Raw genomic sequence first — 53,232 nt, 5'->3', positions numbered from 1 at the left:
GTTTTTTAACCATTTACTTTTTGTTTAACTTTTTAGTTTTCTGTGACCAATTTTGAGGAACTTCCTTCTGACCTATTGAAAAAACAACAGGGTATATGGACCATAAAGAAGTTATTTATAGTGTCCTTCAGCCGTTAACATATATTTGTAACAAATCATTTCAAACTGGAATTTTTCCAGATAAAATGAAAATTGCCAAAGTGATCCCACTATATAAAACTGGTGATAAACAGATTGTGTCAAATCATAGACCGGTATCTTTACTGCCTCAATTTTCGAAGATTCTTGAAAAACTATTTGCAAACAAACTAGATTCTTTTATTGGTAAATATGATTTATTCGTTCAACATCTCTAGCTGTGATGGAATTTATTTAAAATATTGCAATGGATGTGGATGAAAAACAGTTTGGAATAGGTGTGGTCATTGATTTACGTAAAGCCTTTGATACGATAGAACATTCTTTACTTTTACAGAAGTGCGAAAGGCTCCAATATGAGAGTATTAACCCTTTAAAGCCGGTCAGAGCGTGCACACTCCATTTTGCGTAACTATTTTTAAATCCTGGTAGCACTACAACCACGTAACTAGCGCAATATTTTTTTTTGCATATGAAACCAAAGGAGTTGTACTTACATCTTATGCCATCAGCTTGTCCTCGGTCAGTTTCCTTCCACATACAGCTTTGCAAAATGTTATGGTTCAAAAATATTGGAGATGGACACCAGAGGAAAAACCCACAATAACAACACTGGTCCGGTCGGGTTGAGTCAAACGATGATTTAATGATCACACACGTGGGAGATGGACACTGTATGCAGACAGTCTCAGATCTCATCTCCCACGTGTGTGATCATTAAATCATCGTTTGACTCAACCCGACCGGACCAGTGTTGTTATTGTGGGTTTTTCCTCTGGTGTCCATCTCCAATATTTTTGAACCATAATATTTTGGGGGCTCGTCCGGGATCCCGACAACTCTGCCAGTGACTGACCCAGCTTTGACAAAGCTGGGCAAGCAGACTTTGAAACACAACTATGTGGTGTCATTGCAAGCGCCAGTAAATCTTATGGGCAGGGACCTGCTCGTGAAGTTGGGCGCCACAATCACATGTTCAGCAGATGGATTATCTGTGACTCTGCCAGGGGGCCAGCATTTTCCGTGCCTGGGAACAAGTTCAAAAACTTCAATTTATGCTTAATGCAAAGCTGGTTATATACTTCTAATGAACTAATAATGGCATATTAAAATATTAAATGATAATGAGAAAAACATCCCCTCCTTATTCTACAATTCCCTCTGTTGACCTCTGGAGAATCCAGAGGTCACAAACAGTTGTGTCCCTCCTTGGCCTACACATTCAGTTCCACATGCATCATTGGCATCATGGACATTGGAGTAATGACTCCAGGGTCCACTGCCCTCACTGTATCCTCACAGGCACAAGTTATGCGATAGGTTTTACAATTTGGAGCATAAGATAAGTTAGGAATTTGGGTTCTTTGCCACCCTGTGTCATCCAGTGCTCGCCTGACCATTGGACCTAGATCACCTGCACCATGACCTTGGTGGACCGCCAATGTAATGTGAGGGGTTGAATTTTCTTCCACATTGTACCAAGGCAGTTGTTCATCAGTTAATTTCTGCTTTCTTTCCAGTGACTCCAAACAAGAATGTAGATAGGATTAATTATGTTCATTACAATGTACTGAGGCTCTCTAACCTGACCAGAGATGGCATGGAGGGGTTAGCGGAGCAGGTGGGTCCGACCTCGTTAATGGGAGTGCAGAATAGAATGGCCCTTGACATGTTGTTAGCGGAAAAGGGGGGCGTGTGTGCTATGTTTGCCGACCAGTGTTGCACCTTTATTCCAAACAATACTGCTCCAGATGGGTCGGTAACTCAATATCTGCTTCAAGACTGTGAAAGAGCAAAAGTCAATATCTACTGGGGGAGACTAGTGAAAGAGGAAAATACCGTATGGCACATGATTTGAGAGCCATTAATGAAATATTGCTCTCTACTACTGCACCGGTACCAAATCCGTACACAGCTTTATCAGCTATCACATGTGACCAAAAGTGGTTCACGTGCATAGACCTGGCAAATGCATTCTTTTGTCTTCCTCTGCATGAGTCACTCAGAGACATTTTTTCATTCACATACAGAGGCCAACAACTCAGATACACACGTTTGCCACAAGGCTTTGCACTTTCTCCAGGCATTTTCAATCAGGTGCTTAAAGAAGCCCTGTCGTCATGTAATTTGCCTAATGATTGTACATTAATACAATATGTTGATGATCTTCTCATTGCAGCCCCGTCAGCAGCGGATTGTACAGCGGCATCGTTCGTTGTGTTGAATAGGTTGGCGGAATGTGGCTTTAAAGTAAGTAAAGACAAGCTGCAGTTAGTTCGCCCTGAAGTGACCTTTTTGGGCCGGGTAATCGCACACAAATCAGTGGGTTTGATGAACACACACAGAGACCAAATTTTGACACACCCAAAACCGCGAACTGTGAGAGAAATGCTTTCTTTTCTTGGTTTAACAGGTTACAGCAGGCAGTTCATTCCGGATTATGCAGGCAAAACTGCCCCTTTAAGGGGCCTAATGAAGCAAGTTGGTGTTCGAAACTTTAAGGCTGAGTTGCCTTGGACGCCTGAAGCTGAAGCCGCATTTATTAGGGTAAAACAGGATTTGTCAAGGGCCTCAGATTTAGCCACACCCAATTATGATGAGCCATTCTATTTGGATGTTTCTGAAACAAACTCAATTGTAAATGGAGTGTTGTTTCAGAAAAGGGGGGGGGGGGGGGGTAGAGAAGTGCTCATGTATGTTAGTGTAAAACTACATCCAACAGAAGCAAAGCATCCTACATGCACACAACATGCAGCAGGGGTCGCTAGAATTATCCAAAAAACAGCACATGTAGTGAGAGAACACCCACTAAAAATACTCACTACATGTGCTGTTTTTTGGATGATTCTAGCAATGTGTATGGAATGATCATGGTTACATCTGCAATGAAAAATCATGTTATTATTCTGGTACCTGTAAGAAAAGATCAAACTAAAGTTATCACCATCACTGTAATGCAAAGAATAATGTAAGATCAAAAACTTCAATTTATGCTTAATGCAAAGCTGGTTATATACTTCTAATGAACTAATAATGGCATATTAAAATATTAAATGATAATGAGAAAAACATCCCCTCCTTATTCTACAATTCCCTCTGTTGTGTCAGTTGTGTCCCTCCTTGGCCTACACATTCAGTTCCACATGCATCATTGGCATCATGGACATTGGAGTAATGACTCCAGGGTCCACTGCCCTCACAGACATACTTTCGAACATTCTTCTGGCACAAGGGATGAGACAACAACAAATAACCATAATACCCACCACAACAGACAAAGAAAACATGACCGAAGCGATGACCCCCTTCCACCGTCCGAACACTGAGGTCAGCCAGCCTTCTAACGGATTACCAACACCGGAGTGATCATGCATAGTTTCAGAAAGGCTCTTTAGGCCCTCTAGAGCCTTGGTTACCGACCCATCTGGAGCAGTATTGTTTGGAATAAAGGTGCAACACTGGTCGGCAAACATAGCACACACGCCCCCCTTTTCCGCTAACAACATGTCAAGGGCCATTCTATTCTGCACTCCCATTAACGAGGTCGGACCCACCTGCTCCGCTAACCCCTCCATGCCATCTCTGGTCAGGTTAGAGAGCCTCAGTACATTGTAATGAACATAATTAATCCTATCTACATTCTTGTTTGGAGTCACTGGAAAGAAAGCAGAAATTATTGGAATATTTTCAAACCCGGCTGCTATTTGGTCAACAAGTTTAAATTCATTTGGAACCCCCCTGGGCACTCCAATGGAGTCGATCCAGGTGGGGGAATTCATTCTAGGGTCATAAACATTTGTGTCTTGTATTCCTCTCTTCCTCAAAATGTGTCTTTTGCGCCTGGCTGCCAAAGTGCGCGTATTGTGTGAGGGAATTGATTTTACCTTATTTCCGATTAGCATAAGTGGCGCTCCTAGTCTCACCATCGCGCACGTCCCCACGCTCCCAAGAGGAACACGTACCAGTAGAGTCCTGTGCCCGCAATAGTAATACAGCCTGCTCCTAGCCCAAGTCCCAATTAGGGTGGCTGCATCACTCACATTGTTGGTGGTCCTCCCAATCTGGGTGACCGAACACCAACTGGGGTCAATTTCCCCCAACCGATATTTAACTTTATCTGTGGTAAACTTAAAGCACGTATAATTATCTTTCCGGGGCATAAACGGCCCTACTTGCGTGAGCTTGCCAATAGGGGGAAATAGACTGGACAACACAGTGCAGTTCCCCGTATTCACAGCTCCTCTAGTTATTTGCAACATACAATTATAGCCCCACTGATCCTCTGGATGCAGAGGTGCAGGCTCTATAAATAAACGCGGCCTTGCCGAAGCGCAGGCTACACAATTAGCCACTTTTTGTTCTCTAGCATTTTGGGCTATCCAGTCCAGCCAGATGTTACTGTCACTGAACCCGGTAGCGTGTTCAATCAAATCCTGAGGTTTCAGGGTGGTGTAGTCCACCGACACTACTCGCCTCTCCCTTGGTTCGTGCTCCTCTGGTGTAGCTTCCGACGACCCGCTCCCCTCCTGCCCTGTAAAAGATGCAACAGAGCTGGTGGGGCTGGCAAACACACGAGTTGTCATGTCTTCTCTACCTGACGGTACGCGATTAGTTTTTTCTAGGAAATTAACCTTAATTAACCCTTTTGGATCAACCCCCGCTATTTCCACCCCCAAAATTAAATACATAGATTGTTTACGATGCCAATTCCCCAATGATAAAGTTAACGCGTTTCCAGAGGGGCTAAAATCCCTCTGTAGTTTAAGCCCGTTTTCTGATCCTGATTCTAACGGTTCCCAATTTTGCCCAGTGTAACCCCTTACCTGGTCCCAATTACGGCACCAGCTGTCATAAGGACGATTTCCCCTCTCGCAGTGCGTACTCACTGAATAATCCCAACAGACCCACACATTGTATCCCCTCCAAGCACTGCCGACGTCCCTGCAATTAACAACATCACACAGATCAAACGTAAAGGAAGTTGTGGAGCCAATAACATAATCTAATTCTAAACCACCATATGTGCTGAGACACTCATCCTTTTTACCAGAGACCTCGCGCTTCACTCTTGCCCGCAACCTTAAATCACTATGGACCACGCGTGATGTACTTGGTGTATCAAACAACGCCGGACTGGCATGGCCTCCGTGCTCAGACTGGTTTCCCGGGTCGGTCTGCAACAAACAAATCAAAAAACAAATAGCCATGATTAGCAACATAGTTAACATCAAACTCATAATAATTTTGAACATTGTGATGGCTTTTGAAACTCTTCTTTCATCACCAGTGTCTAATTGTTGTGATGGCATGGTGGTATGTGAATGTTATGGTGTAGTAAAAAGTTCAAAGCCCTTTATCAGAGCCTCTCTCTTGTTTTAGGTGTTCAGTGTGGTACCGCTCCTTTTCGTTGGCGCGGCGATCTCCTCCTTGGCTGCTCTTCTTTCTTCGACCTTCCGGGTAGACCACCGGTCGGTCCGTTGCACAGGTGTGAGGGATTATTCTGCCGCTCAATTTCACCTGCGTCGGGTTGAGATTGATCCTTCCCCACCAAGCCCTCGTGCGCAGCCGCGCACTGCGTCCAGTGATACCAGGTGTCGCCTTTCCCCTTCAGTTGGACCGCTGTCGCCGTCCGAGCCGATACCTCATATGGACCAGTCCAGCGGGGCTCCTTCCACTTTCGTTTGATGACTCTCAGCCACACTGTTTTCGCGTCCGGGACCTCTCCTTCGCCTGTGGGCCCTTTACAAGCCGCCTGTTTCGTGAAACTGGACACTAGCGCCTTTAGCTCGTTCCAGTAGTCTGCGTGGGACCGGTTCCCCTTTTTGTCCCGTTCAACCGAGCCCACCGTCCAAGGTGCCGGAAACTGTCTCCCGGTTTGCAGCTCGTATGGTGTAAAACCTGTGGATTGATTAACAGAACATCTTATGGTCATCAACGCAACCGGCAGGGCTGCGACCCAATTTAGCCCTGTTTGCGCGCAGATTTTTGCCAATTTGTTTTTCAAATTTAGGTTCATTCTTTCTACTTTCCCCTGAGACTGAGGATGATAGACCGTTCCAAATTTATGCTGGACGCCCAACATTTTTTCTACTTTTTCCAAATCTTGATTTTTAAAATGGGTTCCATTATCTGATCTAATTCTTTTCGGGAACCCATGACGGGGAATGTAATGATTGATTAAACACTTAATGACAGTCTTAGCATCCTCCTTTTTTGTAGCCCAGGCCTCTGGCCAGCCGGTCAAAGCGTCAACACACACTAACAAATATCTTACACCGCCCGGCCCGGAATCAATCATATCAGTGAAATCAACAACAATCTCCTCTCCCGGCCTCTCAGGGGGCCGAAACTTACCCACTTCCGGTTTTACTGCTGGCTTAGGATTGTGTGCCCCACAGATTAAGCACATCCTGGCCTTCTCCCTTATTATTCCTCGCAGCTCAGGATGCCACCAATGACACAAATTTCTTTCCATCTGGGCTCTCCCCACGTGGGCAAGTCCGTGGGCTTCATCCACCTTCTGTTCTGCCATTTTGGCTGTCAGCACGGGGCGCCCGTCTGGTCCCCTCCACAAATGTCCATCCTGCCAGGCTCCTTTGTTTTTCCACACCCCCTTTTCCTCTGGGGATGCCTCCTCCTGGGCCCGTTTAACTTCCTCAATCAAGTCAACAGATCTCTCCTCTTCTGGGGTTACCTGTATCATTTGTTTCTGTCCTTTGTAGCCTGCGGCCTCCTTTGCGGCTTCGTCTGCTCTCTGGTTTCCTTTTTCCACCATGCTGGTTCCTTGGGAGTGAGCTTTGCATTTTATAATGCTCACCTCCTCTGGGTCAGCCAAGGCCTTTTCCAGTTCCTCCATTTCATGTTTGTGGGAAATAGGTGCATTGGTTGCTGTTCTGAATCCTGCTCTTTTCCACTGAGGCAGCTCCACATGCGCTGCTCCAAACGCATATGCCGAATCGGTGTAGATGTTCACTCTCCTGTTCTTGGCTAGTCTCAAAGCTCGAGCTAAGGCTATCACTTCAGCTCTCTGGGCCGACTGCTTTCCCTCAATCCTTCCTGACTCTCTGACCTGATAATCTCCTTCTACTCTGCAGACCACCGCATACCCTGCTTTCAGTCCTCCTTCGTCTCGGTGGCAACATCCATCGGTGAACCAGTCCTCAGCTCCCGGTATGGGTTCGGCCTTCAGGTCCTCTCTAATCTTTTCCTCAATCTGTGCTCTTTTGGCGCAGTCATGTGGTTCCCCTACACCCATTAAATCTGCCATGTTAATTCCTTCATGTGTGAATGTCAAATTTGGGGCCTCTAAGACTTTGCTCAGTCTCTGTTGTGCCCGTGGTGACATACAAAATGCTTGTGAATTCACGTATGCCACTATGCTATGTGTAGTGAGTATTTTTAGTGGGTGTTCTCTCACTACATGTGCTGTTTTTTGGATAATTCTAGCGACCCCTGCTGCATGTTGTGTGCATGTAGGATGCTTTGCTTCTGTTGGATGTAGTTTTACACTAACATACATGAGCACTTCTCTACCCCCCCCCCCCCCCCCCTTTTCTGAAACAACACTCCATTTACAATTGAGTTTGTTTCAGAAACATCCAAATAGAATGGCTCATCATAATTGGGTGTGGCTAAATCTGAGGCCCTTGACAAATCCTGTTTTACCCTAATAAATGCGGCTTCAGCTTCAGGCGTCCAAGGCAACTCAGCCTTAAAGTTTCGAACACCAACTTGCTTCATTAGGCCCCTTAAAGGGGCAGTTTTGCCTGCATAATCCGGAATGAACTGCCTGCTGTAACCTGTTAAACCAAGAAAAGAAAGCATTTCTCTCACAGTTCGCGGTGTTGGGTGTGTCAAAATTTGGTCTCTGTGTGTGTTCATCAAACCCACTGATTTGTGTGCGATTACCCGGCCCAAAAAGGTCACTTCAGGGCGAACTAACTGCAGCTTGTCTTTACTTACTTTAAAGCCACATTCCGCCAACCTATTCAACACAACGAACGATGCCGCTGTACAATCCGCTGCTGACGGGGCTGCAATGAGAAGATCATCAACATATTGTATTAATGTACAATCATTAGGCAAATTACATGACGACAGGGCTTCTTTAAGCACCTGATTGAAAATGCCTGGAGAAAGTGCAAAGCCTTGTGGCAAACGTGTGTATCTGAGTTGTTGGCCTCTGTATGTGAATGAAAAAATGTCTCTGAGTGACTCATGCAGAGGAAGACAAAAGAATGCATTTGCCAGGTCTATGCACGTGAACCACTTTTGGTCACATGTGATAGCTGATAAAGCTGTGTACGGATTTGGTACCGGTGCAGTAGTAGAGAGCAATATTTCATTAATGGCTCTCAAATCATGTGCCATACGGTATTTTCCTGTTCCATGTTTCTCCACTGGTAGAATTGGTGTGTTCCACAGTGAGTGAGAGGGCTCTAACATCCCGGCCCTTAACAGGCCTTCTATTGTTTCTGTAATTCCTGCCTCTGCTTCAGGTTTGTGTTTATACTGTGGTCTATTGATTGGTGTGTGTGACTTGAGCTGGAACAAGACAGGAGGACACTTAGCTAGGCCAACATCCGTGGGCCCTTTTGACCATAGACTGTCAGGCAGATTCGACAGTCCAGCAACTGCGTGAGGATGATCTACACACTCCTCACCATGTGTTTTTGAAATTTCTTTATGTTCCAAGATCACTGTATCCTCACAGGCACAAGTTATGCGATAGGTTTTACAATTTGGAGCATAAGATAAGTTAGGAATTTGGGTTCTTTGCCACCCTGTGTCGTCCAGTGCTCGCCTGACCATTGGACCTAGATCACCTGCACCATGACCTTGGTGGACCGCCAATGTAATGTGAGGGGTTGAATTTTCTTCCACATTGTACCAAGGCAGTTGTTCATCAGTTAATTTCACAGCCGCGGCTACACCTTCTGGTCCAATGTCCGATGTCATGTGTTTGCACATTCCACGTCTGACCCTCAAGATCAGATCGAAATAATTCACGATAGGTGTCGTCATTCTCTTTATCATAAAACAGGGTAACGTGGTAAGGGTCGCGCGGAGGGGAGTAAACTGCCAAGCTCATTATCCAGGGTCTCCACAGCTGAAATTGCCTCAGAACAACTGCCTTGGTACAATGTGGTCCATGATTATAATGAGCTTGGGAGAAAATTCACTTATATGGGACACTGATCCTGAAGCCTAAAAGGATTGCAGCGAGTCAATCCAGTCCAAAGAAGGAAAAACAAACAAGGAGCTGTTTCCTTTAAAATGATGACGTCATCTTGCTGGTGATGGAGCCTCGAATAGGTTGCGCGTGAGACTCCATTATCAGCAATATCTGGTATGAATGTGTGTGAATGTATGCATGTGACTGGACTGTGACGGACTGACGACTAAAAGTTTTAACTGACTTGGTACTGAGACAAAAACGGTGCCGACTTTAGGATTATTAAATGTCCACAGACAATTCACCCAGCCTGTAAAAGAAGGGTGGATGTTTTGTTTTGCTTTGTTTTGTCTGCAAGAACAGAAGAATGACAGAGACTAAAGAGCTGTAGCTTCACAGCAGTGTGAACTGCAGACTGAACCCTTTGGTTGCTAATTTTGAGCTACTGATGTTTGCATTAAGGAAATTGTGTTTTAGTAGCTGTGTTTTAATTAAGGTATCACATTATATTGTTGGGAATATTAAATGCTAAAGTGAAGAAAAGGTTTGATCCCACTCATGACTGAGCATGTTATTATTAACCATAGTGGGTCAATGTAGAGAGTGAATTAATTTTAGAGAAATAAAGAAAAAACAAACAAAAAACCCTCCACCGAGGTCTATGAATAAGAGGGGAATGATAGACAGCCACACTCAAAATGGAGATATGTAATGATAAACACTGGTCCCCGTCTTTTGGGCGCTTTCTTGAAGTAGTCAACATTTTAAAAGTAAGATAAAATAACAGGGGCATGTGCTGAGGGGTGGTGCTGCACAAGAACAAGAGTAAAATAAAGAAAATATTGTTTTTAGTTTTGAGAAGTGCAAATTAAAATGTACCATTACACTCAGAGGATCAATATGAAGCTTGATATTTGTTAATTTTGAATGAAGTACATGATTGGTGACTGTTCTGTCCTGAGCTTTTGTTTTTACAGCACCCGCTTGATCACACCAACAGTTTCTCGCCACCGAAGAGGGGTACTTGCAAAAAAAAAATAAAGAACGGGGAGGAATATCATCAAAACTGGAAAAAGGTAATCCCCAAAGGGGGTGATAGCGCCATAACTTTCACATCAAAAATTTCAGTGTGGTACCGCTCCTTTTCGTTGGCGCGGCGATCTCCTCCTTGGCTGCTCTTCTTTCTTCGACCTTCCGGGTAGACCACCGGTCGGTCCGTTGCACAGGTGTGAGGGATTATTCTGCCGCTCAATTTCACCTGCGTCGGGTTGAGATTGATCCTTCCCCACCAAGCCCAAAAATTCTTCAAACATTTAGACACAAAGTGGAGGTTTAGATAAATATAATGTCGTAAACCACATAAGCATGAAGTATTTGATTCAATAAGATGGTGAAAAAACAAGCAGCAAAAGGTTGATCATGTTGATTATGTTTTTTCAAGGGTGCAGAGGAGATTATTATTATTAAAGACAACAAATGAAATAACGAAAAGTAGAAGTGGAAAGAATTTGCGTTAACGGTAATAAAATCAAAACAAAAAGGAATACTAACTAAAACTGTACTGAATGTTCACAAAACTAACTAAAATTAACTGGATTTATAGCAAAATGTGTTTGGTTGCATTGATGTGTGCGTGCCCTGCTGTAGTGAAATTAAGGTAGTACGTTAGTCGAGTCGTCTGTGTTGCTGCTCCGTCCACGCGCAGAATCAGGTCAGGAAAAGTCGGGAGACAGCGCCAGAATAGAATTGAGGATGATTTTAATATGACTGTTTTGTAGACATAACAAGAGTCTTGTAGTGGAGAGGGACGTAATGTCCTCCTGAGACCCAGAGAATAAGAAAAAACAGGGAGAAAATATTTTCGTTTTTTCTTTTTTCTTTTTTTCTTTTTTCTTTTAAATGAATCAAGTGTTATTAAAATAACAATCTCATAAGATGAAGATCAGGGACCAACCCAGAAGTCACTGACACTTCACTAGCTGTAAACTATTGGTTTAGGAATAAGTGTAAAGAGAAAATTTGTAACTAATAAACAGAAGGTCCTTTTTCAAGTTTTTTTTTTCAATGCAAAACTATTGAAAGAAAACAATGAAACTATATTTAAATAGCATTATGATCGACAATGAGATTGTCCATTCACTGAGCACTTCGCTGTGTGCGTCAGCTTACAAACCACGTCATTCATTTGAACGTCCAATCATCTGTCTGCGTTGCTCCTCTTTGCGGCAGCACGGTTCTACTTCCCCCATGAGTTGAGTTGGCCCGGTCGGTCTCTCTGATCGTGACGTGTGTTACCTCAAATTGTATAGGTTACTAAATATGGAGTTATACGGTTTTGTTGCAGATAACATGCAGTGATACGAGGGAGAGAAATTAGCGCGCAAATCGAGTCGTGTCGGTGTTTCGGAAGAAGTAATAATGCCTCGCGCGGCTGGCAGAAGAGATGGTGGGGCTAGCAGAAATGTGATGTGTGTCTTGTTTCCGCTCACCGCCGTGTTTTTGTTTTTGTCGGTCGGTGTTACTGCTATTCAAGAGGAGCAAAAAGCTGTCCCGGAACAGCCCCCACAAGAGGTGAAAGGTTTTGCTTCATTGTCACTAATTAAGTGTTTTATCGTCATGTATAGGAAGCGGTCTTTGACGCGCTTCTTCCTCGCGCCCCGGGCTAGCCGAGCTCGTGCTAACTGATACGTCTTGCAGAGTTCCGGGTGTAACGTTAGCAGAAGTGGACAAAGTTACACTTGAATTTTTTAATCGTGAAGAAATTGCTTTAAAGTTAAGGTGACAGTCATTTGGGTGTCACGACGAGAAGGTCGTCATGTCCCCGCCAGTTTTGTTTACCTATTTAAACATTGTGGCCGAAGTGTTACAGCCAACAAGGGCAAACTTGAATACCTCATACTGATTTTTATTACAAACTGTGTGTAACTCAGCTGACAGTCACTGTGTGCATTTCCTTTGCAGAAAGTCTCCAGTCCCCAGCCACCGGGCCCAGTGGTTTCTGAAGATGTCTCCACTAAAGGGAACCTGGGCTTCATTCATGCCTTTGCTGCCTCTTTATCTGTCATCATTGTCTCTGAGTTGGGAGACAAGACCTTTTTCATCGCTGCTATCATGGCCATGCGCTACAACCGCCTCACCGTGCTGGCCGGGGCTATGCTGGCCTTAGGATTCATGACTTGTCTTTCTGGTTTGTAAAACTTTGGATTTGGCCTTGACTGTTTTTTTTTTTTGTTTGTTTGTTTTGTTTTGTTTTTTTGGCATTACCCTTCGATCAGATCCTGAGAAATAACAAATACGTGTTGTTGTTGTTGTTTTTTCTTTCCCACATCATAGTACTGTTTGGCTATGCCACTACCATCATCCCAAGAATCTACACATACTATGTATCCACTGCTCTGTTTGCCATCTTCGGTATTCGCATGCTTAGAGAGGGGCTAAAAATGAGTCCAGATGAAGGTCAGGAGGAGCTGGAGGAGGTGCAGGCAGAGATCAAGAAGAAGGACGAAGAGGCAAGTTAACTTGATTATAAACTATCTAGAAAAACAACATTTTTTAATGTCCAGTAGTACAACTCCAGTCCACATACATAATTTACATATTCAGTAATAGAAACGCCTCCTGAGTGGGTCCAGTTACTAACTGCTGACACCATTTTGCTTAGTAATTAGCGATTCGCAAATGGCTCATATTACTTAATCACCCAGAAGACCTAGTTACATTTTGCTGCTGCTGATGTGAGTTTTTGTTGTGTGGAAATTCTGATCTTATCATCAGGCTATATGAGCACATGGACACTTTAAAGTTGCCTGAGGCTGTCTTATTGAATGGCACCATTATGAGCTGTAATCGAAGTGCTGTACTGTAGACTAAATAAAAAAAAAAATTAAAAAAACAGATGGCTGATTGAACCTCTTAGCAATAGTGACAGTTTGTCATACAAAGTCAAGCTTAATTATATTCCCGTGCAGATCTGCATTCTAAGGTGTACTTGTAGAGGACATAAATCTACATCCTCTTGATCAAAACAAATCCGTTATAAGGAATATAGTTGGACCATCCACAGAGGACCTCATGACAAAATTTTGATCAAAGTATAGCACCCTTGTAAGTGAACCCTGCCTCTTGCAGGTACTGAGCCGTGAAAGTACTCTATTGGGTTGTCTTTCAAACCTCATGCCTTGTTGTCTGTGCAGCTCCAGCGGACTAAGCTCGCTAATGGGACTGCAGATGTGGAGGCTGGAACAGGGACTGCTGTTCCTCAGGGAAAGTGGCACAGCTTCATCTCACCCATCTTCATCCAATCCCTCACTCTCACTTTCCTCGCAGAGTGGGGGGACCGATCGCAGCTAACTACAATTATTCTAGCTGCCCGGGAGGTTTGTGACTTTCACTGTTAGACAGCTGCTGTTTAATGCTTTGTAATATATTTTACAATAAATAGAGGCCATACATTTTCACTTTGATTGGCTGTTTGTTTCTTTTAGTTGCTGCTGTATTAATACACTGGTAATATTTAAGAAAAGAGTAAAAAAATAAATAAAAATATGGTATATAAACTGTTTTTGTTTTTTATTCTTAGGATCCATTTGGAGTCGCAGTGGGCGGCACCATTGGACACTGTCTGTGCACAGGTCTGGCTGTGATAGGAGGGAGAATGATTGCCCAGAAGATATCAGTTAGAACAGGTAAGATGGCCTAAATTGTGTAATAAAATAAAATAAAAAATTATTTATTTATTTATTTTTTTTAATTAAAAAAAAAAAAAAAAGACGGGTAGGAGAAGTGGGTTCCTATTCTCCTGGGAGAATTCCTCTGGAGGCAGCTCTGTTTACACACAATAATTATCAAAATATTTGTAGACAATCCTGTTAAGGTTTGATGGATTAGGTGGATCAGATTTAAAAACAAACAGAGAGAGAAAACAGCGATCTACTGTTAAACTAATTGTCATTTTGCCCAAAAATGGTACACACACAATTTACAGCCCACGTTTTACAATGATTGAAATGCATTTTTATTTTTAAAAAATCAAGTAGGTATTTGTAGAGTGCAGTCTAAAAATAAAAAGTAAAGTAAAAACTTTCAAAGTAGAGCTGTAATGACTCATTGAATAATTCAAATAACCAGACGATTTAAAGAAAATCTTCGACACAAATTTTCTCCTTTGTTTAACACACGGCTGTGTGGCGCTCAGTCATCTCCATGTAAACATGAGCGTTTCACCACTAACACTTTCATTAGAAACGTATCTAGGAGCAGGCATGTGAATAAAATATGTCAGTATTAGGCCCATGTTTTTCAACAAGAGTATAATAACACAACAGCAGCAGTGATGATGATGATGTTTAACATGGAGTCTGTCTACACGCACGGTGAAGAGCAAAGAGGGGGAGTCGTTACTGAGATGGTGACCTCAGTTAGAGTGAAAGAAAACGTTTTTCTAGTGTCCAAAACAGCAGCGCTGTTCTTGTGGTCACCATTAAAACCTTTACTGGGAAAAAGCTAATGGGAGTCTTCATCAAACCATCCAATCAATGAACTCCAAGCTTTTGTTTTATACAGTGAAAATCTATAGTAAAGCTACAGAAGTTGCATTAAAATATCCAAATGAGCTGTTAACTTGGCCTGATACCATGTTTAAAATTAGGCAGCCGGCTGAAGCCTGACGAAAACCGTCCCATTTTGTATCATAATGATTCCTGAAACAAGCAGGAGGGAGTCTAAAGGAGGGCATGGGGTGTTTAGACAATATTTCAAGGCTTTCACAAATTTGTCTTTCAGATTTAAAGTGAAATTAAATATGAATACACATGTTAATATTTTAAAATATATATATATATATATATATAAAGTTTGCTGACCTGTGGCTGTTAAGTCAGACACTGACTTATTATTAACATGTCATTATTAACATCTGCACCATCATAACATCTTGTTTTCAGCAGCACGAAAATTTTTCATAATAGCATAGGACAAACTTCAGCCAACGCATGGTCCTTTAAAGGCTTACAGATACAACCCCATTCATTCACTAACACACTCAAACATGCAGACACACAGATGCAGACAAACACATACACATGAAACCTACCTCATCCAGAAGATAAAATATTACTAATTAAAGGGTTTAGGTGTTTTTTGACAGATGCCGTTATATAAAATGGAAACCCACGAGCAGTATATTTTGAAAGAACTGTTGCGGGGGGGTTTCCCCCTCTTTTGAATATTTATTATTGCTCATTAATAAGTTCTTATCTGATTGCTCAGTTAATCGATGGACTAATCAATAGAATACTTAATTACTAAATGAATCCTTATTTGCAGACCTATTTCAAAGTCACTTTTAGTTTGGATTCTGCACCATTGACACTCCTATTTCTAAGACTTCAGTCTGCTGCCTCCACCTAATATGATTCATTTAAAATTTTCTTGACATGGTCTGTGACGATATTGGACCATTTGCCCTCCCCTAACTTCCCTCGCAGGAATGCTGAGACTCCTGGGAGTCCTTCCTAGTGATGCAATGCTGTAATCATTTGGTTTTACCATCATGAAAATTACTGGTAAATTCACATTTGCTACAAAAACCTCAAGATGACCCATGATGGGGCTTCACAGAAAGATTCAGTAGTTTGTTCATATAGCTATATCAGATTTAAAAGATCAAAAAAATAAAGAAACCAGTTTAGCGTCAAATAAATCTGCCTTGTTTAAACTGAAAATCTTTGCTTAACTGACATTTGTTTTCTTGTTTTGTTTCTGTAGTTACAATCATTGGAGGAATTGTTTTTCTGGCATTTGCCTTGTCTGCCCTGTTCATCACACCAGAAACTGGACCTTAAATTGGAGAAAAGACTTTCAGGTTCACTCTGTAAATACTCGTAACATTTGATCAAGTTGCTGTAGATGCATTTTAGTTTCGACCCTCTTAGTCTAAAGGACTCAACAAAGAGTTGGAGTCCTGTCTTCCTTTCCTTGAACGTCTCTGTTCCTTTGTGATCTGTGAATCAGTTGGATTTCTCAGAGGTTAATTAACAACCTGTAGGTGGCATCCAAACCTCATGGGAAATGTGTTTGTTGACTGCTTACAAGGTGTGTTTCATCTTCATCTCGTCTAGTGAAGGAAAGACTGAATCACAGAGGCCTGATTAACAGGTGCGAGCTTAGAAAGGAGGGAGGACTTTGTCACACTCTTTAAAACTTGTATTCTTTTCACACGGTGTGTGAGAGAAAACTAGATTGTTGCAGATTGCTGCCCTATAACGTTCTACAGGTGGCTCAGAAACTGAAGCCAACTTTCCTCATAGTAATATCTCAGCAAAGGAACTTAGTCCATTTAAAAAATCTTTTCCGTTTTTAATGTCTATTTTAAATGTTAAGAATGAGCCCCTTTGCTGTCAGGTGACTTTTGGCAGAATATGAGCTGCCAGTTTCCTCCCAAGTACAGCAGTTGAGGCTGGTGTTACTGTTGTTTCCACTATCTGTTATTAGCTTCTTCGTTTTTTTTAAACGCACACCTTACAGAGGTGCATGTGACAGTGCATTCAGATTCTCTGTCAGATTGGACCAGTGTGCAAATGGCACAGCTAACATCACACTATCCAGATAGCTCCCCTGTGGTTACCACACAGATTAATTCCAACGGTGTGAGCATGTCTCGAGTACTATTTACTGCTGCTACATGTCAGATGTGGGACAGCTGTAGAGCATATCCCCGTCTGGTGTTCTGCGGATTGTCACAGAGCTTGTTTACTTCAGAGGGAAAAACACCAAAACCAGAACCAGCTGCACATTTATAGCAACAGTTTCTGTGATCTGACTTACACTAAGATTTTTTTTTTTTTTTCTTTTGTAAATACAAGATTTTTTTTTCCCTCTAGTTTCACATAAGAGCAGTCCTTTACAGAGACCTGAACCACTAGAATACCTCTACTTACCTGTATTTGAATGTCAGCATCCTGGGTTTATCTACAGTTCACGTGAACCTCTTCAGAAATGATAATCGTATTTACTCATAATGGTATCAGACGGTAACGGTGAACAAGGCGTGGGATTAGGTTGAAGAAAGGGCCAGGAGTCACCCTGACAGGTTCAGTCTTCCTCTGCGATTAAAGCCATTTCCAGCATGAACCTCAGTTACTGAGACAGATTGTAAAGAGGACTACATCAGGTACAAAAATTATTTATCCTACACAAGACTTGCAGTAGAAGCCACTTCTCTTAGGTGTGTTGGATCTGCGGTGACAGCTCGACCTAACTTAATTTAGACCTAAATTTCACCCTTCATTTTTAAATGGTACGTATTTATTTAGCTTCCTTTTCTTTTTCCTTTCTAGGCATATGTATTGACAAAGGGTGGATGATATTACTGTACAAGCAATGGAAATATTTTTTTAAGTGAATAGGCTAAAGCTGTGTTGTCAATATTTGACAGGCTGTGAACTACTTCTGTTTGTAATACAGGTTCTTTGAAATGCCTATAAGTCTTTAAAAAAAAAAAAAAAAAGATCATTAAAAGTTTCATGTGTTGTCTGATTTCTAAACTAACATTTAGTGCCGTGTTTGAGTTGAGTGGTGAGGAGGAATACAGAGTCAATTATAGGAACAGCACCAAAGATGATTCACACAGATTTATTTTTGAATCCAAGGGGAGCAAAAGATCGACATATTTGCCTCATAAGGGTTATGTTGAGGTCCATGAATAATTTGGCTCAAGAAATTAATGCAAGTCACCTTAAAGGATACCCATTATACTTTTCATCATATTACTGTCATCTATTTACTGATACAGTGACTAAAGCTCATTTTAGAGTATTTTTTCCACTTTGCTCTGTATATGGAAGTTTATTTCAGACACTGCATGGGTGGAAAAATGACATCCATAAGTCAAACTTTGGGGTTTGGTTTTGTTGATTCATTTAATATGCCATCAACCTGGCAGGGACTACAGATGAAAATTAATCCATCTGGCTATTTACAAGATTAATTTTAGTGCTCATGTTAATTAATATGCATTGTCCCTTTGAAATAAACATACATATACCAACTTAATGATTTATGGATGGCAAAAAAAAAATTTTTTTTTCAGTGGTTGAAACAAGTTTTCATGCCTTTATGTCGTCAGTGAGAATAAGTATTAATTATTCTTAACACGTCACATCTCACGCTGTTCAAACTTTGTTTGCTAAGGGCAGCAAATCAGAAAAGCAGAGGGATGAGCGCTACAATGAGTGGTTTCAGACAGTGGATGTACTGAGGGGTTGCACCAACATCCAGTATGAAATGTAAACGGATTATTTTGAACTTTGAGTCATGCAAAGCTACGGTAATGTTGTTAAAGAATTTACCAAAAAACAATGAAGCTGGAAATCAGCACAATAGGTCATCTTTAAGTGTCTTTATAACACTGGAGTGCAATAAAATGCTAATGTGTACAATTTCTAAATGTTGGATATAATCAGTAATTAAAGTTGAGCTGAGGTGTTTAACCTAATAACAAACAGCAGGTGTCAGTAGTGGATGCTTAGTGCAACATTTCCCAGTTGTGCTTCATAGAAGAACAAACTGGAAGCCTTAGCATTCACTACAAACTCTTAAAGCTTTTTAGAAAGAAAACTGGAATAGGTTCTATTATGTGGTTATAAAGTTGTAATAGATGCATTTATTGATGATTAAGAGATTAACTGCTCTGAATTGAGTTGATTGTTTTAGAGTTAGATATTAGTTTTGCCAATTTGTAACTCAAATATTCTGCTTGAAGTAAACAATCCATGCATATGTATTTTTCAGCTTCACATAACGATTAAATATATTAATTCATATCTGCACGTGATCAGACTTGCCTATAATGTAGTGAGAGAGGTTAATTAACAACTCAAAAAGACATGACTTAAAACTCTTTACAAAGGGTGTATTTTTTATCTCAAATGTAACCAAAGATTTCAATTCATACTCAGATGTGTTACCAAAGTTAAATCAGAAGTTGGATCTTCTGGTCAAACCTGAACTACTGACGTCATTACAGGAGTTCAAAAGTCCTGCTCCCGTCATCAATCAGGGTGTGACCACATTGTGTGGGATGTAGTCATGAAAGATTTAATGTTGTTTTTTGCTATTGAGCGCTTTGCAGCAGTTAATTACTTGAGCCAAACCACCAAAAAAAAGCCACAAAAATATGAACTGAAAGCAGAGAGAGAGAGAGAGAACACCGAGTTTCATCAGAACTACACAACACTGAACATAATTCACTGTGTTCTTTGATTTAGGGTTTGTGTCCTGAGGTTTCCCTGGACAACATTTCCCCCACTTGTTTTTGAGACTTGCCAGTGACCCACAGATAACTTTAAAAGCCCAAGTTGCCCTTATACATATATATATATAAATTGGTCATTGTGGGTTGTTTTTTTGTTTTTTTTTTAAAAATCACTATTGCTTAATTGGCAGGGAAAGACTCAGTATAAACACTGAATAAAGACTGAAAAGAAATATACATAAAAGTATGTGTATATATATATATATATATATATATATATATATGGATATATATATACACACACTTTTAATTTGATTCCAAGTGTTAACCAGCACTTTCTGGGGTCTTTGTGTCTATGTCACAGTTAGTTTAAATCCTTCAAATGTTTATCAAACCTCTATTATTGTCTTTTTTGCACATTAAAAGTTAGATTATTTGATTTCTCATATATATATATATATATATATATATATATATATATATATATATATATATATATATATATATATATATATATATATATATATATATATATGTGTGTTCCATAAAGTTTATACCACACATAGAAAAATAATTAAGTTCTCTTATTTACTGTATTTCCTATCTTACAATGTGCAAAGCCTCCCACAGGCATACGCCTCCTCATGAAAAATGAAGTCCCCACGTTAATGACACTGAATACATTCTTGTAGGCATGTGCTGCTTGCATGCAGCACAGGACGAGGTCCACTCTACAGAAATTCGTAACAGGAGATAGCGGTTGTCTTACTCAAACACTGATCTGTTGTAGTATGATCACTGATTTTAAAGGAGGAGGGAGAGAAATGCCATGTGGAAAATTAGGACTACGAGGTCCAATTATAATCCAATTTATGCAGCACAGAATCATCACAGTGGAGCAAGCAGGTATTGGAGATTCAATGAAAATGTAATTTGTGGGTTTTAAAAACAAGGAGGCAGTTTATACAAGCGCTTTTTGCTTTGTTTTTTTCTTTTGCACTGACAGGGGGCTGGTGAGATAGCAAGCGAGAATGTCTAATAGTTTAATGTCCCGGATTTGGATTTTATTATTTATTTAGAGTTGTCCTGAAGAAAGAGATTGAATAATTAACTCAGAATGGTTCTGTCATCATTTGTGGGATCTGGGATCATAAAGGTGCATTCTGTACGTTCGCTTTCACTCTTTTCTGTACTTGACAGTAATTTAGGGAACTTACTAAATCAGATACAGATAAATCTTGTAAAATTATTGTTCCGTTATCATTTTAAGTTTAAAAAAAAAAGGTGATTTGTGAGATAAGGAAGATACTTTGAAGCATTGTTTCTCCAAGTCAAGACAAATATACAAATCTATATTCTTCATCTGGTCCCATCTGCAGTATGAAGGTTAATGAAAATGGTAGTTACATGTGGCCAATGATAAATGATAAGTCACAGAAATAATTCAAAGAAAAAAGGCCAAATGTATTTGAAGTTTTGAATAATGAACTTTCAGACATTAACAGCCTAGTTAGACTGAAGAATCATAAGTGCCCAGAGGTATTATCGTGGTAGAAACTGTAGCTGTTGATGTGACAGTTGATTTTCCTCCCAGCCTAATCCAACCTGAGCAGCATCAACCTTTAAGAAAAGCTGCTGCTTGTGCCAAATCATGATAGGCTCCTCTATCCTCGAGCAATAAACAGTAAATAAGAGTAGAGGCGCTTTCTATTGACACTCGATGCTTGCTTGGGTTTTCTATGCTGTACTGCACAAACTGGGAACAGTGGAATAAAATGTTCACTTTTCAGTGCTTTGAAGCACTCTGTACAACTGACTCCGTCTTCTGAAAATGGCTGGATTCAAGGTGGCCTAGAACAAAACTGACTTTCTAAATAAACGTATGCTATCGGGTAGGGTTTCCCCTTTGTGAACACTACACTCTAATACTGGGAAGATGATATAAGAGTGCACGGTTTTACAAGATATCTTGTGGCCATGTGTTGAGCTCAGCCCATCATTTCACACAGATGAAGAGGAGGTTGGACTGTCAGCTTCATACCATCTGGCAGTGCATTAGATCAGATGGTGAGGAGGCTGCAAAGCAAGCCTACTAAGCCAGAACATGTAGGGCTGAGTCTGCTGGGGATCCTGGTGATGGTCTCCGTCTACAGTAACACTGATCCCCTCAATGCCATCTTTAGCTCAGTGATACAAATTATGGTGAGTGTACTAAAAGTCTGGCTTACCCCAACTTTCCATTGTGACTGTAGAACTCCAAGGTTCTTTTTAGCTTTTGTCAAATATTTAATGGGTAATTAAAACATCTTCCCGGTACTGCTGGATTTGGCCTAATATTATATAAGTGTGTCCTGAAAAATCTCCTTTTTTTTTTTTAAACTTAAGGCAGCTTTAATCAGTGTTATTACAATGACAGTTGCTCACATGACTGCTTATATTTAAGTGCTTGCAGTTCTGAACCTAAAGAGTATTACTGGCTTTGCATTGTCCTCACTCTGAATGTTTTACGATCCATAACTGCAGTTTAGAAAAATAAATATTACCTGCAAAGCATCAATCAGCAGACGATGTTAGCATCCAGCTGCTGAATACCATCAAGTGTTAAGGAGCTGAAAAGCAACGGTTTGGTGGTACCAGTGCATGATGTAGAGCTGGGTTCACATGTTTTTCCACCGTTTTACAAAAGAAAAAAGAAAAAAAAAGGCCCCCTTAAATTGGGACCCAAAGTGACATAAGTGTCTACACCAAGACACTGTCAGATACAGCCTCAATTTTCCTCCCACAGAAACAACACCTACTTCTACTGGGAACACTTCATGATATTAGATTCTCTGCCAAAATGTGTGCTGGTTCTCAAAAGGCACAATGGTAGAACTGGCTCAGCACCTCATCTGCGGAAGAGAGGTTGCAAATGAAATCCCAAATGTAACTCATACGTTTGTTTTCTAAATGTAAAAAGCCATAATATATCCATGTCACTGCCATCAAGGGGCCAAATAACGTTACTGCAGTTCTCACAAGACAATCTCAGACCACTCAGCACAGCTACAAAAAGCAGAGCAACTGGCTTCTCCCGATAATCCACAGAGCTCAGAGAAGGGTATAATGGAATAGGATGGGATCTTTGTATCGGGTTGACAGGATGACTGGTGTCTCCCAGAAAGTCCTAGAGAGAGTGGATGCTTTTTGTTCTGCGTGCCCAGCTAAAACAGTTAGATGCCTTAAAACTAGATCATGTCTCTTACTAAAGTATTTAATGGGTTAGTATTTTATATTTACATACATCTAAAAGTATAAATGTTTACAGGTGAAATAAAGCATCCTTGGGTGCCAACACAGGCGATATGGATGGCTGTGAAATGGAGGGATCTCAAGTTCTAAAAATTAAGAAATGATGATATGAAGGATAATGTTAGCAGATCTTACTGTTGCATATGTTTAGCTTAATGTTGCCTCCATTCTATTCACAAATCTCACACATTGATTTCAAGTCTTAAGTGCTTGAGCACATCTTTAAAAAAACTAAAGTATTTTTCTATCATTCTGTCGATAATTTTGTGAAGTTGTGTGAAAATAGGGGTCAAGGATTAAACAAACTGTGACACAACAAACAGCATCGGCACTGTCTGATGCAGACACACAAACAAACATCCCCTAGGAGAAAGGAAGTCTGTGAAAATATCAGCCACTAAGCATTTTCAGGTCTTTTTTTCTGAGTATTAGAAAAAAAGCATATTCAAAGCTGCAAATAACAGACTATGCATTTCATTTCATGCATCATATAAAATATTAGTTATTCTTCAGTATATTTACAGTATATATTACACATGATATTCTGTACAGTCAAAGTTCAATCTACACCACATTCTTAAAAATATTTTCTGACCCATAATTAGTTTTACAAGAAAAACATACAAAACAAACAATTGGTTGTTTTGTAGGACGTCCTCGAAGTGAAGCTCTCCACCGCACTGACGGGAGAACTGTGAAATAATCCTGTGAGGGTGACTAGAGCACACATGCGCGCCTGCACACACACACACACCCAAACACAGACACACACGACACAAGGGGAGGCGTAAGGGGGAGTCTTTTGCAGGCCTTGTATGGCCCTGTTTTCTTGGAGGGAAGGCTTCATTCCACAGCCAAACCTGCTGCCACAGCAAGCCCCATCCCGGGTTCTCTGGTGTACTCTGGGCTCAGGAGTGAAGTGCAAACAGCACAAGATTCGCGTGAGAGAAGCAGAGCAACAGAGTGTCCACTTCTCATCCTCTGAGGTTTCAGTGGTGCACTTTCAGCAGAACTGCACTTTACACTCCCATCAACCACACCGGAGTTTGGTTAACTGCACTTCTGATAGGCTTGGGCTAGTTACTGCGGCTGTGTCGCTGAGCGGTCAGACAAACTATCTGCTCTGTGAGGAGCCAGCTGCTGTTGCTGCTTTTGTTGTAACTGCTTCTGCTGTGTTTGATGCTGTTGCTGCTGCTGTTGGGCTGCTGCAGTGAAGGTACCCTGCTGCTGCAAAGGGAACGCTGCCTGCAGGATCAGCTGGGTGGACTGGTTTCCATGAAGGAGTCGAGGAGCCTTAAGTGAAAAAGTTACATTAGCTTAGTCGGCACAGCCTAACGAGCCAAGATGTAACTTAAAGCTGCAGTAACTAGGACTCTGCTGATTCACTGTAAAGCAAGAAAGGCAGGCAAATCAGTGTCTGTGTAATGGCTGAACAATACACAGACACTGAGACATGAGTGCGCATGCTGCGTTCTTCATGCTCTATTCAGGGTGGTCCCTTGGCTAAACCAGAGGATTTCTAACCATTTAAAAGTATCTGAAGCAGACCATTATTTAGAGATTACAGATTATTGAAATGTAATAGACTACAACAAGCAAAAGATCTGGACCGCTATGTCTCACCATACTTAGCCTTATGATTGTAGTGCGACCAAAAAAAAACAGGCTTTTGGAGGCCATCAGTCAAAGCATATCAGTTCCTCCTCGTATATTAATTATATTAAAAAAAAATAGTAACTTGTGGCATTAAGTTAAACTTTAATTTCTAGATCTAATTTGTCATCCACCATCCTCTTGTTGTGGTTAGAGTCCGATTGAACAGTGAGTAGTGATATGGAACTGAAACATCGTTGTTGTCAACAGGAATTCATCTAAACTAAGCTGCATCTTTCAACATTGTATTTTAATCAAAATCACATTTTGAAAATGTCCTCGTCTGTCAACAGATCTGAAAAAAAATATTCACATTCAACTCCATCTCCTGTGTCAAGTTCTTTGAGCATACAAAGAATTTTCAATTTATATAAAATAAAATTCATTAGGATATTTTAAATCACGTAAACAGCAAGCTGCCTGTATGCGAGCCAACTTCATACAGTAAAACTTCACCTGATAAGTGGTTACTGTGTCAGTGTTACCTGTAGGAACTGTGTTTGCTGCTGGGTCAGTGGAGCTTGCCCTTGCTGCATGGCTGTGACCTGAGACTGCGGTTGAATCTGTTGCTCCTGTTGCTGTTGCTGCTGCGGAGCCTGTTGGGAAATGCTAATTGTCTGCGTCTGGCCCTGCTGCGGTGCAAAGGCCGTCACCACTTGACCCATAAACATGGTTGTGGGGACCATAACTGCCCCACATGTCATCTGCCCTGTCACTAGCTTGGTGAGCAGCTGGGGGCCTGCAGGAAACCTGTAAGGTTCAGGAAGTTAGTCAGGTCTGATAAGTCTAATTAACCCAAATTGACATAAGGTCAATATATATGACCTTTTTTCACTATAAAAGTGCACTGTACCTAAATTAGTACTACATTAAATTGAAGTATTATGCACCACAGAGGGTGCCATCAATGAACTCGAGCACTACTTAATAACATTTTCATTATGAAGAAATATAACAAATAGATTTATGTGAAGATTCACACCTAATCTGAGCCGAACGGTCCTGTGCAAATGTTGCCACAGCAGGAGTGTTGGGTCCAGTATTCTGCGCCAGGCTTGTGGCAATCTGAACCACGTTAGCAGGACTTTGCTGAGGGATCATCATCGTGTTGTAGAGAGATGCAGGCAGTGGATTCTGTTGAGGCTGCACTGTGTGCGACGACCTCTGAGGCTGAAATAAACAGAACCGGAGTCTATGACACGAGCATGCTGGATGGAAAAATCTATAACAAACACAGCTAAGCTATGAATTCAGCGGGTCAGTGAGAGGCAAAATGAGAACCGTTTAGCCTGTCTGACCTGCAAGAGTGCTGTGTTCTGTTCCCGTAGGAGTGTTTGCTGCTGGGATGGGGGCTGCACAGCATGTTGTTGCTGTATGCTGTTTTGCAGAGATCCTGCAGAAACCACCTGGCCCTGCATGCTGAGTGTACCCCCCTGCTGCCCACCATTCCCCTGGGCCATCTGTACAGAGCTCACATTTAGTCCTCCAGGCCCTTTCTGCAGGAACATCTGAGATACACATCACACATTCGAACTCCAGCTCTAATTATAACAGCAACACATCCATCATGTAAGCTGAATATAAAACAATTAAAAAGAAAACCTTTCATATATTTACTAGGCTATGTAATCATTCATTTGCAACACTTGTGCGCAGCTCTTCAGTCCTACCTGCAGACTCTGTCCCTGCACCCTCTGTAGCTCGTCCTGGATCTGCCGCAGCTCATCCTGCTGCCGCTGAATGTTGACCTCGATCATTCTGGTCCTCTGCTCCAGCTGCTCTTTCAGGTGCTGCATGGCTTCTAACTGGCTGGAGAACTGGACCATTGACTGTTAAAGAATAAAGACATAACAGTATGGCAGTTTATTTTAAATGTTCCATACGTATATTTTACAAATTGTTAAGGCTCAGGTCACATTCTCTGAGTACAAACAACTTCTTGCATGCTGACCACAGAACACATTTTAACCAACAGTGACCACTGGCTTAAAAATGTAACCAATTCAAACTGCAGCTCCAAGAATATCTGCTTAACGTTGGCAATAAAAGCAAGTGAATTTGTGAACACCCATAAAATTCTCAGCTTTAAAGCAAAAATAAACATATTTACAGCCTGCAAACTTTCCTTTGTTCTCTACAGCCAACTGACGGTTCATGACAACTGTGTGCAGGGGCTATATTTTTATTTAACTCACCTACATTTTTTAAAGACTTAAAAATCCAACATGCTGACGGTCAGACTACAGGCTACAGTAGTCCACAAACCAATAGGTGGCATCATAGGGACTACGTCTACGTTTTATATATAAATATAGGCATTCCTGGGTTAACAGCCCCATCATGTCAGTGCGTGGGAGCTATACAGAGCTTTGCAGATCCATGTTCATTGGCTGTCCCATGTCATAAGGCAGTGTCAAACAGACACATAGGCTACTCTTGTTCATAATTGTGCTGTTGGACCTTCAGTTTATCAAGTGCCACACAGAAGACATAAGACATGATGGATAAAGAAGTTCTTTATAGTGAAGTGAAACTGAGCATTAAAAAAAACAAACAAACAAACAAAAAAACGCTGTCCACTGCAGTCATTGTCTGCTAGTTATACTTAAGAATCAGCAATATTAGACAATAAAAAAAAATGACGTGAATATCTTACTTGGTTGTTGGTCGGAACTTGTTGCTGTTGCTGCTGTTGTTGTTGCTGTTGCTGCTGTTGTGGCTGCTGCGGCTGTTGTTGTGAAACCATGGATGACGCCACGTTCTGTCCTGTATTTTGGGAACTCATCGACTGCTGATGGAATTAAAGACACCAAACAAAAGTCCTAAGTCCTAATGAAATCCCTCATGACCCAGAATACAGGTATCGTGAAATTTAAGACCAGAGCGTGTGCGCTTGTCCATCCACTGACCTGACTGCTGATAGATGATCTCCGTTGTGATGTCATCTCCACAGCAGAGACCGACTGGCGACCTGGTGTACTCCTATCTCCCTGAAGCTTCATTTGTGATGCTGAAGGGCAAATATAAACATGATGCTCAGATAATAATAATAAAAAAAGAAATAGTTAATATACATCAAGCTTTGCTCAGTAGTGAACAGATGCTTGTACTTACAGGCTGGGTCAGACACAGCCGTGTGGGAAGATTTACGTGAGCTGCGAGACGAGGCCGATGGGGTCCGACTGTGGTCAAATCGCTCTAAGGCCTCTTTCAAGCTGAAAGTGTTGAGCTGGGACTCAGAGCCTGAATCCTGGGATTGCTGCAAACAATGCATTGTCACAAGGTCACTATGCTGTCCACTCTTTAATTTTTACAAATCATACCTCATGTTGGTCTGACCTTCTCAGCGGTGATTTGAGGTGGTGATTCTTCAATTCCCAGCTCTCTGCGCTGTTCTGCTCTTACTTCAGCATAACTGCAGCGCAAAGACAATTAATGACACACACAGTTAGGGTTGGACACAACTTTCATAATTATGGCTCTGGAAATCACCAGAATACACCTGAATTAAAACAATTCAAGTTCAGACTTTCTGATTTCAAAGTTTGAACAGAAGTATATGGAAAATTAACAAATCATGACTTTTTTTAATATAAAGTTTAATACAATTGTAATACTACTACTAATAATAATAATATATATATTGCTGCATTTGGCTGCCTCTTATACATTTCAATATGTAAAAATATTTCCAGTAGCTTTTGTCTACTCCATAGTAATAAAAACACCACATCACTGGAAGCAAAGCATGTCATTATACTACCTCTAGGGTTTTACAGAGGACTGTATGTTTTAGCTCGTGAGCAATGTCATATCAAAGGGTCAAGAGGGAAATCTTCATGCACCTTACGACCGTGTGTGTGCAGACAATGAACTCTGGCCTGGAGTTCCACTGGTGATAAGTAATGTAGTAATGGGTCTGAAGCCAAATCCATTGCTGCCCTTTGGTGAGGAATCTGTAGTAGCAGGACTTTCCTTTCCCATATTGCATTACTACACAGAAGCAAAGAGAAGATTTCAATGCTCTGCTTTGGAAGCTCGAAAGGAAGTTGATAACTGGAGTTGACCATGCTTCAGTGATCGCTGACAGAAGTGTACTCACAGTGTTCGTGACACTTGGCTAGTGTCTCAAGGTCATCTACATGATAGTAGTCATATCCTGATGTACCCAGGACCTCAAATGGGAGGTAACCTATGATGGGCGGAGCTCTGGACAAACACAGTAAACGTTATTGAAATGATTAACTGGAAGTCAATCAGGAAATGTCTTGTTCTTACGTTAAGTCATACATCCAGCCATATTTACCCCTAAATGACAACATAAAGCAATAAAGGAGTATGTATGCATGTAGCTTCACCTGATGCTTTCACAGCATAAGGAAAATAAGTGTCTTTCTAAATGGTTCAGGGTAGCATGCCTAAACATTTTCAGTAATGAGAGTTGGGATAATTTGCTACTCCCAGCTCTCACCACTCACCAGGATGAAATGTCTGTATTCAGGTGTACAGTTTACCTTTCTACCAGCCCAGAAGAGCTGTTGTTGTAATGTTTAATGAGACTGATAAAGCTGATAAAGCTTCTTTTTTTTTTCTTTTTTTTTTTTTGTAATCCCTGAATAAGATCATTGAGCTTTTGTAACTATGAGAGCCAACTACATCTGTGTCTAAATTAGCTACTGGTTACAGTTATACCTGTAGTTCATTTCATTTGGCCTGTCCCAAGGAAAACACACGCGACGCCGTTGTTCTGAGTTCATGTTCACACTTTTTTTTTTTTTAAACATATTAAGTGGTGTAAGCTTGAAGGAGGAGCTTCAGCCCTCAGGCTATCTGACTTCTGAACTACCTACTATTCTTATCTTACACACCTTAACCTTGGACTTCTATCATTCAACCTTAACTGAATGACATTTGCACGTCACACTGTTTATTGCATCATTATGCAGGCATTATTTCGACACTGATTAGGATTTTTATTATTATTCTTCCATGCTGGAGACAGCTGTGGCCAGAACGGATCTTTTGGGTTGTCTATCCCATTCACGTAATATATCAGGAATGCCTGGAGGGAATGTCGTCACATCTGGGATAAATATTAACTTTGAATTAAGGATGAACTCATTAAAATGTACTCATTTTTTTTGGACAAAGGTCACTCTGATCTACCAAAACGAGATTTCAGCCAAAACTCAGGAATGTCTGCACTAATTATGAAAAACATCTTTGAAATAATAAAATTATTAAGTTACTCCATTTTATTTTTATAAAGGTAAAGAATTAGCTACACTGAAACATAACCTAGGATATCAACTGAAACGTGCATGGTTTCAGAGGCATACAAAAGTGAATGCTTGCTTACTTTCAAATCCTCTTATCCCCCCCAAACATCTATTTGTGTAAGAAAATATATACCGGTACATAAATATTCCAGATCCATGAGCTTACAAACAATATGTTGTACAATATGTAGTTGTGTACATAGTCAACAAAAACAAATATCAATCCTGAAGTTAGAGTGACTGACAGGTTTTGGATAGTGTTAGTGATATCACCCCGAGTCATCAGCACCACGTCGAAGCCCCGTGGGAAATAAAGCAAAAATGCTGGTGACCGATAGCGGGCCAGGTTGACCTCACTCTTCTTTTATAATAATAATTATGTTTCCTGACCACAAGCCTTCATAAAAGCAAGCCTGCTGTGTAATAAATAATGACAGAAGTGTTACAAAACACGAGTTTTTTCGATTTGGTCTCTCACAAAAATCAACAATTCTGATTTAACAAAAAAGCCACGCAGTCACATACCGTAACCATGGTTAAAAAAAAAAAAAAAAAAAAAAAAAGGTCATTCTTTATAAATATAGGTCAGCAACTTTCACACCAAATCAAGTAGGTTAGGTTTGACTAAACACTTAATACTGATCCATTGTAGCACAAACTGAAAATTAAGTTATGCATTTACACTGATAAATTGGAAAAGAATTACCTGTGGTCCAGGAAGAGAAATTTCCACTCTAAACTATGTCTGGATGTAAATTCCTCATTAGGCTCTTCTACTGTGCACATCTCCTATTGGTGCAAGGGGAGAAAACAGAACTTAGAAGACATAAAAATACACATACACAACTCTAAACTACACACAGTATATTGTCTTAAAAAGAGCCTTTTAAACTTGTGCAGTATGACAAATTACATGATCAATCATCCCTGTTTGTTCAGCAATACAAGTTCTGGTTTATTTTCAACTTATTTTATCCATTTAGGTTCTGCCATCTCCAGTAAAACAGCCCAGGTTTCTACGACAGCGATATGTCAACATAACCCCTCCCCCATTTTTTAAATGAGGTAAAAAAGTTATTCCCAGCAGAGGCATGAGGGAACTACACATGATAAATGACAAGGGCCCAAATCATTTTTCCTCAGGTGACCATTACTGCTGAGCCCTGTCCTAATTAAAGCTACCTTAAGAGCCCTAAAGCAAGAAACCGAATGTGTGTCAACCAGATAAAAGGAGAAGCAGTTAAAGATTCTCACCTTGATAAACTGTGGCTTGGCTAGCCTCACAGTGGCTATGAGACACACTCTGTCTTCAAAGGCAGAGTGAAGTGATCGCTGGATCACTCCATCGAAACCATTTCGGGTACAGTTAGGCACTGGTAAAAAAGAATGGGAACAAAGCAAAGTTAATCCTTTCACACAACATCTCTGCTCTACATTCTGACTCCGTGTACTGTAACTTACCATTATTCAGGGACTTGAAGTTTCCAATAAACTTTACATATTCATACACGGGGGCCTCTTTGGGGTCGATTGTCCCTCGGAGCATGTGGCAACAGAACTCTAGCTGATTTTTTGCTATAACAATAATAATAATAATAATAATAATAATAATAATAGCTTAAACATAAGAATTGAAGAACAAAAACAGCAGCTGAAGACAGATAACATATCCAACCTACTTTTAAGATACTCAGGTGTCAATGTTTCTCCTTCCATGACATGAGAGGACAGAGCCTTGTACACCTCTGAATGCTCCCCCACAGGCAAGAAATTTAACAAGTTCTGATCAACAAGATCAGACTGGGGAAAAACAAAACCAATGAATATGTTTATTACCAAATGTTTCATCAGTGAACTACTGACTTTATCTATTATTTAAAGCTTATACTCACTGGTAAATGTTCTAGTAGGGAAGTCACACTCTCAGAGACATAGATTATATTCCCATCAGCCATAATTGCAAGGAAAAATCCATCTAACGCCTAATAGAAACAAAGGTTAGATAATATTTCATCTATATTTTTGCATAGAAACACAAGAAAAATAAGTGCAAGAAACTGCCTTACCTCCAACATCAGCTGAGTGAACTCTTCATTACTAAGAAAAGGAGGTTTCCAGTCTTGTCTGATCTCAGTTGACTCTGACTGAGCTGCGATTTCTGATAAAGTAGACATAACGCATGTAACTTATAACTCTGCGAATTTAAAAAGGCACCCATTATGCTTTACCTTATGGACCATTAAAGTGGTCAGTATATGTAATCCCAGTAAGCCAAATGTTCAAGTTTCAGAATGCACAAAGCAATCAGTTTCAGCTCATTTTTGTTCTACTTTTGGCTGTGTATGGTGGCCCTAATATGAGTCCACACAGAATTTGTTTGCAAGAGGCAGTCAAACAGAAGCAAGTTGGCTTGAAGAGAAAGAGCTAAAACATTTCATTTTAAACTAAGGATGAACTGAGGGATAAACCCACTACCATTATAATTAATTCTAGTGGTTATTAGAGTTTTTCACCTTTGTGTTTGTGCAGAAAGTCGATACTTTTCTGCAAAATAGTGGACTTGTCCATCTTCCGGGTGTTGCCCGGCAGCATTGTACCCAACTCCTTGATGAGGACATTGAACTGGTCTCTGCGCTTCTTCTCAGACTTGTTACGGGACACGCTGGTTATTTAGAAGAACAAATATTAGTAAAAGTTAGATGACATCTTAACTAGGAACACTTATCAAAATCTTGTTCACTGTAGCTGTAATAATTCAAAACGATATCTAAAATCAAGTCTTGTAACAACTACAATAGCAGTTTTATGGAGGATGTAACTTCACTGAATGCATTTGATATGAAAACAAACCCAAGATCTTACCGTTTTGCTTTGTCCTTTTCATCTTCTTCCATTAACCCATCAAAAATACTACTGTCATCCCTGCAGATTGGACAAACCAACAGTTATATCAGATCCTTTAACATTTACAGTGAGCTCTTTGATAAGAAAATCTCTCCTAGAAAACATGAAGACATCAAACTCAGGCACTGTAAATCCCTAAATTACTTTGATCTTAATCTTCAAAAAAAGGAAAAAAGGAAATCACTGTTAATTAGATGCATGAGAACTGTGGGCTGAATGTGTTTTGGATTTTCTTCATGTCCCACTATTTTTTTAAATCAACAATAAAAAAAAAAACTAGCCAAATGTTTGACTCACTGGTCAATGCTCGAGGTCATTTTGTATCCTGTTCAGGGTCGCAGTGTCGGTGAGGGGTCTTTTAATCGTGAGGTAGACATTTGTGAATAAACCTTTGAAGAAAAAACACCCATAAAATGGCAGAGTGTCAAAGAATCAAAAAACTTCAGACACGAGCAAAGATGGTAAAGACATTTCACCTTACTGACAGTACAGCCAGTTCTGTGAGAGGATGAGGAAGGTGCTGCTGGGTGAAGGTAGAGTACAGGTGGACACTCTGTGATAGGGGTGTGCTTTTATGAGTCTTGGAGGATATTCTCTCAAAGTCTCTCTTACCAGGCTGCAGAAAATAGCTAAAAGTTCCTCGGGGTGCTGTGTCTTTCGTCTGCTTAGGGTGTAAGTCTGGCACATGGCAGCAACATCTGAGTCTATGAGACAAAAAGACACAACAACCGAGGCCGTTATTGAAAGATTAGAGAACCATGATATATGAGATTGATTTATATTTTAAAAAAGTAAAAATAAAAAAAACAAGCATTTATAAGAATTCTGCCTACATTTATGCCTGAGGGTTGAAATTACTCCTTATTCTTTCATAAATATAAATACATTATAACAATGGTGGATGCTAATATGATCAACGATCATGTCCCATGTTTGTTTAGATATGCAGCTGTGTGGAGCTCTCTCTCCTCTCTGCAAGGCAGGTAGGTGAGTGTGTTTGCTGCTGAGACCAGGCGAGACTGCTGATTGGCTGGTTTGAAGAAACTGCTGTGTACAGACTGGACAGCCACCCCTTAACCTCCTTGCCTCCTCTCCACTCTATAAAGAGCTAGCAGTTAGGCAGCTAATAGCACTGCGTGTTTGTGTGAGAACACTGGTTCTAAGAGTTGACTCTTAACACTAGGTGTGGAAGTGAGATATAGGTTAAGAGTTATTGGTTACAGTTTATTTTAATACTACTGTATTACTATTGGCTCTGTATGATGTCAGTGACAGAGGATAAAGCTCAGTTTCAAATGGGAAGGGAGCTAAAACAGCTTATTTCAGAACCAGATGAACTAATGGGCAACACCAAGGTCCAGTATAAGATAAGGTTAAGTTTGAACTGTGAATCCTGCAAAACTGCTTTACCTGAATTCAAGAATAGAACTGTCGACCTGCAATTGTTATTCCCTCTTAATGTGGCAGCACAATATCAGCACTCACATCAGCACAGTGAATTTTGCTGTTGCTGTTGAATGTATGACTATAATCACCTGCATCCACCACAGCTTATATTAAGGTGGTGCTTTAATAGGGGTCACATCCTACATGTGCAACAGAGACGCCGAGGAAAGCCAAAGGCTGAAATGAGTCAGTTTCTTTCTGCTGCCATGTAATATTAAAACCATTACATATAGTAAACAATTATGAGTGCTGATGTTCTCATCAATTTATTTTTTTGTGTTTGCAGTGGGTCAGCATCAATGAGACTGTTCTTTTTGTATAGTATAATGTGGTAATACATCCCTTTACTTTAATAAAACCAAGTGGAGTTTTGTACTACATCAAATAGTCATTGCGTAGTTTCTTTGGCAATTCTTTGTGTGTTTTGCCAATGAAACAGCAGCAGAATGTGTTGGGTTTGCAATAGCTGTAACCTCAAACAGCTCTGTCACAGAGAGTGAACAGTAAACAGTGAGGCTGTTATCAATTACATAAAATTACACTGGATTATATGCTCCATTGCTAACTGCAAATCACCCAAGCAATCTAAAGTAAGTGTGGCAAAAGTGGACTCTAAATACTAACAAACTCAAACAACAAAAACAAAAAGTAAAATAAAAAAATATTAATAGATGTGCAGTTGCACAAAAAAAGAAAAAAAAATCCTGTGGATTACAATTTTTGAATTAATTACTTAAATTGACGTTTGATCGTCATAGTCATAACTGTAATCAAATACATTATGGTTTAACTACAAACATACTTTTTTAGGCCATTGTAAAAACCTTGGCTAGTAGGGTTTGGCTCGAGTGCAACATCCCAAAAAAAAATTAAAATGGTGACAGAAGTAATTTTAAAAGCGATAAAAAAAAAAATAATAAATTAGGGTACTTACTACCAAATATTTGCCTGCTTGTGTGCTGCTGTGTCAGATATACCAGAATCTGTCTTGATTTAAACAAGCCACAAATGCAACCATCAGTAACTGAAATACTCTTTCTACCACCCATCTCTACTATCTATTCTCTTTGCCCAGGTACACTAGATTTCAAATTAAAATGAGAAAGCCCGCTGGGTCTCTAGCCTAAATATTTGACCCATTTACTTCATGAACCAGTTACCGTCACAACCTATGTGGGAGGCTTTCTCAACATAACGGCCTATTTGTGTTGGTGAGAAAATCCCTTCAGTGTTTTTCCCCATGAATCTTGGTAGACATAATTTAAAGAGTTTAAATTAGGCCTGTTAACATTTGGTAAAGCCAAAAAGAAGAATTACACCTACACTCACCGATAGAATGAGTGAGTGTAGGTGTATTATTAGAGTAAACAAAGCTCTTCAGTTAATTGAAATAAAAAAATGAAAATGAATGAAAAAACCAATAAAAATAAAGCTACTTTCAGCAGTTGCCTTATTCACAAGGAGTCACCACAGAGGTAGCATTACATATTTAAACTGAATCAAGCAATCAACCCACCCTTGAAATCAACTAAAACTAAAGTGTATTGAAAATTAAAGCTAAAAAACAACAATAATAATAAACATAACTCTGGATCCAATATGCATATTTATGGTACGTTTCAAAAAATATACATCAGCCACCTCACATAATTAAAATATAGTTCTTTTTAATGTGATTTAAAATATTTCTGTCTTATTTACTTTTCATATTCCATTGAAATCTAGTCATCAAAGTGTTGCAATTCAGAAAATGCATTGTAAAAAGAGTATCATGAGCTAGAGCTTCAATGTGCACATTTTCATTCAGTAATTTGTTCTTTCCATTCATTTAAAGTTTATATCTTGTTTAGCAGCACAGTGGTTAGCACTGTTGCCGCACAGCAAGAAGGTCCTGAGATCAGTTCCACCATCAGGGTCTTTCTGTGTGGAGTTTGCATGTTCTCCCCGTGTTTGCGTGGGTTCCCTCCGGGTACTCCGGCTTCCTCCCACAGTCCAAAGACATGTAGTTTGTGGGGATAGGTTAATTGATTAGTCTAAATTGCCTATAGGTGTGAATGCGGGAGTGAGTGTCAGTGCGAATGATTGTCTGGCTCTGTGTGTTAGCCCTGCGACAGACTGGCGACCTGTCCAGGGTGTACCCCGCCTCTCGCCCTATGACAGCTGGGATAGCCCCCCCCCCCGCCACACTGAAAAGAAGAAGCGGATGGATCTTATTTATTTATATGTACAGGATTTTTGGTTTTTGTCAAAAGGGGGGGACTACAAATAATGACATAAAAACAATTTTCACCATCATATATGGTGATGCCAGAACTTCAGAAGCCTGAAACATTTTTAAACAGATGCAAACACTGTCTACTTAAAACTGATTAAAGTACACAAATAACTGAGATATGAACTAGCAGGTATAGTACGTGTGTAATGGAAACTTCAGTCAGCAATGACAATACTGGTTTAAAAAAAGGATTTCTATTGGTTGGAATAAACTTGCTGTCAAGTCAATCAAAATAAGGAAGGAAGTTGGCACTGGAAGTGTTTACACCTTAGTGTTGGGACAGTGGAAAAAATGAAGGTAAGAGGGAGGAGTAGGTTCTGTCATGGCCCACTGACTTTCAGCTATGCAGTGTTATTTTACTGCACCCTACATGTGACGCTTTTCACACAAATACATTAGAGAGTGGATGTCTTAACTGAGATTAAACCTTTGTCAACACAAGTGGCCAACTACACATTGGCACAGCACTGTAAAAGGGAGCGGTGAGTTGTAGTAAAGAGCATTGTCTAAAGATTTTGTACCAACAGACACAAAGAGCTTTTCCTTTTTGGCTGTACATCATCTTAAAAGCAGGCAAGCTAAACTGGATTGCAAATTAAGACTGGGGGGGAAAAAGGAAAAAAGAAAAAAAGAAAAGGCAACAGAGGCCATCGAATGTAAGACAATTTCATAAATAAATTGGCTATATTAGAGCACAATGAAAGACAGAAAGAAAACATTGTAGTTGAAGCAGTAGCTTTCGGCACAGAGCGAACATTGTGTAACTGGGAGAACAGGCGTTGTATAACTGTGATGTCATCTGTGCTTCACTGACCTGCTGGCCCAGTGACCTACTTTCCTCCTCCTCCGATCTAACTTAATCACAGCTCCACAAGCAACACCTTCCTCTTCTCACTAATAACACTACACTCTGTCAACACAAATCCTTAGTATTCCACAGCGTGTATACTTCACAAAAGGTGTGAAGAGGGAGTCAAACTGCCTGCATCTCACGTTTCCTCATTTAATCACATGATTTGAAAAGGCTTCCTGGTGTTTCCTAAGCCTCAGCGGGGACCAACGTCAAGGAAGAAAGCAATGAAGATGTGCTGCATTTTCATCGGGCTTTAACAACATCAACCAAACAGCCTCACTCACATATGCATTTTTCACACCGAAACATCTCAAAAAGCACTGACTGACGACAGTCATTTATCATAATTTTTATGTGGCTCACACAACATTGTTGAATGCCTGTATGTGGGTGTGTGCATTCAGATGTAGGGCACCAGAGCTCTGAGGATATGAGTCACTCTGAAGTGGATCTATGGCGCCGCTCGTCACGCACTCCGCCACACCCCGGCGCTGAGATGCCAACACAGCAACTGTGCCAATGGGCAACACCATAGCAACCGGCCTCACCGTGCAGTGTAAAAATAGCTCAGCCGAATTCCTCCGCAGCTGATACTCTCTCCATCATACACTAAGAATTATTAGACTACCGCGAGCGACTCCTTTTGTCATGAACTGGAGTCTGTGGATGTGAAACACTCTGCAAGTTCCACCTGTGCAGCAGTGCAGTAACACATGTGTTCTGTAAACATTACTGCACTGTTGTCTTCATGCAGTGAACATGGCTACGCACCAATTCAAACAGTACTTTTTGTCCCTAACTTATAATAAAGCAGATTCTACTTGTGAGGCAGAGCACTTTTACTTCTCAGTTAAGGGGGTCGTGGAAAGCAGAGAAAAAGAGCCAAAGATCCAAAAATGGATAGAAGATAGAATACAGCAAAAGCAGCTTTCACATATGACTCAGTAAGCTCGGAAATTAACAAAAAAAAAAATTAACAAAACGCTAGATTACTACAATTTGTCTGACCAGAAATACTCAGTTAAATTATTCTAAAGCCCTGTCCACATATAGAGCAATAAACACAATGCTAACCGTAGGTCACAAGTATGCATTAATGCCTTCAGCTGTGTCGGTAACCCAGTAATGTATTTACAAGGTTACCTATGCATTAGTCAGTGGTATCCTTTGTTACCTTTCGTGGTCATGTCACGAAAGATAACAAATCAATCACTTCCCCTCAGAGCAGAGAAAATTTTAACTTGCTGCTTCTAGTCATTAAAAGTTACTGTTCCTGCTGTCGCTGAAAGTCTTTGAATTTCACTAACATTCTGCAGTCACTGGTCCCCACATCACTGACAGCCTCTTCCTATGTGCATGTAATGTGGTTGTATTAACTTTCTGCACTGGTCTGTTGATGTTAACAGTGAGGAAAGCACACAATTTTATAACTGAAGAATGTTACTTAAGGTCCTTAAATACACTGATGATTTGTACAGATGTTGTTTGATTTAAAAAAAATTAGACTGTCTTCGGGTTTGGATATTTTGTTTTGTTTGTTTTTTGGCTTTTAGCCCAAAATTCTATAATTCTCTCTCATTTATGGCTCAACCAAACTAGAGTAAAAATAGTCCACCAACCTCCTACAAGAGAGAAAATTAAATAAATAAAATAAACATCATCAGTGGTGATTGCTTTGAATATTTTCCACCAACTACACAGAGATTCTGAGCGTGCAGCAACCTCTCGGCACCCGCTTTCAATCACAAAACTACTACAAAGGTCGCTAAGTGGAGGGAAACCTGTCTCAATCACAACAATTGCAGTGTGACATGGAATGACTAGAATTACTATCAGACAGACTGGTGAAAGTTTTATTATTAATTCTCATCCAATTCATTGCCAAAATGCTGCACTCAATCTTAGTCAGTCTGCACTGGTGAGCACAAATTGCCTGCGACATGTCTCTGTGGTTGTTTGCAATAATTTTGGTTATGCCGCAATTTCCGAATGCCTAATGTGACTATAGCAATAAACAACTGGTAAATTAGTCACAGGGAATATCCCTAGTTTACACTGGACAGTATTAAATAACTGTATAATGATTATATTCCACTCTAATGAGAGCAGGAACCATTTGTTCATATGCAGGCTGGAGCAGCAGCTACTAATACAGATGCACAATAAAGCCCCAGACAGCTCCGCCTGTCATGGTTATTTAAAATGAAAATGTCAGGATGAAAATGTTTTCTCCCTCACAATGTTATTAAAACAAGACCTTTTGTTATGGTGTTATTCATCAGTATTCTGTCTTCGAAGCATTCAAAGAAGTCAAGAAGACTGCAGATGCGAATGAAAAGTTTTTGCCTTTTACATTCATAAAAAACAAATATATCAGTAATCTAGACAAGACAATCAGAAAACCCATCACTTATTTTCAGTGACTTATCCTGTGAATATGACGCTTTTAACACCAAATATTTGGGCCAAGACTTCCTGGTTTTATTAGATTGATTATCAATCACTTTTATTATCAAAATTTACACATTATATATTTAACTCAGCTATAATCTTACAATATTTAGTTGACTAAAACTAGACTAAAAAAAAACAGATGCCTTAATTATGACTAAAATTAAAATCAAATCAATTTAAACCAGAAAAAAACCCGGTATCAAAAAATCTCATCTCAAAAGATTCTGCATACCAGTCAGTTTATAACTAAATATTTAACTCAGGAAGTTGTCTGTGCACCAAACCAGACAGTCTTGCAAACAATCCTCATACTTTAAGTCCAATTCATTTGAACATTCTTCCAGCCTGTTAGAAACCTAATTTAATGGCTCTCTAGATCAGGGGTGTCAAACTCAAATACACAGTAGGCCAAAATTCAAAATGGAACAAAGTCACGGGCTAATATTAATATTTATTGAAAAAAAAAATCTTCCTCTAGATATAAGAATAAATCTTTTCTTATGGACTCAAACAAGTTTAGCTGAAAAACTGAATATGGAACAGCAAAGCTTAATACTAAACAATATATACATTAGCTGTATAATACCAGTAGGCCTGCTCTAATAGTAATTTGGTATGGCCAGAGTTTGACACCTATGCTCTAGATGCTTTTCTCAAGTCTAAAATATGACGCAATGCCCTAAATAATGTTAAGGCAAAACAGTTTAAAAAGGGACATTTTGTGAAACTTTGAACCCAAACTACAGATAACACTGTCCAGCAGGTCTTATATCACATGAGTAGATGAACTCTGGTTTCATAGCAACCGTTGTGTTTTCCCCATCATCTGTCAAAACCCCGATACCTGAGAACAGGGGATGGGTGAACTCTCATTGATCCCAAGTGTGGGAGCACAGACCACAGCTTTAACAAGATTTCTTGAAAGTCTGTCAACCACTTAAAAACCTGTGGTGCTTATAAGCCTCACCCTTTATTCTCACACAATTTTCAGCAAAACAGACACAATGCAGGGTTTAGAAAGCCATAAGGAAGAGAGGGTGTTCATTCTGCTGTAAGTGATAGCAAATATCTAGGATAATATTATGCCGTTTTAACAAGCAGCAACAGCAACAGCCTCACTGCCAAGCAGGTCACACAAATCAACAACAACACTTTGGTGAATAAATTACTCAGTCACACATCCTGTGAGAGGCAGCTTCAAGGTCTGCACATCCTAGTGGCATTCACACAGCAATTAATGATGCGATTCTCTCAGTTTACAGGCAGAGCAGTCTTTCCTGTGGCTAGTGGAAGATTCGATGGTTTTAATAATGTCATACTCATTTGGCCTGTAAGCAATAAAATCCACATCACAAGCTTGTCAACATTGCCCACCAGTCTGCTGCACAGTTATACCAACCAAACTAAACACAGGGCAGCCAGCTGTGTTTCCACTCACTGCACACACATCCTCAGGCCCAGCGGCACAAAAGGAGTCTTTGTTTTGCATTTTTAATCTACAGTAGGGCTGCCACAAACGATTATTTTGATAGTCGACTAGTCACCGATTATTTTTGCGATTAGTCGACTAATCAGATCATCATCCATTGGACGTAAAACTACAGCTTATTGCACCAGCAGCATCTGCTCTCATATAACTATCATTAGCTTACAGCTTTAAGTGTTTAAGGTCTGTGCTAACTAAAAATAAAGACAAGATGATAGTTTATTAAATTTTAATGAAATTTGCAGATTGTTTCGGTGAAGTTTAATAAACTCCTTGCTATCTAAAATATAACAGGACACTGGAGTATATTCTGGAGCATCTCACACTTCTGATAATCAGTTGTCTGCTTGACGTTTATTCAGCTGTGTAAAAACTATAACTTTAATCTCAGACAAACTGATTTACTCAGGAACAAATAAAATACAAAAAAAAAAAGCCAAACAATAACATTTTAAGTTATCTAAGTGACTCATATATATTTAACCTGAGTAGCGAAAGATGGCGGTGGGTTTGAAAACGATTTGCGGGGAGTCCGGTGTTCTCACGGCGCTAGTGAGCCTAGCCCCCGGCTCGCTAACGAGCTAGTGGGTAACAGATGTCTCCGAAAACGTCGGAGCGCTTTTGAAAATATGTGGTGTCCTGATAAACTGAGCAGATATTTGAGGTTTACACAGCTACATTCTCGCCTGAAAATATGTTAAACGTTTATTTTGTGACCCAGAAAGAATAATAAGAGTAACATTAAAACTAACTAGCTGCCGCCATTGTTGGAAACTGCGCTGGGCCGCGCTATGAATTCTGGGACACAGCTGCTCCTCCTTCTTCTTCTTCGGGGTTTAGCGGTAGCTGACATCCTTGTACATGCAATGCTGCCATCTTCTGTTTCAGTCCGTTATTACACTCTTAAATCCTGCCACTTATTCCTGCGTCTTTTGTGATCTTACAAAGCTTCAAACGACGCGTCGACTATTAAATCAGTCGTCGACGATTTTGATAGTCGACGTAATCGTGACTAGTCAACAAATCGTGGCAGCCCTAATCCACAGACAGGAATCTTTGAGACACAAACCGCAGTAGTTGGCAGGGGCCCCTTGACTACTGCTGCCCTCCTCTCCCAGAAGAGCAGGACCTGAGCCAGGGGCCTAATCCTGACGCCAAGTGGGTCACTGGAGTTCAGGAGGACGACTGGCAGCATGGGGAAAGCAATCAAAATTAAACGTGGACTTGCAGCCCTATATGACCAACATTTGACCACAAGAAGACAACCACTTAAATAAGAATCAACACTGCATTCCCACCGTACAAGCAGTAGCCCTCTGAGCAAACTGAACAAGTAGAAAACCTGCACAAGTAATGATATTACTTGACTGCTCTGTCTGAGATTATGCGCTTGTCCTTTTCCAGATGACTTAGCAACATTATTTTCCACAGATTAATATATCAGGGCACACCCAAACAACTTTGCTCTGGCCAAAATCTCTCTTTATTGACTGGAGTTAATCTCAGATAAAGAGTGCACTCTTCCGTTGTCTGCCACTACACAAGCTTAAATTAAACATCATTCATCATGCAGAACTCACAAACAAGTGACATGGGATCTAAAAGTCTAACAAGACCTGTGTAGATATGCAATGTAGCAAACATCCTTACACGTCAGTTGAGCTATTGTTTAATCATTAGAAATAAAGTAAAGCGGATGCAGTGGGTATGTCTATCTACAGTGTTCTTTGGCATTAACTACGCTGGACTACATTTATTGATTGACTGAACTTTTCAGAGATAGCCAAAGATAGCCATATCTGCTTTTAGCTCAGCCTTTGAATGTAACAGGACATTTCTGCAATGCATGTACAAAAATCCAGTCTTAGTTTTAAACCATATTATCTTTTGACTACAGGCAGAAAATAATCATTCTGAAGATGTTACACGTTTTACCATTTTTCATTAAACAGTGTTAGCATAAAAAGGTAATGTTTGAACAACAAGAAATTGTCATTTTGATTAAAACTAAACAACCCCTCAGCTTCTAAACTATAAAACATCTACTGTCCACTTTTGTTTGAGCAAAACTTCCATAATAAAGGGAAATGCTTATATGCCATTAACGCCATTACGTGAAATGGGAATTGCACCGATTATACATATTTTTATTAAGCTGTGTGCAGTTGTATTTTAAGTCTCCCCATATAATTGCAGAATCAGTTGTGACTTAAAGTTTAAAAATAAAAGAATTTCGCTCCACACAAACTAAAGAGGAAATTGCAATAATAGTTAATAATCCCATGACCGTGGCTTGTGATAGCACATATAGTGTTAGATATTTCTATGAATTTCAGCCCTAATAATAACACTTGTTATAAAGACCCCCAAATCCAACGCCTTTCTGCACTGAATAAATAATTATAAAACATTATTTTTTACTTGCCGTTACTGGACAAAGTCAAATAATGTCAATGATGTGTGCAAATAAAACATTTTTCCCTCATGTACTGCACCACATTAAGTCTTTTTCAATGTGTATAATGTATATTCTTATGAAACAATTACAGCAAACACTAAAAAGAACAGCGAGTTAGAAAAGAAAGAGGCTACTAGCCCATTTGTACTTGAAGTTATATCAGTCACCGTTGGCATAACCAGAGTCATAAAGTGATATGGTGAATACAAAATCCAAAAAAATAAAAATATATTAGTCAATTCTATAACAGTCTAGTCTGATGATCCACAGACACTGAGCTCTGAATCAAGTTGTTAATAAAACCATGATGTTGTCAAAAACTATGGACACGTCTTGTAGAAGAATAACTTGCACCTTAATTTGGGCCAAAACAATTTTTTGTTGTTTTTTAATATAAAAATCTCAATCTCATTTGAGTGATGTTTCTGTACTTTTAGTTTTTAAGTCAGAGTGACCTTTAAAATTATTATACTCAGGCTCTCTCCTACTGATTCACAAAAGAGCTTCAAATAACTGCCTGGAGGCATTTCCAAGATGCCTAGACTTCTAGATTTTTCTAGAAGGATATTTGATATTTTTATTTAAACAACCCATCTTGGGTCTGATTTACCCAACAGTATGGCATCTAATCAGCTATGTCTATAGCCACGGACATAGCCGTCTTTAACAAAAGCTAATTATTATGGGTTAAGGCCACCTTAAACCTATACTTTAAGCCTAATCTAATTAATATTTAACAGAGTAACACAGGGAATCCAGATTAAAAATATGAAAAAGAGAGATTCAGTTTAGTTTTAACTATTAAGCAGGAAAAGATAAATACATACAATAGATTATACATTTACATTTATCCAGACTAGGCCTCTTGTAATATACCTTTAGAGAGCTTAACGAGACACAACATGTGTATAACAACAGTAGTGATAGAGCTTTTGTCTGAAGTTAATCAAGGTTATAGCAAGATGTAGTCAAAGAACTGAACTACTTTGCATCTTCGCATGACAAATTCATTTGAAATTCTCTGGTGACTCAGCCAGCACCATTCTCATTTCCATATTCATCATTTTCATGACAGACTGCAAATCAAAAATAGAGCACTACTGAAACATGGACGAATAATAGCTCTGTAACAGCTTCTGATGAATTAGACTTTAAACAGCCTAATTAACCCAGGCGAATATGCACAAGCTCTAAACAGTCCACTGCTGCAACCCGGAGCTAAATTCAGTGGTTAATTTCCAAGAAAGTCTTACCTTTTGTCTTTGAGTGGTGCTTAATTCGCCAACTCCTCCACCTCAATATAGTTAAAACTTGTAGTTAAAACTTGTCCGAATTCACCTGTTGAACAGAAACAAAAAAAGCTAAAATTACAAATTGGTGGCTTTGAGAAAAGAGTCATCACTGACTCAGAGCTAAAACATCTAGGTCATCACGAGCCTCCCACAGCACTGCAGAAATAAGATGACACACACTTCATTCACCAGCTTTGAAATGGTCTCTTTACAGATAACATAAATAAAAAAATATGTTAACCTGAATGTTAGTTTGTGCAATCGTAAGAAAAAGTGATGCTGAAGGAGTGTGCAAGTGTGCGTGTGTGTTTCAGCACCACACTCGTAAATTGTATTCCACTGAAACGGCCTTACTTAGAGTATCTAGTTATATAGATACTCTCTGGAGAGTACACAGTTCTGGTTCTGTTGGATCTCAGCTCTGCTTTTGATACTGTAGATCACAGTAGCATGATAAACAGACTCAAGAACTTGTTTGGGATTACTGTTTTAAAAATGGTTTATGTCATATTTGTCTTAGAGATCTTTTACTGTTTGCATGAATTATGTGACGTCAGAATCAACAATTTTGCCATGTGGGGTACCTCAAGGATCTGTCCTGGGTCCAGTTTTCTTTCTACTTTATATATTCCCCCTAGGCCAAATTATTAAGCGCTATAAAAATATCTCCTATCATCTCTATGCTGATGACATTCAACTATACTGTTCCTTCAGGATTTCTGAGTTTTAGAAATTGTTTAATTTAAGTAATTGCCTGACAGAAATCAGCCATGGTTAAATGACAATTTAACCACGGTTCCAACTAAACTGTGATAAAACTGAAACTCTAATTATTGCTCCAGGCCACATGGTCTCAGAAATTAGACAGCATATCAGCTTCCTAGACCCTTATGATTTGATTTCCTCCCGTTTAGACTACTGTAATGGTCTTTTTACTTGTTTTAACAGATCAGCCTTAAATCGTCTTCAGACTGTGCAGAATACTGCAGCACCTCTCTTAACAGGCATCAAGAGAAGATCTCATATTACTCTAGTTTTAGCCTCCCTTCACTGGTTGCCTGTAAGTTTTAGGTTTCATTTTAAAATTTTAGTTCTAACCTTTGGGGCCCTACATGGTCAAGCTCCCCAATATTTATCGACCTGCTGAAACCACATTCGTCTTCTCAAGCTTTAAGGTCATTATATCAGAGACTGCTGGTGGTACCGCGCACTTTCAGGCAGTGGCACCACGGCTGTGGAATTCTCTTCCACTGTCTCTACGCTGCACGGACTCCATTGATTCTTTTAAATACAAAAGCATTTTATTAATTTCCTCTTATGTTGTTTTTATTGTTTTACATTGTTGTTTTATTTACTGTTACATTGTTTTATATTTCCATTTCTTGTGTTGTAAAGCACTTTGTGATTTTTATCTGTGAAAAGCACTATATAAATACATTTTACTTACTTACTTTACTTACTTACAATAATTATTGTCACATATTATGCCTGAATGTCTATTTTCTTGTAACTGTGCGGACTCGTCCACAGAAAAGTATCCACTAACTATTTTTATTTTTCAGTTGCCAATTCATTAGTTAAGAAAAAAAGAAAATAGCGTCAACAAAAATGTCACATTTGCCTGAAATTAAATCAATATCTTGGTAAAAAAAAAAAAAAACTATTAAAAATCTTAAATGCATTAATTAAACAGAAAGAAACTGAGCAAAACAGAATATTCTAGAAAATGTGAAGCTGCAGCCAAAAGTTGTTTAATATCTCGCTTGGCGCCCAACTTAATGCTGGTAATTACAAATGTTAATTTACTTTATACGTGGAAAAACTCCACAGGTAATAATATTGTTTCAGCAATAATGGATGGATGTTCTAGTTACCGTCTATATTTAACTGACTTCTTATCATTAAATAGAATCATGATGCTTTTACAGCCTACAGGGTGCAAACAGTCATAACCTCAAACAAACAGTAGCATACAAATATGTGTAAGTACAGACTTGGAAGCATCAATGTAAAAACTTGGGTTCAGCTTAGGCAACATTGGCACAAGACGCAACTGATCAACTTCCACATTTTCCAACACAAAAAAAAACTTTTTACAAATCATCTATTTGGTTTTTGTCACATTTCTCTGTGCTTTTGTCTTTTACTAAAAAAATAACGAGTCATTTTCAGAAATACAAAATCATTAGTGAAGTTGCTGGTATACTAACGTCACTTTTAAGGGAAACCCCAGTAGACTTGACCTATTTTTTTCTTCATCATAGTAGCATCATTCTAAGACAGTTTTCAATTCTACCTAATCTCCATGTAGATCAGCTTCTTTATTTTTACAAGAATTACTTGCTGTCAAAAAAAGTTACCTTTGCTCTGTATTGTATATTTAAAGATTTTACTGCATTTAAATTTAATTTATGATGTTTAACTTACAATAATATCATAATTAAACCAACAGATTACTAGCAGCAAAAAGAAGGTGAAACATAAGCAAGACTGCACTGTATTTTTACTACTCACTAAATATCCATTCTGGTAAAGCACAAACAATGAGTATAATAAAAACATAAGTATATAGTTCAGTCCTTACACATTTTTACAAGTTCAAAAGTTCAACATCAAACAAGCCTCCGCCTGCACCTCGTCAGCTCCCATAACTCCGATATCACTGCGCATACTGAGCCAAAGAGATAAATTGTTTACTAAGAAATGGAACTAGTGTTTAGGTCACACAAAGAAACAACTGCTGACAAAGTCTGTGAATGAAGAGGAAAAATCCTCTCAGCTCTCAGTGAAAGGTCAGTGTGACACAAACAACCCTGTGTGGTGAAAGGATTTCTCTGCAACTAATGCTGCTGTCAGAGATCATTGTCCTCTAAAGGCTTGGGGACAGCAAAGAGAAATCTTCACGAGCTTGTTAATATTTCACTTGCCACTGCTCTGTGTGAAAAACTAATTATGAGCCAACACATAATTCATTAATTTGGTAATTAATATGTTGGTTTCAATAAAACTTCAAAAGAAAAAAATACTGTTTAACAGTGTACCATCTTGATGTCTGAAAATTATTTTGAGAATATTTACATCATATTTATTATAATACATTATTACAAAAAACAGTGATAAATTTATTTAGATCTTATAATGTGGTCTTCTTATTAAAGGTGGACTGTTATTATTCCACTGACCTCCAGTCTTTTTTAACTACCATCAAAAACAAAATAAAGTGTAGCCTGCTTTAGAACAGCATGACATATCACTTCATTACAGTCAACATAAACAATCTAGTAGCTGATTTCTTAGTGAGCTTTTGAATAACTGGCTTCATCAAGTGTAAACATCAAATGTTAGCAGTTAAAATGTTTGTTTGTTTTTAAACAAATACCACTTTATTTCACCCCAAGATAAATCGCTCTTATGTTAGTGGAAGGGGTTTCTGTGTCCCTGTGATCCCAGGGGCTATACTGTCAAGGGCTTTAGCCCTGGTTGGGTCTCCTAAGGCAAACTGGCCCTGGGTGGGGAGACAAATGAAGAGCGATTCCGAGTACCCTGTGAAAAGAAATTACTGTGGTTACTGGGGCCCAACCTTGGCGCCAAGAGAGGTAGCTCAAGAGAGAGCATCTAGTGGCCAGGCCTTAGGGGCCAAAACATTCTCGGCAGGAACCTACTGTGGATTATGGACAAGTTGTTGCCCCAAGTGGAGAAATTCAAATATGCTGGAGTCTTATTCAAAGTGAGGGAAGCGGGAGATTAAAAGACTGACTGTGGCATTGCACCAGTTTGTCGTGGTGAAGCGAGAGCTAAGCGTAAAACTGAAGCTATCGATTTAGTGGTCTATCTATGTCCCTATAAGCTTTGGGTAGTCACTAAAGGAATGAGACTGCGGATACAAGTGGAAGAAATGAGTCTTCTTTGAAAGGTGGCTTGGAGATAGGGTAAGGAGTTCTTACAAGAGGGAATCAGTGTAGAGCTGCTATTCCTTCACAGAGAAAGAAACCAGTTTAGGTGGTTTGGGCATCTGACTTTGCTGCCTGGGTGAGGTGTTCCGGGCATGTCGTACTGCAAGGAGTGCCAAGGGTAGACCCGGGACAAGTTGGAGAGATTACATCTCTCGGCTGGCCTGGGAACACTTTGTGTTTCCCCAGATTAGCTGAAGGAGTTGGCTGGGAAGAGGGAAACCTCTGCAGATAAACTGCAGAAAAATGGATCCATGGATAGATAGCTTAATGGATGGATATTGTATTTCAGCAGAAACAAAATCTTACACAACTTCAACAGGCAATGCAATCCAAATGACACAACAAAAATTATTAAAACAGCAGTAAGGTTCCCTACTAGTGAAATCAGCATAATAAATGGCTGTAATGATAAGTCGATCTATCTCATTACAAAAGAATTGAAACCTCTGAGTCATTGTGAAATTGCATTTCACATCAAAAGAGGAAATACCTGTCAAATTTTTTCAGGTTTTTAGGTCAAGTTAAATGCTGACTTATCAACTCCTGTTTTCAGTAACAACTTCAGATGTAAAACCCATCAACAGCCAAAACTCTCATACAATAATTATTTGTAGTAATTGAAAAGAAAAAAAAAAAGCAACAAGCAAGAGATTCATCTGAAAAAGGCTTTAGAAGTCATCCTCTGGCAGAGATTGAAAACAAAGCAATTAGTTTGTCTGACAAAATGCAGCAAAGACATGGTTAAGAACTTAAGAAACATAATATTACTAAGACAGGGTTGGACGAAAGACTTCTGAATGGAAATCTGGTGCTTGAATTCTATAGATGGATGCTGTAGCACAGATTTTGAGAGGAAAATGACCCTGAGGACACGATGCTCTAGTAGTCATCCTTGACACAGTGTGCAGTTCACATTCAAAACAAATGCACCAAGTTCATGGCATCAATGATTACTCAAGCAAAACACAAACTCTGTAATGTGAACTGACTAATGCAACTTCCAAAATTCAGCACAGCACTCCAATCTGCTGACTAACAGTATCAACTATAGATATAAAGCCCGAGTAGTGCCATTACCTTTTATCTGTCCTCTGAATAGCTGAAAGCTGCCAGAGAACATTGCACTGAATCAACACAGGCACCTCTCTATCAGGAAAACTTGATATGACAGGCGTTCAGTAATTACATTATTAGGCATAGCAGGTAATAATATAATCTGTATGTGTTCCTCTACCTCCGTCATAGCTCACGGTGTTGCCAGTCCCTCCTCCTCCGTTTAAAGAAAATCTGCCATGCTCTACTGCTGCTTTTTATTCCAAATAGCCACAGCATCTAACGCACAAAACACTTATTCCCTGTAAATGTAAATGTGCAGTTGAGGTTTTAGAATAAAGTAGAAAAAACGTGACGCTTAAATTAAGATGCCAAGTAGAAACAGATAACACAAGTAAAATCTAATCTACCAAAGCAGAGAGAAAGTGGAGAAAGAGAAAATTTCTGCTTCCTCCTTTTACCTGCAGCACAATGTAGTGCCAGCAACTAAAAAGGTGTCAAAGTATTTTTCCATGCTCTGCTAACAGCTTCAACATCTATTTATGGGTAAAAATGGAGTACAGAGACTGTACCGTCTGTAAACACAGCTGCCAAAGATTTATCAGTTAATACAGCTTGACCAACACTGGACCCTTTTTTTTAACTTAAAAATTCTGAAAACAACAAGTCATTTAGACACATTTAAAGTAATCAAAGGCACACACTAAGATGCCTTTGATCCATCTTTTTTCCGACCATTATTAGAACATTTTCCGTTGTAAGAGAAACAAAGGAAGAGGGAAACTGCTCCCAAATTACTTCAGGTTAGTACTTCTCTACAGTCACGGTTACTCATCAGTCAATGAATATCATGCCAAATAGATATATCTGTTACTTGTATATATCTATAGAAAGATGATAAAAAGGAAGATACCAACTTGATAGTTTAATTAGTTTAATGATTAACAATGAAATCAAATCCTCACTATTGCGTTTACTGCCCATCACCACAGGCAAAAAAATAAAGGGTAAGCATGGAAGAAAAAAAAAAAAAACACACACACACAACCTTAAGAGTGGTTCTAGTTGTTCTTAATCACAACAGACAGCATTGTAATTAAAGGTATTTTTCAGCTTCCAGGCTTAAGTTAAAGTCTATGCCATTTGCCCACAATTAAAAAGCTATGACAGTGACAAATAATAAATACTGATTTGCAGTTGTGGTTCTCGAAATGAACAGAGTGCACAAAGTGAAGCGTATAAACCATTTCAATACCGTTTGTATAAAGACGCCAGGTTGGCATGTTAGTCACCAGTTTATGTACTGTATAAAAACAGATCTGTCATGTTTTATTAAATCTGAACTTAACTAAACAGAATCAAATAACTTTGATTAGTGAAAGTCTTCTGTGTATCCAATTAGTGTCAAAAGGAGAAATACTCTTTATTCTGGGACAACAAAAAAGGAAGAAAAACAAAAAGTCTGAGAGAGAACCTTAGCTTTGAAGTGACCATTTCAGAAATACAGCGTGGTTACTGGTGTCTTGCTCAGAATAAATTACTGTAAAAATCAATTTCTAATTACAGAAAAACAAATCTTGCTTTATTTTTTATATCATAGGGCTGCCACAGCTCTCCACTGTGTTCAGTTTGCAGGCAGCAGTGTCAGCAACGCAGCAAGTAAAGCTTTGCTGACACCCGTATGAGACTATACAGTTTCTCATTAGCATCTACAAGCTATGATCCAGCTGTGTCCAGACACTTCTGGACCAGACTGACAGAAGATGAGACGCGATCGATTTTAGGACAGGTGAATAAGGAGCACCCGGGGCGGATATAGGGCTCGAAATCTGAGAGAAATGACAAGAGTCACAAAGATTAACACAGAGGGGGGAATAAAAGACATACGTCTAAATTAAAAAATTTTTAAAAAGACGCGTAAATATAGAAATATGTGCCGATGAGGTATTCACGGTGGTAGCGTTTGTAAAAATCAACTGAGCTTGAACCTTGACGCGACAAACACAGGTACAGCTCATGTTTCCTTCCGTCTCCTCCTGCCTGTGATGCCGGCCGGTACACCGGGTACTGATTGCCTGGAGGCTAACGCCACCTAGCTTGCTTCGCTAACGCCAATTACAGCAACAAACCAATAGCTATATACTTTAACACACTTCCCGAGACGTGTGACACACACTGGGAATATATGTACACCCGATTTAAAAAGAAGAAGAAGAAGAAGATAAAACAACATACCTGTCTGTATCGTACGTCGCTGACTCGCGACTTTATAATAGAAGGTAGCGCGTTTGACTCGTCGGCAACAATGTACTGTATGTGTGTCAACCCACTTTCAGCTGAAGCTAGCTAGCTAACGTGCAGCATTAGATAAGAATGTGGGTCACCGGGCCTTTGGCCAGTCTCTGTCACCAAAGAAGCCGAAGCAAAACTGTTCCGTTTACACATTTACGTCTGTCGATAGTATACACAGAAGCTGCGGATAAAAGCGACACAAATACGGAGCGGAACCAAACGGTTGCGAGTTGACACTTACCCCGAGCAGTCTCCTCTTTCATCGGGATATCCCTGCAGCCAGTGGCGCTGCAGACGGTTGACTGCGCAGCGCTCAGGCAGACTCACTGGAGCTGGAAACGGTGCCAAGAGAGCCTACCTCCCTACAGATCCACTGTTTACACATAAATTACACCTGGCTGGAGAGGCCTGATCCAAATCCAGATTTACCTACATTACATTACCCGTAAAAAGTTAATAGAGAAGTCCCAAAAATGAAAGTAACTATATCCTCCAGCTCAGCAGATTAATTTTTTTCATGCTTCAAATATTTTTGATTAACGTCTCTGTATTTTGATTACTGTGTATTCAAAATGCCTTTAAGGACAAGTCAAATGTTTTCCGTTGATTTATTTTCCCGTCGCCATTCTCCTAGCTTTAAACTTAAATAACGTGTAAATAATGAGTTGACAATAGTATTTTAATGCGTCTTTAACTTTGAAGTCTACTTGATTATGGCATATTTAATAGACTGGCCATAAAATAGGTAAAATACTGAATTTGTTAAACCTTTAAGAAGAAAAAAAATGTTTTAGTGGATTTTTTTTGACATCTAATAAGTAAGTAATTAATTAAACATGAAAATAAACTAAGCCTACCATAAACTGGAAGGGAGTGAGCTTATATGCAGGAATGTGATTAAAGAAATTAGATCATTATGCAATTATTCCCTCTCAGTCCATCAAATTCCTCCCACCTTGAACTTTTAAGACTTACCGG

General features: G+C 39.6%; 3 protein-coding genes across 9 annotated transcripts; 1 reads left to right on the top strand and 2 right to left on the bottom strand.

The window, feature by feature from the left end:
* Positions 1-4,786: 4,786 nt before the first annotated feature.
* Positions 4,787-6,708, bottom strand: LOC309701363 (uncharacterized protein). The gene is made up of 2 exons (XM_082525492.1): positions 6,493-6,708; positions 4,787-6,036 (listed from the first exon to the last, which is right to left on the bottom strand). Exons 1-2 carry the CDS (start codon positions 6,668-6,670, stop codon positions 5,522-5,524), a joined length of 693 nt encoding a protein of 230 aa, XP_082381618.1. The 5' UTR covers positions 6,671-6,708; the 3' UTR covers positions 4,787-5,521.
* Positions 6,709-11,525: 4,817 nt separating this feature from the next.
* Positions 11,526-19,798, top strand: tmem165 (transmembrane protein 165). Its single transcript, XM_082525192.1, has 6 exons — positions 11,526-11,884; positions 12,275-12,500; positions 12,647-12,822; positions 13,507-13,689; positions 13,893-13,998; positions 16,079-19,798. Exons 1-6 carry the CDS (start codon positions 11,732-11,734, stop codon positions 16,153-16,155), a joined length of 921 nt encoding a protein of 306 aa, XP_082381318.1. The 5' UTR covers positions 11,526-11,731; the 3' UTR covers positions 16,156-19,798.
* Positions 19,799-22,800: 3,002 nt separating this feature from the next.
* On the bottom strand, positions 22,801-52,645 carry clocka (clock circadian regulator a). Of its 7 annotated transcripts, none has more exons than XM_082523095.1 (24): positions 52,496-52,645; positions 44,918-45,002; positions 33,305-33,396; positions 33,169-33,215; positions 32,990-33,081; positions 32,651-32,710; positions 32,302-32,450; positions 31,855-31,946; positions 31,681-31,770; positions 31,468-31,588; positions 31,250-31,363; positions 31,043-31,161; positions 30,495-30,577; positions 28,612-28,718; positions 28,355-28,502; positions 27,849-27,924; positions 27,624-27,768; positions 27,419-27,519; positions 27,166-27,300; positions 26,180-26,338; positions 25,808-26,017; positions 25,492-25,679; positions 24,995-25,259; positions 22,801-24,149 (listed from the first exon to the last, which is right to left on the bottom strand). In XM_082523095.1, exons 5-24 carry the CDS (start codon positions 33,007-33,009, stop codon positions 23,937-23,939), a joined length of 2,595 nt encoding a protein of 864 aa, XP_082379221.1. In that variant the 5' UTR covers positions 33,010-33,081; positions 33,169-33,215; positions 33,305-33,396; positions 44,918-45,002; positions 52,496-52,645; the 3' UTR covers positions 22,801-23,936. The 7 variants fall into 7 exon arrangements, with proteins under 7 accessions (XP_082379221.1, XP_082379220.1, XP_082379218.1 ...); XM_082523094.1 differs by having other exon boundaries at positions 33,169-33,212; XM_082523092.1 differs by having other exon boundaries at positions 33,169-33,396.
* Positions 52,646-53,232: the final 587 nt, after the last annotated feature.

The sequence above is a fragment of the Aulonocara stuartgranti genome, assembly GCF_965226115.1.
Source record: "Aulonocara stuartgranti genome assembly, chromosome: 23".
Taxonomy (NCBI): Eukaryota; Metazoa; Chordata; class Actinopteri; order Cichliformes; family Cichlidae; genus Aulonocara; species Aulonocara stuartgranti.
This window is presented reverse-complemented; position numbering and strand designations above follow the sequence as displayed.

Coding starts and splice junctions, on each gene's coding strand:
- LOC309701363 (XM_082525492.1), bottom strand. CDS start 6,670: ATGGCAGAACAGAAGGTGGATGAAGCCCACGGACTTGCCCACGTGGGG. Junction 6,037..6,492: donor AGCAGTAAAACCGGAAGTGG/GTAAGTTTCGGC, acceptor ATCAATCCACAG/GTTTTACACCATACGAGCTG.
- tmem165 (XM_082525192.1), top strand. CDS start 11,732: ATGCCTCGCGCGGCTGGCAGAAGAGATGGTGGGGCTAGCAGAAATGTG. Junction 11,885..12,274: donor CGGAACAGCCCCCACAAGAG/GTGAAAGGTTTT, acceptor TTTCCTTTGCAG/AAAGTCTCCAGTCCCCAGCC. Junction 13,690..13,892: donor TTATTCTAGCTGCCCGGGAG/GTTTGTGACTTT, acceptor TTTTATTCTTAG/GATCCATTTGGAGTCGCAGT.
- clocka (XM_082523092.1), bottom strand. CDS start 33,009: ATGACCTCGAGCATTGACCA. Junction 32,451..32,650: donor GAAAAGGACAAAGCAAAACG/GTAAGATCTTGG, acceptor CTAAATAACCAG/CGTGTCCCGTAACAAGTCTG. Junction 30,578..31,042: donor CCAAGCCACAGTTTATCAAG/GTGAGAATCTTT, acceptor TTGCACCAATAG/GAGATGTGCACAGTAGAAGA.